Raw genomic sequence first — 72089 nt, 5'->3', positions numbered from 1 at the left:
GCCTCCATAGTTACAAAGTGGCTATTTATAGGCCATGGACTTCAAACTAACTAAACTCCAATTTACAATGAGTTATGTCCGCTTATGCATGAGATAGTGGGGCCTGGTTTATGGTGACAAGTGCATTTGACATGCATGGATAAGTTCGAATGAAGCTGCTTCAGGATGTTTAAGGGACTTTTTATTTATTTATTTATTTATTTATTTTAAAGTGTTGAACATACTTAGTCCCATCCATCTCTTCCTTTGAACCATCCTTCATTGACATCAGTGTGTGTGTCTATATATATATATATGCTCAACTTCGCAAACCTTAATCGGTTAATCCAACTATCGAAGCCTTTGAAATGTTTTCTAAGACCCCCAAAACATGTTCATAATACTTCACTTTAATGCTTGTATATTGATCTTTGCCATTTCGAAAAAGTAACCCTTTAAATTAGAAGACACAAAGAGGTACGAGATGTATTATGAATTAACTTTAGGAGTTCCTAAGCTTTAGATTCCAAGGTATTGGAAGTTGGAAACCCCAATTTACTTAAATAATTTTAAGTTGGATCTCTTAAGTCCTAACTATGAACAAAAGTGGATTCTAACTAGTTCAGCTGGTAAAGAGCAGAGTGGATTCCAAGGGATTTGGTCAGCTACAAAGATAAGCTACTAGGAATCCATGTGTCTCCTTGGCTTTGTAAGAGTTGAGCCTCTTTCCCACATTTTCAGAGACTGCCTTGTCAAGCTGTCACTTTGGCCTTTTGGTGCAAACTAGGAATCCCACCTTTACATGCTAATTCCTTTTTGAATCCTTGCAAAGCTGAAACTGGCTCAAAATTCAAAACTAATACTACTACTACCACCGGGGAAAAACACAATAATTCTCTTGTGCCCTGGCAAATCATCATCTCCTTTGGTTGGGGTCTATATGGCTAATTAGGAAATTAGTTTAATATACTACTTATTATATATATATATATATATAGCCTCCATAGTTACAAAGTGGCTATTTATAGGCCATGGACTTCAAACTAACTAAACTCCAATTTACAATGAGTTATGTCCGCTTATGCATGAGATAGTGGGGCCTGGTTTATGGTGACAAGTGCATTTGACATGCATGGATAAGTTCGAATGAAGCTGCTTCAAGATGTTTAAGGGACTTTTTATTTATTTATTTATTTTAAAGTGTTGAACATACTTAGTCCCATCCATCTCTTCCTTTGAACCATCCTTCATTGACATCAGTGTGTGTGTCTATATATATATATATGCTCAACTTCGCAAACCTTAATCGGTTAATCCAACTATCGAAGCCTTTGAAATGTTTTCTAAGACCCCCAAAACATGTTCATAATACTTCACTTTAATGCTTGTATATTGATCTTTGCCATTTCGAAAAAGTAACCCTTTAAATTAGAAGACACAAAGAGGTACGAGATGTATTATGAATTAACTTTAGGAGTTCCTAAGCTTTAGATTCCAAGGTATTGGAAGTTGGAAACCCCAATTTACTTAAATAATTTTAAGTTGGATCTCTTAAGTCCTAACTATGAACAAAAGTGGATTCTAACTAGTTCAGCTGGTAAAGAGCAGAGTGGATTCCAAGGAATTTGGTCAGCTACAAAGATAAGCTACTAGGAATCCATGTGTCTCCTTGGCTTTGTAAGAGTTGAGCCTCTTTCCCACATTTTCAGAGACTGCCTTGTCAAGCTGTCACTTTGGCCTTTTGGTGCAAACTAGGAATCCCACCTTTACATGCTAATTCCTTTTTGAATCCTTGCAAAGCTGAAACTGGCTCAAAATTCAAAACTAATACTACTACTACCACCGGGGAAAAACACAATAATTCTCTTGTGCCCTGGCAAATCATCATCTCCTTTGGTTGGGGTCTATATGGCTAATTAGGAAATAGGATTAGAGTGGCCTTTCAAGTTGTTTCTTGTGTTAATAAAGCCTTGAAGTTACATTCTCTCTTAAGTAAAACTATTGACCTAAGATCCACAAAAATGATTTCTCTCAATTGGAAAACACCTTTACTAGGATAGGATACTCGATTCTGGTGAGTTAAAAACAAATTTTGATGGGCCATATCTAAAGATTTGAATGAAGCAGGCATTGGAGTGGTGGTTCAAAATTCTCAAAGAGAAATTACAGCGGCTTTGTCAGAGAGAGTCCCTATGCCATCTTTGATGATAATCCTAGAGACTCTTGCTGCAAGAAGAGTTGTCCATTGTATTCAAGAGATTGGTCATCACAGGTCTATCTTAGAGGGTGATTCAGAGTCTTCTATCAATGCTCTTTGCCATAAAAATTTGTTATAGTCTTATTTCATTCATCTTGTTAGAGACACTTTCTCTTCTATTAGCTTGTTACAGAAATTTTCTCTCTCATACACTTAGACAAAGCAACACTTTAGCTCATGCTTCAGCCAATAGAGCAAGACTTTCTTTCCCTTTATTGGTTTGGATCTTCATAGTTGTTTTGGTTTTGATTTACATTTTATTAAAGAAAAAGCCATGATGTTTTGTTTCTTTAAAAGGAAAAAAAAAAAAAGGGTTGTGCCAAGCGCAACACTCTGTGTTTGTTTTGGTTGAGGTGATTCGAGGGGAATGAAAAATGGAGAGGGGAAAATAGAAAGAATTTGGGTGAAAGAGTTGTTTGGTTGGGAGAGGAAAGACACCCAAACCCATCATTTCCTTGTCTCCACATATTTAGGAGAAAATTGGGGGCATAAATGAGAAATTACCCATTTGTCCCTCTTCTCTATCAACATTAGGGTTTTGTTTTTGTTTAAACGCACTGAAAACTATTATTGATAACAACATAACAAATCAATTACATCTTGGATAAGAGCTTGTTGAATACAACAAGAAATCTCTTCAATCCAAATTACATCATTGATAAAGCTTAGAGCTTGTCTTGCTAGAATCTGGGCGGGCTTATTGCCTAATCTACGCACATGAGAAAAGTTAACAACATCAATTTCAGAGCCTAAAACATGAATGCCTTCCACGATAACAGCAACAGAGGTGGGTGGTATCGAAATTCCCTTGAGAGCATTAGAAATGGTCAAGGAGTCTCCCTCCAACACCCCATCTCGTAGCCCCAGGTGTCTAGCCAACAACATACCTGCTTCATAGGCTTTATCTTTAACTTCAAGCACTTGCAATGGGGCTTTAATTTTTCTGCATAACGCTGCCATTAATCTACCTTGCAAGTCTCTTAGGGTTTTGTTTTGTTATTTATTTATTTATTTGTGCTTATAAAAATCATAAATTTCACTTATAACTTAAAATAACAACTTCTTCTATAGAAGATATCATTTTCTTGAGAATCAAACAGAGAAACTAAAGAAATTAACAAATGATAATTGAATTTTATTTTGAAACTGAGGGTTTATTCTATTATTTTTGACAGTATAAGGTTTTAGTTTATTAGTTTTCTTAAATTTTAAGATTTAATTTATTACTTTTTCCAGCTAAAAATTATTATTAATTTATTAATTTTAGAATATAATTTTTTTAATCACCAAAAATATAAAATACAAATGTAATTTTTCAAAACTTTATGGAGTGAATTTTGAAACTAAAGAAATTAACAAATGATAATTGAATTTTATTTTGAAACTGAGGGTTTATTCTATTATTTTTGACAGTATAAGGTTTTAGTTTATTAGTTTTCTTAAATTTTAAGATTTAATTTATTACTTTTTCCAGCTAAAAATTATTATTAATTTATTAATTTTAGAATATAATTTTTTTAATCACCAAAAATATAAAATACAAATGTAATTTTTCAAAACTTTATGGAGTGAATTTATGAGGAAAAAGAAAAAAGAAAAAAAAAAAGTGACTAGGGTTTGATACTTTTGATTTTTACTGGATTAATAAACTTGTAGGTAAATTGATATAATTAAAAATCTACGATTTTCTTACCAAAAGAGTTCACGATTCTTCTGTCTGTCTACATATATAATAGGGCTACAAAAGTACTACAATTAATGTGCTTTTTTTATAGTCAAGAAAAAAAAATTTCTGCGATCACAAATCACAATTTGAGATTTTCTCTTTAAAAAAAGATATTGATTGAAACCCATCAGTCCATCGCTCTATTTATACTCGAGAGTTGCGGAACCTCTGAGAACTCGGCAGTGATGAAGCTTTGATTGGAGAAAACTGATAGACGGTCGAAGTATGAACTAGTTTTCTTTTCTTATTATTTTTTAACTCTTGTATTATTTTTCTTCTTTTGATGCCAAATCTAGTAGCCGCAAAAAATTCTGTTTATTTTAACAATAAGAACTTTTTTAAAAAAAAAAAATTACACAATACTTTTTGTTGTCACCAACCTGTGTTTTTTAATTTATACAATACTTTTCAAAACATCCACCACATTAACTACGTTATATTCTTTTTTTAGAGAGTCAATTTATGGTGTTCACTCCTGATAATAGCTTTTTATCATCATAGCAAGACATCAATCGATTTTTGGTGCAAGCGGAGATTAAATCTTAAATCTTATACTATAATTTTTTTTTTCTCCTTTAGCATAAGAACCTACTTTTTTTTTAGTATGTACAATACTTTTTTTCCTGTCTATTTTGTCTGCACAGTTTTACATGGATGATTGTTGGCAATGTGCCAAGCATTTGCATTGGCAATGTGTCTATTTTTGTATAAGAATTTACTTTTTTATTTTATTTTAGACAACCATTTTCAAAAACATCCATAAGATTATCTAATTTACACAATATTTCATTAATATATATATATATATATTTTATCAATTTTATATTACTCTCTCAAATTATCTCTCTTTTTGTGTATATGAATAAAAAAGTATCAAAAAACTAGATTTGCATGTGAATAGTAACCGTTACTATAGGAAAAATGTAAATATACATGTTTATAGAGATGGGCTGATTCGGGTAGTTTTTGGACTTAAATATGTAATTTGACACATTTTATTATTATACACACATGTGAGTGCTTGTGGCTATTATGCATTAACTTGTGTAAGCGATCAATTTGTTTCTTTTTCTTTGTCAATTTTGTTTCTTCCATTGTAAATCTTTTATAATATTTATACGTAGGTAAGTGTAATACAACAGTTTTTCATGTGATGGACCGTATCTCTGAGTTGCCGGAAGTTGTTCTGCAATACATCCTGTCATTCCTCCCCATCAAACAAGTTGTTCAATCTACTGTCTTTATTTACACAATATTTCATTAATATATATATATATATATATATTTTATCAATTTTATATTACTCTCTCAAATTATCTCTCTTTTTGTGTATATGAATAAAAAAGTATCAAAAAACTAGATTTGCATATGAATAGTAACCGTTACTATAGGAAAAATGTAAATATACATGTTTATAGAGATGGGCTGATTCGGGTAGTTTTTGGACTTAAATATGTAATTTGACACATTTTATTATTATACACACATGTGAGTGCTTGTGGCTATTATGCATTAACTTGTGTGAGCTATCAATTTGTTTCTTTTTCTTTGTCAATTTTGTTTCTTCCATTGTAAATCTTTTATAATATTTATACGTAGGTAAGTGTAATACAACAGTTTTTCATGTGATGGACCGTATCTCTGAGTTGCCGGAAGTTGTTCTGCAATACATCCTGTCATTCCTCCCCATCAAACAAGTTGTTCAATCTACTGTCTTGTCCACCAGATGGAAACACATATGGACTACATTCCCAAATCTTGTGTTTGATGAAACTTACTTTGACTCAACACTGTGGTTTCCAAAAAACAAGAAAAATCTGGAGGTCCAGAAGAAAATAAAGGCCTTGTTTAATTTTGTGGAAAAAACTTTACAAAGCCACCATAGGCAGAGGCTACATATAAACAAGTTTCTACTTCATTGTACAGCTCAGAAAAAATCGATATCTTTTGTTGAGACTGTTGACCGTTGGATTGGTTTTGTAGTTGATAGTGATGTCAAAGAGCTGAATCTTGGGTTTGGATTTTTCGGCATAGGTTATATATTGCCTCAGAGAGTTTTGGTTGCAAAATCGTTAACTGTGTTGATATTATTCGAGTGTAAGTTGGAGTCAACTTGTGGTGATACATACCTACCCTCTTTGAAAAAACTCTCTTTATCTCATGTTGATGCAGATGATCAAATTTTTCAGAACTTAATTGCTGGGTGTCCTGTGATAGAATCCATGATGTTTATAGAATGTAGAGGGCTTAAAAGTATAAAGGCGTCAAATGTTCCCAAAGTCATGGCGATTACATTAAAAGGCAATGCCCTTGAGAGTCTTGAATTGGAAGCATTTGATCTTTATCATCTATCTATGCAACAAGTGACGATACGATCAGGGTTCAATCTACTTCATTGTAAAAATTTAAGACTATTAAGTTTATGTGTTGTTTACATTTCAAACGAGTGGCTCAATAACAATCTTCCTGGGCTTGCACTCCTCGAGAAGTTGGAGCTAAAAATTTGCTTTGAGCTGAAAACAATAAAGATTTCAAATCATCATCTTAAATCATTGGATTTAGATAGATGTTCCTATCTGATTGAGGTCGAGATTGATGCTCCTAAATTATCTACATTCATATATTATGGAACTTATCGAGCATCCATTTCATCGAATGCTTTGGCTCTATCACAAGCTATCTACAATCTGAGATGTCTTAATGTTGCTGATCCTACGGATGTTGAGAAGATTGAATTCCTCTCAAAGCTGAGTAAATCGAAATTATTGGAACTTAGTGTTGAACGGGCTGAGGTATTTCTAAATCAATTGATATTTATTTGCTTACTGTTTTCTTTCGTTCGATTTTCTTTATTGTTTTTGTATATCAATTCTAATCTGTTCTTTTGTTTAATTTTCTTGTGAAGAATGCAATTATTCCAAAAGAATTTAGAGAAACCCTACCATCACCATCATATAATGTTAAGCATTTAATGGTATCAATATCAAAGTCATTTACAAGAGATGAAATAGGTGAGCTTGTAGATAGCTTGCTTTGGATTTCTCCTCTTCCAGATATTTTATCTATGGAATGCAGCAACAATTCAAAACCCGATTTTGACCAAATATCTCTCAAGGTATCACATCTATTTCCTGTAACATAGAAACTTGCTCCTTATGTTTCGACTATTATCTCTTGTCAGAACCTCATATTGACAACATATCTCTCATGGTATACATTTATTTATTTCCTGCAATCTAAAAACTTGCTACTTATGTTTCATTGGTGACTGTTGATGGTGCTAAATGATGCTTTAGTTCTTCAAACAAAGTTATAATTGTAAAACAACACCATTCTTGTTATATGCTTTTGCTTCTCATGCTAGGCGAGCTACTATTGATGTGGTGGAAATTCTTGTTATTCTTGTTGTTACCAGTTAGTAATGTAATAGTTAATATTTTTGGTGTAATCATCTGTTTGGAAGTACTCATTGCCTAAATGGTCATGAATTTTGGTAAATTTCATCTTTTTAACCCTCTTCCTTGAAAAACGAGCATTATAACGAAATTTGTGTTTACTCCATGTCCCTTTTTCCCCCAAGAAAATTACTTAACTTGAATATTTTGGTCTGTATTGGCTTTATGGGCTTTTGAATTCAAATCAAGTAACCATGTGCTATAAGTGGGAGTATAATTTACTATTACCTTGGTGAGCCATGACAAGGATCCCCTTCTCCACACAAATACAATGCACTCTTCCATTCCAAATTTCCAATACTCTATTATTGTTAATCTTAGACTTTCTTCTTCTTTCTTTATTTACCCTTTTCAAAAGAAAAGAAAACAATACTAGCTAACAAAATCTTATGTGGATCATAATTTCTCCAGTAAATCGGTGGTTCAAAATTGAAGATTTTAACTTGTACCTTTCTGATTGCATTCTAATTGAAGTTGAAAATTTTAAAAAGTTGTCTATAAGCTTACCCAATCTTTCCACTTTCTAGGCTAATTGTTATATCATGTACCATTTCTTATCCTGTATATCACCGTGATGTCCATTCTTTGATAGAATCAGATGCTATTGCTGCCATGGCATGGGCAATAGTGTTAAGGAAAAGGTTTGTCCATTTAACATCAACTAACTGTCTACCTGCCTTGATCATGAATTTTTCATGATCCTCAAGCCAACCGGGCTGACTTTGTGAAAGTAATTGCCTCCCTATATAATGCATTAAAAAGGCCTCTTTGTTTTTTCCATTGAAAACTCAAAACCACCTTCGAAATTGATAGGCTTAGAATCAGTGAGCTCGTTATCTCCACCTCTTTTGTTGGAAGGGGGAGAGGACTAACCAGTCAAGTCATCTTTTTTCATACACTCCCTTCGTAGCTGAATGACATCCTCAATTGAGTTTTTTTAATAGTTGGATTCACTGTTAACAGTTTGTACAGAAGGGAAGAATTGGTAATATTCCACTAGATTTCTAAAATCTCAAATCAAACTTTAATGTTAGGAAACTTCTCCATCTCCACCTTTGTTGTGAAGAGGGGAGAGTAAAACTCAATTGAGTTCTCAATGGAGTCAACTGAGTAAAACACTTAAACTCCATCTCCACCAATGGAGTTCTCATAATCTTCCTGTAGCAACATAGGAGTAAAACCCACTGTTCAGCCATTGAGTAATGTTTTCAAGAGAGTTGTGCCCTTGCTAAATCTCCCATTGCTGGATTGTACAGAGAGCAAAAATGATGGATCTTGATTAAAAAAAAAAAAAAAAAAACACTAGAAACATAATTGCACTACTAGAGGAGAATCATAAAAGTTTAATGTTCATAATCATATTAAAAGAAAAGGAAAGTTTTATTTTTTGTCCAATACTTGTTATTTACCTAGAGAAATTTATCAACGTGAGTAATCTAATAAATTTTGTGTGCCCATTTCTTTGTTTAACCAAGTAATCAGCATTCACCATTTCATTATCTTAAAACAACTAAAATTAATATGCTCGTGAATAATCTACTAGCTTATATCTAAAGTAAAATACGAACGTGAATTCAATTGGCTTCTTTACTTTCTTGGGTGGCTTTACATTTTGCATTTTATCTCCTATTATGCAACTACTTTGGTAGTCGATGCAAATTCTTGTATTTCAATTATATCTAATTTATAACATGTGTTATTTGATCATTTGTGAGTTCAAGCCAATGACCTCTAGATCAAAAGATACCTCATTTCCTTGTGTGCATAGGGTGACATGAGATTCTTGATTCAACATGTACTAAAGTAATATGTAACTTGTGCACATAGAGATGATCTAAGTTACGATCATAGTATTACACTACTAGCCCTACTAAAAAAAGGTTAAAATGCAAATTGCACCCTCTAAATTTGATTAAAATTTATTCAATTTAGACATTCCGTCCAATTTCATTAAAAAATTTCTGTCAAAAAAACATTTTTCTGAAATGAAAAAAAATCTATAAAATTAATAAAAATATTTTATAGGTTTTTTTATGTGAGATTTTTTTTAAAAAAAATTTCTTTTCATTAGTTAATTGCAAACTTAATGACAATTTTTAATGGAATTGGATGAAAGGCTTGAATTGGATAAATTTGAAACTTAGAGACTCAATTGAATGAAAGTAAAGTTAGAGAACTAAAATGAATTTTGAGTTAAACTTAGAGGATGCAATTTGCATTTTAGCCAAAAAATACGAGCGCATTAATGGGAAAAAACCACAAGAACACAATGATTGGCACTGCATCATTATTTGATTTTGATTCCACACATTTCTCTCTTTTGGGCCTAAAGTAGACTGATTCAATGTTAGTGAGACCCTTATCTTTTGTCTTTTTTTTTTTTTTATTGTATAATTCAGAGACTAAGATGGTTTGTTTAGTGAAAGTTCCATGTTGCTAACTAGTTGCTTGTATTTCAGTTCTCGTATAAAAAATCTATTTGTAAAGGGGATGATACTAGTTGTTGCAAATTCCTACCATTTCCATGTTGGAGGCATTGCTTGAAGACTGTAAAGATTGACAGCCTTAAAGGACATTATGCAGATAGAGAGATTCTATACAAGTATTTTTTTGAGAATGCAATAATCTTGGAGGACTTCCAGTTCCATGTTGGTGGAATTGCTTGATAAGTGTCCAGATCGAGAATTTGAGAAGATGGCATCTTTAGAGATCTCAAAGTGGTGGCAAATCCACTGACTGAAAAAATGTTGAATTGTATTTGTAATTCACATAACTCTCACTTTTGTGGGGTTTAGGAGAGGCGTTTGGTTGGCAATTTTATCCCTAAATTTTTTGGACAGGCTGATTCTCAATCCCACTACCTGTCATTCTTTATAACAATTTTAAAAAGACACTTGCCATTACACCAAGGCTCAACCTCTATTTGTTATAATAATTTTAAAAAGAAAAAAGGAATTTTGTCTGTACATAATCAGAGATGGTTGAAGATGATTACTTCTTGAACATTTCATTGTTCTAAATCACATTATGCCTTCAAGTTTAAACTTTCAAGTGGCACGCATGTCAAGTGATTTTGAAGCAAGAGAGGTGCTGGAAGATGCAAAAAAGGTGAGCAATGAAGCCCAAGCTAAGAATATTAGTGACAGGATTGGAAAGAAATGTTTAAAAGTGGGAAGGAAATGGCTTATGCTGAAGATGAGGTTTTATCATAATATAAATCAGGGCAATACTAGGAGCGAAAAATCCTGTAGGTAGAGCTTATATTGCAAAGACATACATTAAAAAGAGGGAATAATAGGGTGGGTAGCAAAGCCTTCACTGCAATATGCATAGGTACCAGCACAATAGTGTGTGTCTGTCTCTATATGTATGCATGCATGTGTGTGTACTACAAAAAGAATATTTTTAGAAAATTGGGCAAAACGGTATAGTTTCTTAATAGAATCAAAGGACTAATGAAGAAACGTGACAAAGACCACTGTAATTTTAATGAGGATATTGGGATGTCAATTGGCAACTCAAGAATAAATTGTGAATTATTTAAAAATTTAAGCCTTCGGATGTCTCATTTTCCTTTTTTTTTGGAAACAAGAGTAGACTCTAGGCCAGAGGGCTTGGTCTTTAGTGACAAGAATCAATGATAGGTAACTAACTGAGATTCTATGTTTCAATATGAAGACATAACTGTAGCTCCATGTTAGCATTTAGCACACTTGATTCTAGTGCTCTAACAAAATAGATAGGAAGGCCAAAAGAATTTGGTGGAGGTTGTGAAACATGATGATTCCTAGTAAAACAAATATTATTTATTGAATGAAAACACCAACAGATTCAAGGTCTTAAACAGAACTCTTATGAAGGAGTCATCGATTTAGTGAAAAAGAGTTATAAAGCAGCCCTAATCAATTTGAAGGACTTTGTTAAGTTGATTTGCATTGAGTAGCATCTTGCGTGTTGATTTCCTTATATTGCTTTATGCTTGCGCCTATTATCTCATACTGTATTTAGCATCACAACTTAAGCAGAAATCTAATGAAGAAAGTTATTGTGCTGGTGAAAAAAAGCTAATGAAACTGTCCCTAATCAATTTGATAAGAACTTGTCAAGTTGATTTGCATGGAGTTGCAACTTGCCTCTTGATTTCCTTATATTGCTTTATGCCTGGATATGAAAAATGCTTCTATGATGTGATGGAGCAGGATAATTGTAAAGAAGTTAAGAATTCCAGTGAATCCATGCCAGTAGGAAGTTTCATCCTGGAAAGAAAAATTGTGTCGTTGTTCTAGTTGGAATTAAGTTGACAAGACCTCAAGTATGTTGCCTATGCATCACCTGATACAATCTCTCTATGTATGAGGCATTGGGAGGATCTAATTGGGGCCATTTTCCTTGGAAGAGTATCTGATACAGTAAAGGTCCCCAGCTCAGCTGTTTTTACAGATAGCAATATTAGGACTAATGCATTGGTGTGGTATATGTAAATGTAGTGGTGAATTTGTTGATCTGTCTATCGCTCTATCGCAAGGGAGTTGTGGTTCTTTGTTTGTATTGCATTGGGGTTCAATCGGTGATGCCTAAGAAGATTTTTTTAATTCAGTTGAAAAAGGTTGCTTGGATGTCAAGCCAAAATATTAAGCTAAAATATGGGATAAAATGGTCAATAAAAATGTCCTGCGTTGGTTAAATATTTGTTTATGGAGTAAAAATTTGGATGTATTCGTAGACGTTTGGTAAGTGTCAAAAACCCTGGTGCTCCAGGTGGAATTGAGGTCGCGTTATTATGGCTCAATCTCCATGAGGGAGCACCTACAGCCCATTCATGGCTAGGCTTCAGAACCATGTTGGAATCTAGGATTTAAAAAAAAAAAAAAAAAAAAAAAAAAAAAACACACAAAAGATCAGTAGTTATTAATCCTTTGGTATCCCGATTTTATTTTACAGGACTAGAAGCACTACCTTGCATTGATTTTTCCATTACCACATCAAAGTTGATAGGCTACAAGTTATGCTTGCTTGCAAATTTCCTCACTCTAAAACCAACCCACAGTTTTTGCATGAATAGCTCTTATGAAAGGCCCCTTTTTTTTTTTTTTTTTTTAAATCATACACCTTAATAGGGGAAAAAACAGGTTTAGGCCTAGATATCAATTACAATTTATAATTAAATTTTATTTCAAATCTAACTAAAATATTTCACAAGATCGTAACAATTATTTAGGCATCTCAAGTGAGCCAAGAATAATTACTTTGCCATATAATTGGAAGCCCCTCCTATTCTACCACTAGATCTACTACACATTTTTCTTCCATCAGGTGTATCCCAATTGTTCTCCACAATTACCCTTCTGCAAAGTCTCAACCATTACATTACAATTATGTTACAAAGAAATCTTCTATAATTTTAATGTTCTGTCATCAACAAGAAGTATGGATATCAAAATCCATTTGACATCATTGGTATGATTTTTTTCAGCTTGCCAACTATCATGAGATGCATATCTTCATAACATTCACATGTGCAGACGACAGAAATCAGATTCGGGGAGAGCACAATAGTAATTGTGCCTAATTCTTTGGTTCTATACACATCCTTGATCAGTCATAGCTTGAGCAATAGTCAAAAAGGCAGAGATGACTGCTCCGTGTACCAGAGCTCTGTTGGACAAGTAAAAGAAGAGAATATGAAAATGGATCTAACCATATTTCTTTTAGGGCAATTACACAATACAATGATCACTCATCAACCATTATTGTTAAAACCTTGCAAGCATTTGAGCTGATTAACAGAAGAAGTGCTATACGCTACATAGATTAGTTTGGTCTAAAAAACATCATACTATGGTGAATGAATCAAATTTAAGAAATTGGACATAGAAAAAGAAAAAGAAAATACTTACTCAGGACTCTCCTTTTGATAACCAAAATCAGTAGCTGCTTTGAGGGCTCTCTGGTAAGTCTGTTTTATTGCTTCCTGCCAGTAAAATGCAAAAAGGAGATCAGCTCAAGTTTAAAAAAAGGTGGTTTTTTTTTGTGTGTGGTGGGGGGGGGGGGGGGGTTGAAAAAAATGGCTACATCAGCTCAAGTTAAAAAAAAGGTGACAATCTTCACAAATAGAGCTAACAAAAAGTTTTTACTAAATTGAAAAGAACAAAGCAACTAATTTTATCCCTGTGGAACTAAATGAACAACATACCTCTCTCTCTCTCTCTCTTTCTCTCCCACTCAACCCTGGTCCCACCACCCCACCCCAGGGAAAAAGAAACAGATTAACTCACAGAGTAACTAGTATAGAATCAGCAGTGATACACTAGAAAATCTTGTACTGGTTTTAATGAGTTTATGCTGCAATAACATGGACATTTTTGATAACAATCTCCACTGACATAGTTGATTACCAAAGGGTACTTGATCCCATTCAGTTACGTTTTCTAAATAACAATCTGTTTCGTTTACATGCATCTGTTGGTGCATGCAAAGATGAGCTGACAACCTTGCATTCATTTTACAGAATAAGTCATAACAAGGGGGTTCTCAAGGCTTAGATATTTTACTCTGTATACAAATAAAGTAATACTTCCTTAAACAAGGTCATATACTTCCCATTAACTAAAAATATAGGTTCATAACGAAATTCTGACCCAAAAAGGAAATTCACAACGACAAACTAAAAGCAACAAGCCAGGAAATGTGACAAAGTGAATCTACTGAACCCAAGTTGGCATTCAATGGTTGGCCCACCTACAGCCGAATAGAAGGCTGCCAGCCTGAAACAGTGTGATTCAACAGAGCCACTTCAAGGAGCTGATTTAGAGGGTACTTTCAAGCTAAAAGTCTAAATGAGCTGCAACATCAACAAACAGGACCTGATATTGATTGACTTTTTGTTGAAAGGTTCTGGTGAAATGTCTTCTATAACCATGTAAATAATTGTCATATGAACAAGTTAACTAAATAGAGTTTTTGGTTTGGTCAAATTGCTCCAACCCATGAGAAATGGGCATTGCAGTTTAATAGTTATGAACTCTTGCATTTATTTCAACCTATGAAATAAACCATACCACCAAGGATAAAAATATGTAGAGCCTCACCTGCAATTTTGACTCAAAGTCCTCTGGTGACCAATGGATCAGATTACATTCATGATTTAATTCGAGTTCTCCAGCAACAACCTGAAGCCAAGTACATTAAAAAAAATTAGCAGATAAAAAACTGAATATAATAAGTGAAAACAAGACCCCATTGACATGGAATTGCAACTGAATAATCAGCTCAATCATTCAATGCAACTTGCAAACATTCAATGCAACTAGGTTTAAAGGAGCATTACTCTAAAAGCAAAATTAAATCAAAATGGTCAAAGGATGCACATATATTACTGCTTTAGCCCTAATATTATCTTAATCATATACCCAATCATGCACATCTCCAGCAGTTTGAGGTTGAATTGAGCTTAGATTCATATAAGGTACACCAAATATTTCAAAAAACTTATTTTTCTATTTTGAGCATCAACCAAATGATTTTCAAAGAAAAAAATTGACGAGCTGAATCATAGAAAGTTCTACAATTGAGCGCTCAAATCATTTGGTTACACATCAGTTCAAAAGATAAACACAAAGTATCAAAAACTAATTCAATGATCCTGTTTGATACCATGAATCCAATAGGACCAATACTACCAACAGATGATCAAACTCAAAAGGAATATCTTTGGCCAGACAACTCTTACTAAGCAAACCAAAGTCTTATAGTTGAATACTGACAAATTACCAATTCTCTCAAAAGCTTAAGTTATTAGGAGATAGTGAATTAAATCATTTAACCATAATTTTAACACTCCTTACATGTGTGCCCAAACTCCCCTTTAATAAATGGGGCCATACACATGGGACTTTTAACTTCTTAAATGGGAAGTAGAGTGGAGACAATGTTCAAACTCATGACCACCTATTCTAATACATTGTCACAATCTCACAATCACGAGAGCAACATGGTTGCCGTTAATCTCCTGCACCTCCTAGAGGAATTGGCCATCCTTAAAAGAGTTATCCAGCACCACTCCAGTACTCTACTGAGTCTCAATCTGAATACAACTACTCATCCTACCTTGTGCAACCATATTTCAAGATTGACACAAATAGTTGCTGCTTATGTCCTAGAAAATCAACTCATTTATTGTCCAGAAAGTACTCCCATAAGAAACTCAGTAATCTATTTTCTTGCAATTCCTTTCCTACTGCATCTCTAGTTCTCTACTATATAAAGTGGAATTCCCAGTGCCATTTCCAAATCAAAGATAGGAAAAATAAGGAAAATATGCACTGACATTAAGTACTAAAAGGAAAGAAAAGATTAAAAACATCAACTTCGAAAGGCACTAGGTTGATATGACAAGAAACTCAAGTGACAAGTCAGTTACTCTTCCATATCATCAAATGTCTGCACAACAGTGAGCAATTTTAAATTCCCCCGAAACTTCCCCAACATAAATCCACTTTCATAGAAACTGAAGTTTTAGCCTTTGCATCCCCTTTTATTCCAATTTAAATTATGAATCCCTGAACTCCATATAAACAAGTTTTCCTTTTTTATTTAGTTAAAAATTCAGTGAACTGAAAGCATGATAATCAAAGCACATTTCTAAGTATGCAAATAGATTTCATCATAGCATTGTTCTAGCACATGCTAAAAAGGCATATCTACTATGCATAGATTGGAAAAAGTGAGCACACACCCCCCCAGCACCAGCAGCCATTGCAGGAGCAATAAGGATATTAGCTTTTCTCAAAACATCAACAGCCTCTGGGGTACAGGGCATGTTTGAACCTAGGATACAAAAAAATTATCACATAGTTATCATCAGTAATTCTTATAATGTTAGAAATTAGAAGAAATCAAAAGGCCATAATGCATCTTACTACTACCTTCTACTAGTACACGACAACCTGAATTGACCAGATTAATAGCATCAGTTTGATCAATTTCATTTTGGCAAGCACAAGGAAATGCAACGTCACACCTTTCGTTCCAAGGTTTTGATTCATCATAATACTTAGATCGAGCGTAAGTCTTTGAATAGTCTCTGCAGATGTCACACGTATCAACACAGGCAGCATAAAGTTATTAAAGATAGCAATTTGGTAGAAACAACAACCAAGTCTTAGTCCCCAAAATTTTGAGGTCAGCTATTGTTCCTCTTTTTTTTCTTTTCTTTTTTTCTTTAATAAGTAAGCAAGATTTTTATTGATTGAGAATGGAAAGAATGTACCCAAGTATACAGGGTGTAAAAATTGATTGCAACATAATAATCATGTAAAATTACAGCAGCCTAGAACTTTTAAAATATTAGGGAAAAAATGGCCAGTGAATGCAGTCATCCAGCCACAGAGAGATTGTACAAAAATCGTCTCAAGTTCTATTGTAGTTCGTTCAACTCCTTCAAATATTTGCACTCTCTCCAAGTAGTCCACAACACATATAAAGGGATAGCATTCCAAATATATCCATTTCGATGTCTGCCAAATGCCCCTTCCAACATGCCAATGACTCAATCACCTTTTGAGGCATAACCCACTGTACTCCAAAGAGACAAAACACAAGAGACCAACAATCTCTAGCAAAAACAGTGTAAAAGTAGGTGATCAACCGATTACCCATCCATCTTACACATGCAGCACCAACCTACTACTATATTCCTACATCTTAAATTTATCCATCCCAAGAAGTTTCCCCAAAGCAGTAACCTATGTAAAAAAGGGAAAAAAAAAAGGTGCTTTAACCCTCCAAATACTCTTGCAAGGAAAGATATGGGCACTCCCATATGTAACACTATAAAAAGACTTCACCTCAAAATTTTAATTTTTGTTGGAGTCCGGGAGATCTGATTTTCTTCTTCCCTTCATATCTTCATAGAATCGATAAGATTTAAAAAATCTCTTAGCAAGCCCATCTCCCAATCCTGGATCTCTAATAAATTTAATATCCTAATGAATCCTTCTGTCATTCCAATGTATATAATCTGCTACAGCTGAACTGAAGCCTCCTTAAATTGTGCAAGTCTGTACAACTCTGTAAATGCCTCCTTAAGAACCCCTTCCCTATACCACCAATCATGCCAAAAGCAAATATTAACACCACTACCAACCTCATACCTAATGAATCTAGAAAAATTCCCACAACCACTTCTGATACACTTCCAAAGACATACTCTATGGGGCCACGTCTCTCCCTTGAACACCATCCACTCCATTCACTACCATATTTCTCATCCACTATTCTCCTCTAGAGCACATCTTTCTCCTTGGCATAATTCCAGAGCCACTTGCCCAACAAAGCTTTATTAAAAGACAGCAAGCTTTTTACACCCAAACCTCCAAATTGAATGGGTTTACAAACTGCCTTCCAATTTACAAGACAAAACTTATGATCATCTTCTAGCCCACCCCATAAAGTCTCTTTGAAGTTTCTTAATACACATAGCAGTGCTAACAAGAAAAGGAAAAAGAGACAAAGTCAAACTCTAAAACGTACTTTTTACCAGAGTGAACCTACCACCCTTGAAAAGATAAATCTTTATACAACCCGTTGAATGTCGTTCCACCTTCTCAAGAATTGTATCCCAGATTACTTTGGAATTGAATCTAGCAGCCAACTAAAGTCCCAAGTATTTCATAGGCAGACTAAATACCTTGCATCCTAGGATCTGGGCCAATTCTTCCACCTCTGGAACAGTACCAACTGGAAGAAATTCAGGTTTCCCCAGATCGATTTCTGACCCAGAAACAACTTCAAACGTAGCAGTACACATTTTATATTCTGAAGTTGTTACGGATCATATCCACAAAAAACCAACGTATCATCCACAAACAAGAGATGGGAAACCATCAAATGATTATGAGGGTGTCTCCTTCCATAAAACCAACAAGATACTGACCATATACTGCTCTGCCCATCTGTTAAGCTCTTCCATTACTATCACAAATAGTAACTGTAATAAAGGGTCACCTTGGCATAAACCCCTATAGCTGTTGAAAAGACCACTAGGACTGCCATTAATAAGAATCAGGAATTGCACTACAGAAATAAAACAATGAATCCCAGCCATCCATTTTTACCAAAAACCACACCATTCCAATAAATAGATCAAGAAAGTCCAATTAAAGAGTTAATAGGCCTTCTCCAATCCAAATTATAAAGGACTCCTGGGATACCCAACTTTAATCTACAATCAAGACATTCATTTGCAATGAGGACTAGGTCAAGTATCTGCCTCTCCTTGACAAAATCATATTGAGAAAGAGAAAGGAGCTTCCCTAGGACTAACTTCAACCTATTAGTCAGCACCAGCCAAAATTTTATAAACACCGCCGATGAGACTAATTGGCCTATAGTCCTTTAAACCCATGCCTCTTTTCTGTCTTTTGCATAAGAGCAATAAAAGTAGCATTTAAACTTCATTCAAACATGCCATCGTCATGAAATGAGTGAAACACGCACATGAAATCCTTGTTAACAACTTCCCAACAATGCTGAGATAAGGCAATAGAAAACCCATATGGATCTGAGGCTTTATCACCATTCATATTTCTTACTGTATCGAAAACTGCATCTTTGAATGTTTGCTCTAGCCAAAGCTTCACATTGAGAGACTTCCAATTAAATTATTTCTATGGGAATTTGCAGGGATGAAAGAACTTTGTGTTTCAGCTTCCCTTCAAACCATAAAGCCCTAGACTTTGTTGCCAGGAGATTTCCTCCATTAGCAAAGTATTCTCCAATTCAGCTTTGGCAATATTTCTTCTTGAGCTGTCCACTGTTGAATAAGTCCCACTCTCTTCATGTCCAGGTTATGAATCTCAGTTAACAAAATCCTTCTTCCTAAGTTTCACACCACCCAAACTGCTCCTTATTCTAATTCTTTAAGGCTCTTAATTTTATAGCCAGGATAAAGCTAGGGGTCAGTTATGGACCCTCAACAGACTAGCCAGGGTCGGCCATATGTAAAAAGATAGCAATTTGGTGAACAGAAATAAAAAGACAGTTATAAACACACACCTCAAACTTCTCTGTTGAGCTTTGATATCTCTCAAAAATGCTATTTTCATGTAGTCGAATCCATCCTCATCCACCAAATACCCCTTTGAATCTGTACATTATCAGAAAAGTTATGATTTATAAAACTGCTTGTCAGTAATTAATGATCATTGTAAAAGCATAATGCCTTAGCCACAGTCCTAATTCCCGAAACACGATAGAATATAGAAATGACACAAAATTGAAGAAAATGTATATCAGGTTCTTCAAACTTTATACTGATTGAAGTCGCATCACAAAGAAGATCTACAAAACTTTATAGACACCAAACTCTCACTTCTAATTCTAGTCACACACAATGAGCCAATTATTTGTTTCAGTCTTTCCACAGATGAAATGGCAAAACATATTCCTCATACCATCTACACCTACCACCAATCAAGTGAAAAGTTTTGGGTGTAGTTCAGTACACATGTCATGTATTCAAAGTTTCAAACTACCACCTTTTTTCTTAATAAAATTATTTTTATCAAGTAAAAAAAAAAAAAAAGTGAAAGGTTAAGAACACAAGGCATGAAGAGATGATATTTATAAATGCAATACAAAGTTCAATATGATTGTACTGCATCACTAATTTGTACCAAACCACTAACATAAAACTGAAAATTTCATGCATGCATTTCTTATTACCAGGACTAACATGACAAACCAACATGCAGATAATAAAATAAATATCACAAACATGTGTAAGAAGAAATAACTATTACTCAAGTTACTTGTCCAAGCAAAAAATTAGAATACCTTTAATTACCTTATTATGACTAACCTTCCAACCATGAGTGGAAGGTTAGTCATATAACCTTCTACAGAGTAAAGAGGCAGGAAAAATCACTGCTACGTGTACAATGTATTTTCTTTGCTAGAGATGTTTATCGGTGCAGATCAATTATTTCAGGCCATTCATTTTTTTGACTCAACAGGAGAGGGAAGGGGGAAGATAATTGGAGACACCCTAGTAAGTGTAAATGCCATAATGCAATTCAGTTGGTATAAAAATATAGAGAAAAAATGTAAAACAAAAAGTTACCAGATACTGTGATGGGAAGAGCACCATATGCAATAAGCTTCTCCAAAACATGCATTGCAATCTTTCCAGAACCACTAACAACACATCTGGAGAAAATTCATAGACAAGTATTTTCAAATTAACAAACTTGCATAACAACCTTGAAACAGTAACTAAGCTAACAGCATATGAAGAAGATTCTTTTCAGTAAATCACAGTTATTAAATTGAAAAAAAATAAATAAAAACTTTAGAGAGAGAGAGAGGGCGCATAACATTCCATATTTGCATAAACATCAAAAAACTCAAAAGATCTATATCTCTAAAACAAGGCTAGACCATTGGCTTAAAAATGTGGTACCCTACAGTCAATGTTAGAAAATATTTCTAAACCATGCTATCAACTTCTATAACCATGTGACTATCTCTAAAAAGCTCACAAAGTTGAGTAAAAGACCTTAATCCTTTGAGATCTTTATTCATATCTGCAAGCATGAGCTGGGCAAAGAAAACCTGCAGAAGCAAGAGAACTTTGTTAACTAATAAAAATTTAGAAAACAAGACATGGATAGGGAACTCATTACACCCACTAGAGAGTGGGAGAAATTTCACACAGATGGAGGTGCATAGTCAGGCAAACATGCGCGCATTGTCACATTTACCCACCACCATCCACCCAAACACAGAGCATCGGAGAGTTGCAATATACAGTACCAGCCCATAACCAGTAGCTTCAGTTCGAAGGCTAGAGCCAGACCAAAATATCCTTGGCCCTGTAAAACTTCCCTGCATAAGTAAGGTATACATATGAAAACGTAAACACAACTAATTTTCTTTCCATGATGAAAAACACATAAACAGTAACCCAAACTTTTGATGGCTATGATAAATTAGACATGTGACATAATCAAATTTACATACCTAAATACATGCATTCACACATGTATAAATGTATGCATGTACCGATATGTATTTATATAAAGAAGAAAATACTTGCCATGTAACAGTGTCATATAAGACAAGGAACGCTCATAATAGACATTCAGTTAGATGATGCACATTGTTTCAAGAGACAAGGAATACAACAAGAAAGAATAAGATATAGTAGACTCTACAAAATAGCTTGTTACAGGTGTTTTTAAGTACCTGAAAATGACCAGCTAGACGTCTATATTGTCCAAACAGGTACCCCATTTCCCGGGTGCCAACACCCATTTCCTCTGATGGAAGGTCCTGAATGTGTACAACTTAAATCAGACATGTATACTAAAGCATTGAAAATTCATACAAAGATGTAGATAAAGCAATGGAATCTTGTTTCTAGTTACCTTGTCAGGACCCAAATAACGATATATCTCATTCATGAAACTTTGACAAAAACGCATGATCTGCCAGCTTGCAAGAGAAATTTGGACATTCTGAGAAAGGTCAGAAGTTTCACAGTAGCATACCATCAATTAATAGAAAGAAGCTTTTACCTCATTATCACTTTTTCCTTTAGGGTCAAAATCACTTCCACCTGCTGCACCTCCTAATTTGTATGGAGACAAGGCATTCTTTAAAGTCTGTGGACAAGGAAAAACTAGACATTATATAACAGTCACAAGACCTAAGTTGCTACCAATATAAAAGCCTCATTCCTTGTTCAAGATAGGATGTTTCATTCATTTGACTAAACTGTGTAAAATAAAACAAAATTTTACCCTATATTATAAGAATAATTTTTTTTAGGGTTATCAGAACTAACAAGTATGGTAGATGAATAAATTTTTCATAAATAATACAATCTCTTCTGTCTTTTTTTTTTTTTTCAAAAATTTAGTATAAAATTTTAATAAGATATATATATATATATATATATTTTTTTTTTTTTTTTTATCCTTCGATAGTTGAGAGTAGGGGGAATTGAACCCTGGATGTCTTCATTGGAAACACTAGCAAGTGCCAACCAGTTGAGCTATAAGGATCTTGGCAAATTTTAACAGGAACATTAATTTAAACTTCTAGGATATTTGGTAATAGAGTTTCCTGAAAATAGGAATTAATTAAATCATTTTTATGTACTTATAGTGCACTAAGGACACTTCTGTTATTTGAGATAAAGCATCTTAAGAGTGCAAAATTATTGGGCAAAAGGACTGTCCATATGGAATGAAGAGAAAAACAAAGGATGGAGAAACTTGAAGAAATTTTGACAAAACTTTTGCACACTGAATTACAGGAGAAGTCAAATAAAACAACACCAGAATACTCCAATACCTGTTCAAAACCAAGGAACTTGGCAATACTTAAGTTCATCAATGGATGAAAACGGATACCACCCCTACATGGACCCAATGCTTGGCTAAATTGAACCCGAAAACCTCGGTTGACATTCGTCTCACCTCTATCATCAACCCATGGAACTCGGAAAATAATCATACGCTCAGGTTCTAACAACCGCTCCATAATGTTGACATAACTGAAACACATTAGAACCACCTTAGAAGATTGTTATGAACTTGACTGCAGACTTTTGCTTTGAATGGTGAAGCATAACAGTAAAAAAGCTTCGTTTTAAAGCAACATACTGAGAATTCTTTGCAATCACTCTTTCTAAAGCATGCACCACTTCTTGCACTGATTGTATGAATTCAACCTCGTGTGGATCCCTTTTCAGTGCAGCTTCAACTATTGATCCAGCAGTTTTTGACATAAGAGCTAAATTTCAAAAAATTTCCAAAACAGGGCAAAGGGAAAAGTTATAACCATGTCATGCCATAATGTGGAAGGTACAACGTATTTCCGCAAACATCAAATTTGCAAAGTTTGAATAAAATATTGCAATCTATGTTTCAGCTGCAGAGAAACAAAAGGGATCAATTAAAAAGATCCAATACATTCATTTAATTGGCCCAACCCAATCATTAGAGAGCACTTTTAAGATGCTCATCTTTAAAGTTTCAAGGAGAAACAGAAATCAAAGTCAATTATTCATGTAGGGGAAGGAGTTGGTATGTAGCGACTGAAAAGACAAACTCAGTGTTTAGAAAATACTCTTTTAATTTTTTTAATAATTCGATAGTTACAACAATGGGGGAGGGATGATTTGAATCCTAGTTCTCCTAATAAAGGTGAGCAGGCCATGCCACTGAGCTACAAGGCTCTTGGCATTCAGTAATTACAGCTTCCTGAAGAAGATAACTGAAGTATCAAGTATCAGAGAAATACATGTCCTTGTGACTGGGATCAGGATCCTGTCCATTTGGCTTAAAATGGAGAGAGTGCATTTCACGGTTTAAATTTAGTTTTCATGATCCAATTATGTACATGGTACTGTGTCATTTAAAATTTCATTCCATCAATTAAAGGATGATAACTAATTTTAAATACTGTGGCACCATATTTACCTTTACATTTGTTAACTACCAAATACTTAAAATAAAATGGACTCTCTCTACTTATCAAAATAAAAGATGGACCCTCACCAATCCTTTTCCCTCTGAGTGTGTGTGTGTGTGTGAGAGAGAGAGAGAGAGAGAGAACTTCAAGCCCTTTATCACTCAAAAAATTACTGCACTCTAAAAAAGTATTAACAACAGTCCAATCAAGGCTCTCAGTACCCTCGGAACCACAATTACAAAGCGCTATCACTTAATCATTACTTGAAGAGAGAGAGAGAGAGAGAGAGAGTTTTCCTGCAGTTAGATCCTCTCATAACAGTGACCATTCTGCAGTCACAAAAAAATTTCTGTTCCTTCAATGGCATATGTTTAAGGGCAATAAGAATCATACCAATCGTCACTCATATTGAGATCTAACAAGTTCAAAGCTATATTATTGTATGTATCCTTATTCAACAAAACTTAGAAGACCTGAACTCAAGGTGAAAAATAATGCCCAGAAACAATCCCACAACAAAAACAAAGACTGGCCTGTGTTGAACACTTAATGGTCTCAATGCAAGCCCAAAAGAAATCAGCAAAATGAGATGACTAACCTTTAACATAGATTGGCTTGTCAACAATAATCTTATCCTTAGAGGCCATCTGGAGACGAAGAGCCTCTTTGTGAAGCAAGCTATTGTTGTGTTCTTCCAATGCACTCATCTGCATATTCCGACTGCCTTCATTCCCATACGGATTTCTTCTATGCTTCCTACCATACTCTCTACATACAGAGCAAAAAATTCTCGCTGTCCCTTCCTTCACATCAACATAAGCCCATTTGTAAGTATCAGCCCATTCCTCTCTCCATCTCTTCACAACCTTCTTCTTTCTTTTCACTGCTTGCGACTTTGACATATCTTGATCATCACTGGGAAGCTGAGAAACCATTACCATCTTGGTCTCATCATGCTCTTCTGCAGAAGGTTCTCTAGGAGGGCCACCAATGAGTGGGGTGTTAGCAAATGAAGGATCATCATCACTTGGGCCAATTTCTAAATCTATCTCTTCCCCTAGCTCCCTAACCACCAAGTGATGCCTCTGCTGAATCAGGTTCATATCATCCATTGTGGAATTCATCCCTACTCCACTTACCGGAAGCAACATTCAGCATGACAGTTTCATCCACGCCAAAAAATTCTCCTGTCTGATAACCAAAAAACATCACATCACTCTGGATAAAATTGTCCCAATCAACTGACTAACGTACAAATCTAAGAAGAAGACAGAAAAGAAAAAGAAAATGAAGTTCTGAATATAAAATTTTCAGTAACTGGGGGATCAATACTGAACCATGCCTGATAACATCAAAAGTCTTTAGTTGGATGAGTTTTACATTTTTCCAAAACCAATATAAGCACACAATATTTAATTGCAATACAAGATACAAAGTCAACTAGCCGCTGTATGTAAACTCAATGTACATGCTTTCACATGAAACAGCAAGAACCTTGAAACTTCTCGGTTATCTGTAGTTCCACTACTCAGATTTCCACACAATTTTTTAGTTCAAACTCCCACACAACCCCCTTGATTTCAAAGACAAGCTAAGAAAAGAACCTTATAAATCCTAAATCTTTCTTCTTTATAAGTAAACTACATAAATATTATAATTATTTGGCAAGAAAAACACTCACAAGTGAGCCTAGCACAACAATTAGACATGTTTCGGACAAATTCTTTAAAACCAAACCAACAGAAAACACAATTATAATCTCATTCATAATTGATAAATAAACAAAATTCACAAAAAGGTGGGCATAACCGTAGCACACAGGAAGCATAAAAAACAAGAGCCAACAAGGAACAAGACAAAGAAGAAAACGAAAAAAAGTAACAGCTAAAATTCCATATCCAATTTTCTCAGTATTTCCAAACTAGTCTCCTTAAAAAAAGTACTCCATAACTCAAATTAAATTAAGACCCTCTTTACAATTCACCAGTCAGTTACACCCAAAACACACAAAGACTCCAAAAATCATTCAAAACCCATGAAACTCTAGGACACAGAGACCCACCCACAACTGAACCATGAAACAAATTGCTGATTTTCAAGGATACCCACCACTTGTTTACCAAAATTAAGGAATACCCAGAAGCTAAAATGAAGAGATATCATCAAAAAGTACCTCAATTTAACAGAACCAGAAAAGATGTGAACTTTGACACTCCCCAAAGTTGAAGTGTCAGACTTTGAGTTCAGTTTCTTCTTCTTCTTCTATAAAAATAATAAAAATGAAAATAAACTTTGTTTCTTTCACAGTGTCTGGTAAACACCTTGGACTTACAAGTTGAACAATAGAGTGAGAGATCGTGCTCTTTTCTGATCAGATTTCGTTCCTCCTATATTCACTGCTTAAACACACAGATTCTAGCAGTAGAAGATAAAAATAGAGAAAAACTTTATGTTTAAATTTTTTAATATAACCGCAAATTTATTTTTTTATTTATTTATTTTCCATTTTTTTTGGGTTGCAAAATTTGGGCTTAGTCTGAGATAACTCTCTGTGTGGTGTGGGCAAAAGTGTCATTTTCTGATTGCGGAATTTTCTTGGCCTTTTTGGCGCGTGTGTTACACTTGCACTCTTGAATACTTAGTTTACCCAATTTAATACCCGAACTTCACACATACCAATTTGATACTTTTGTTAGTCTGTTGTTAGATAAATTAAGAACACTCACATCAATGGATGTATGATAAATAAATAAAATGTATCAAGTTCACACGTTTTTATTCAAAAACTACTTATATTGATGGGTGTATGATAGAAAATGTGTTAAATTTACATATTTTTACTTAGAAAATATTCATATTAGTCCATTTATAACATTGTATATTTACATTGTTGCTACAACAATCGTGTACCCATCCCAAACCCAACTTAAAATCAGCCCAAAACAAAGCTTAAATAAAAACCCAAATCGACCGCCTCATAAAGATTGTTAGAGTTACAATTTCCGAATATGGCTCACCTCTATATCTGTGGACTTAGGATGAGAGATAGCTCATAGGTGCAATCAAGCAAGAAAGATACAGAGAAGGCTTGAGTGGTCAAAGAGAGAAAAAGCAATGAGAGAGAGAGAGAGAGAGAGAGAGAGAGAGAGAGAGAGAGTAAGACTCCAAAAATCATTCAAAACCCATGAAACTCTAGGACACAGAGACCCACCCACAACTGAACCATGAAACAAATTGCTGATTTTCAAGGATACCCACCACTTGTTTACCAAAATTAAGGAATACCCAGAAGCTAAAATGAAGAGATATCATCAAAAAGTACCTCAATTTAACAGAACCAGAAAAGATGTGAACTTTGACACTCCCCAAAGTTGAAGTGTCAGACTTTGAGTTCAGTTTCTTCTTCTTCTTCTATAAAAATAATAAAAATGAAAATAAACTTTGTTTCTTTCACAGTGTCTGGTAAACACCTTGGACTTACAAGTTGAACAATAGAGTGAGAGATCGTGCTCTTTTCTGATCAGATTTCGTTCCTCCTATATTCACTGCTTAAACACACAGATTCTAGCAATAGAAGATAAAAATAGAGAAAAACTTTATGTTTAAATTTTTTAATATAACCGCAAATTTATTTTTTTATTTTTTTATTTTCCATTTTTTTTTGGGTTGCAAAATTTGGGCTGAGTCTGAGACAACTCTCTGTGGGGTGTGGGCAAAAGTGTCATTTTATGATTGAGGAATTTTCTTGGCCTTTTTGGCGCGTGTGTTACACTTCCCTAAATGATGGGAAGGTCTGCATAGCATTACTACCCAATTTGTGTGGTGTGTTTTTTTTTTTTTTTGGGTCTATTTTAAATGAAAGTAAAATATATGAGTGGACTTTCTATTTTTAATAAGGGTAAATTTAAATGTATAAGTTTTAAAATTTAGAATTACATCTATAACATTACATAGGGTTTGAATGGGAAAAATCCCCTGACATCATTTGAACTTTAGACTAATAACACTTGCACTCTTGAATACTTAGTTTACCCAATTTAATACCTGAACTTCACACATACCAATTTGATACTTTTGTTAGTCTGTTGTTAGATAAATTAAGAGCACTCACATCAATGGATATATGATAAATAAATAAAATGTATCAAGTTCACACATTTTCATTCAAAAACTACTCATATTGATGGGTGTATGATAGAAAATGTGTTAAATTTACATATTTTTACTTAGAAAATATTCATATTAGTCCATTTATAACATTGTATATTTACATTGTTGCTATAACAATCGTGTACCCATCTCAAACCCAACTTAAAATCAGCCCAAAACAAAGCTTAAATAAAAACCCAAATCAACTGCCTCGTAAAGATTGTTAGAGTTGCAATTGCCGAATATGGCTTGCCTCTATATCTGCGGATTTAGGATGAGAGATAGCTCATAGGTGCAATCAAGCAAGAAAGATACAGAGAAGGCTTGGGTGGTCAAAGAGAGAAAAAGCAATGAGAGAGAGAGAGAGAGAGAGAGAGAGAGAGAGAGAGAGAGAATGTGTGTGCATGCAATGTAGGGTAGGCTGAATAATAAAAATAAAAATAATAATGATTATTTAAAGAAAATCGAGTATATAATAGATAATATAATATGTGTGTTTTTGAAAAGTGTTTGTAAAAAATAGAAAAAATAAATCCTTACGCTAAAATAGACAGACAAACTAATGTGAATGCTTTAACGCCCACTCATGTGACATGCAAACAGACAAAGAAAATTACCAAAGCATTAATTGAGAGGGAGGAAGGGAGAGAGAGAGAGGGATCAAACCAACTGTGAAACAACCATGCCTAGAGAAAGAGAAACCTCTCAACTTTTCTCTTTCATTCTTCAATAATCTTTGACCTTCTCCATCAAGTTAAACTCTTACTTCTTATCCAAAAAAAAGAAGAAGTTAACTTCTTACTATTTTAAGTAGACATTTCCTAAATCAACAACCTAATGGAAAGTCCAACGTCAACTCCAACTTTGATATTACAAGTCTCTTATATTACTTCCAACTTGCCAATCCACCAGTAATAGGCACTTGCTACTGCAAACTTCAATTTTCTTCTCCATTTAATGTCACAAACCATGCACACATCTAATAATTGGAAAACTATTGGGGATTCCCAGAGTATTCAATAACAACCCCTAATAATTTGATGCAAATCCACAACCACATCTGTTCTATCAATGCTTTCTCATGTACCCTGTACTAAAACACTTGTGCAGAGTACCCAAAAACAACCCCTAATAATTTGATGCAAACCCACAACCACATCAGTTCTATCAATGCTTTCTCATGCACCCTGTACTACAACACCCGTGCAGTGCAGAAACCTCTTAACTTTTCTCTTATTTTTCTAAGAATCTCTGATCTTCTCCATCACATTAACCTCTCAGTTGTCATAGCTAGTCAAGGTCATGACAATATTCTTTTAGGGCAAGGACATTATCTATTGATATTTGATCCTGATATTCCATGTGCACATGGGTTGACCTTAAGCTAATCAAATAGTTTAATAATATTTATAATACTATTTAAGGGGGCTTCCAAGCTGTCTAAATCGTGGACTTTAAGCTATGAACTCTAAACAATAGTCCTAAATTTTAGGTAAATTTTTTTATAAAATAAAAACAGTTTTTTTTCCACCACATTTCTCCATATCCCATAAAATTAGGCACCATCTCTCCTTACACTTTCTAACTTTTTTTTTCTTTTTGAGATTATATCAACTTGGGTTTATTTTTGATATAGTTGAACACGTGCAAAAAAGAAAAATGTGAGAGAGAAACAAAAAATTAGAGAAATTTTATGATGAATAAAAACTATTAACTTTTACAACAAATAAACAAATAAATAAATAAAAGAGACTCTAAGCAAGTGCATGAGCGCATGCTAAGAGGTTAGTATATCATAATAATAATAATAATAATAATAATAATAATAATAAGGAAAATGTTTGACTCCAAACATGTTTAAAGCCTTGAACTTCGACCACTAATAGAAAAATGACATGTGTTCCATCATATGCAATGCACATAACTCACTTAGTTGATTGTGTTAAGTTAGTCATGTGCATTACACATAATAATGACAAATATCATCTTTTTATTGATAGTTGGAGCTATCTCAAGACTTCAAACATGTTTGGAGGCAAGATTTGTCCTAATAATAAATGGAATTATTAGATTTCTTTCACATTTGTTAGATCAAGTTTCTTCACGTCAATATTTTAATTTTCAAAAACCAAGGGAAAAAAAACTAAAATTTGTATTTTAGTTGAAACCAAGCAGATATTACCTTGATCAAATTTTATCAAATTAAAGAAACTTAATACTGAATAAATTATAATTAAATTACGTATAGTCTTTTGCTACAGGGACGAACCTACACTAGGGCAGAGGGGGGCCATGCCCCCCCCCCCCCCCAAAACTACATCTATACAAGTATAATATACAAAATAAGTGTTTCTTATTTTGTGCGCGATTTTTGTTTAGTCCATATTTATTTATTTATTTTGTTTTTGTAGTTAAAGAGGCATGAATTTTATTTATTTATTTCTTTTCTTGTAGGTCAATATCTAAATATTTTAAAGGAGGAAAGACAAATATATATATATATATTATATATATTTAGGACAAATCTTAATTTTTATATACCAATTTTTTTTTTNAGCTCATCAGATGCAAAATTGCTACAAAAGTGGAGCCTTGTTAGGCCGGATGTCCACAGCCTTGGTTGACAACCTATAACCCATGTAACTGTACACCACTGCCTTTTGTATAATGTATATTCATTCCTCTTGCACTCAGGTCTGGCATTTTGTTTTTCTTTAGCCTGACCTCGTCTTGTCATTTGAGTTATTAAGTCAGCTTATAGATTTTGGAATTCTTTACCTACCTTTGTGGGTGTTTGTATATTTTGGTCATCATCATCTAATAAAGTTCTTCAATTATTTTCAGCGGAAAGAAAGGAAAATGCTACCCTAACATTTCCTTCCCACATAATAATGTGACAAAGGGTGATGCTGTGGATTCAAGACCTACTAAGTGCTTGTGTAATCTACCATTTAAAAAAAAAGGTTAAATGTATGTTTGCTCAATGAAATGTGAATATCACCTCTTGCATCTAATATGATTAGATTAATGTAATTTTATTAATTTACTATCCAATTTTTTATTACTAAAAAATATAGGAAACTAAATGGCACAATTTGGGATCTTAATTGGGTAAAAAACTTAGGTATAGTTATTTAAGTAATATACCTTAGGTTCTCATGTAATTTAAATATATGGTTGTTTTGACCAATGAAATACATATATTATAAAAATAAAATAAAATCATGTGTTGGAAATTATTTAGGAAACACAGGGTACTACAATTAAGGAAGTTTCTCATATTATACTATTTTTTTCTTTGTTTCCATCCAAAGTCCAAATAACCAGAAGAAAGGTGGTTATGACGCAGGGTTCAATATTGAACAATTGACAATCAATCTCGGTTAAATCAATATGGATTATGGGGCATCTAGTTACTCATATAGATCCTAAAGGAAGATCCTCCATTATGGTTGTGTAAACTGTAAAATAAGCTACTGGGGTCAACTTATGTTTGTTCTTTTCTGTGCACTAGGAGGTAGTGTAACTATTAAGTGGTTATAATTAAATAAACCTAACTATTATCCAATCCATAATCACCAAATAAACTATTTAGTATTATTGTACCCTAAAGTTTTGAAAAAGGTTATTTAATATAATATATTTTATATGTTTATGAATCAAAATCAATACATCTTTATCATCATTAGATAAAAAATTATGTTGGAATTCTCTAAATGATTGTAATAATATCCTATAAATTAATAGATGTATAAAAATAGTACTTGATGAGACTTATAATAGAGGTTACTTTAAGCTTGCCGTTTCCGCACTTGGTGACCTTTGGGTATTGTGGTCATCCATAAACTTTACTAGGGAGAAATGTTTTTTTTTGTGTGTTCATGTCTATTTTTATGATAATTGTTCTTTTATTATTATTAGATTAAAATATCACTTAGTGTTTGGTACACGCAAGATCTGAACTAAGATTCCTTACTTGATGAAATAATATTATATTAGTAGAGCTAATTAGAACTCATGAGTCATGGCATGATATATCTAATACGACAAATAAAAAGTCAAATAAAATAATTTATAGCAAATAGGGACGGAACCAGGATTCGTACCTTGGGGGGGGGGAGCTTAAAACCAAAAAATATTTATGAAAATAAAAACTAATATCTATTTCATATTCAACAAAATACTACATACACAAATAAGTATTTCTTAAACATTTCATATTATAAAACACATCAACAAGTATAATATACAAAATAAGTGTTTCTTATTTTGTGCGCGATTTTTGTTTAGTCCATATTTATTTATTTATTTTGTTTTTGTAGTTAAAGAGGCATGAATTTTATTTATTTATTTCTTTTCTTGTAGGTCAATATCTAAATATTTTAAAGGAGGAAAGACAATATATATATATATATATATATTTAAGGGCAAATCTTAATTTTTATATACCAATTTTTTTTATTGGGGGGGGGGGGGCATGGCCCCCTCTAGCCCTAGTGTAGGTTGTAGCAATTTTGCATCTGATGAGCTTCCTTGAAATTCAAGGTCATGAAAGAAAGTTAAAAGCAGAACTTGCTTTCTGGTGTTCTTCCTTGACCATCTCGAATGTAACTTTCAAGTCCTGAAGGAAGAGGCTCCACCTTTTTGTATAAAAGGGTGCATTAGATTTTGTTCTCAATCTTCTTTTGCATACGAGAGTGCAAAGTCTTTAATCCTTTGCTTAAGGTGCTGCAATATGCATAAATAGTCAAAAAAGAGGGGTTTTTTTTTTTTTCAACAAGAGATTTAAAAAACAAAATTAATGAGAGAGAGAGAGAGAAGACAGAAATAACTGAAATTTGAAAGCATTTTGCAAGAATCACCTTCAACTCTTCATGAAGGACCACAAATATTTTTTTCAGCCTCTTATGTCTCTGCAAGTTCAAAACAGGTTCAGCAAGAAAAATATAGTAAATAGAAACTCCTAGATATTCTGATATCAAGCACTTAACAACTGGATGAGATGTTTACAAAATCCTCAAACATGTCACACAAACTACACACTCCTAGACTTTTTATTTTTATTTTTATATATGTACAAACTCCTAGACAATTAACCCCACTGTTCCAAGTACGTCAATGATCATTGACATTCTTTGTGTTCTTTTAAAATTAAGAAAAAACAAAATATTTTAGACAAAGAGCAGACTTGGCAATGGCATAATGTAAGTATTCAAGAAAAATAGTAACTTTATGATAATAAATAACATGATTCAGAGATCTGCTCCCCACCATCACTAACATTACCATATCAAGGCTCATCAAATCACCAGATTTCTCCAGCTTATGTGCTAATTTTTTATCTCTTCTTTCCTACTTTTATCACTAGTCATCTCACCATACTCCTTACAAAATAGGAGAGAACCTTCAAGCAGCAACTCAAACAATTTCGGTTGGATTCGAGGTCAACTCAGGATTAACTGGAGCAATAACAACCTTGGCCTGCTTCTTAATCAAAGCCAAACCTTCAGCCTGAACTGCTTAAACGCAAGCACAGTCCATGCTAATTTTTTTAAGTTGAGGTTAGACTAATTTTCAGGGTTTTGCCTGTGTGCTGTGTTTAATTAGGTCAGGTTGTGTGGCCATGTTGCCATCCAAGCAACCTGTACAATTCTCATCTAAGGTTCCAATATTTTGCTCCACAGCACTCACATTCTTGTTTATGATTTTAATAACTGAAGCCCCTTAGATTTTCAGGCTACATGACCTATGTTGTTGGGGATGGTAGAAGAGTTGGATTAAGGGATATGACATACGGTGCAAGCAGCATCCATTGAATTACAAACTTATACTCAATTATGACGTATGGTGCAAGCAGTATCCAAACTTATATTCAATTGCAATGGATAAGGAGCCATAAATGCACTCTTGCTTGGGACCTCTAAATAAAGGGGTGAATCAATTACGGAATATTTGTGAGAGATGATTAGGAATTGAAGTCTTTACCTCTCGATTTTTGACATGTTATAGTCCAAAATGCTGGCTCTAACCGGTTAAGGTGGAGTTTGAACATTTATTGCAAAAGCAATGTTTACTCTTTCTGCCAGCCTCTATTGTATGAGCTTTCCTTGCAAGAGTATCTAGTGCACAAAATTTTCAAAAATCGTTGCTTTCTTTGTGTGGATGGGGAAATTTTTAATGGGTAATAATCTTATTAAAAGTGGAGTTGTTTTTGTAGATTTGAGTTGCATGTGGAAGTACAGTGGCAAAATTAAGGACCATTTGTTTAACCATTTTGAAGTGGCCTGGGAGTTCTGGTATTTTGTTCTTTACTATGTTTGGGGTACAGCGGGTGAAGCCTCTGGTTTGGTAAACATTAGACCTCCCTTGTTTGGAATATAGCGTTCATGGGTGTGGTCTGTGGAGAGGTATACGCATGGGATGGGAGGATTTTAGAAAGAATTGTCAATTTGTTGTTGGGTTGGGAAATAGAGTGAGATTTTGGCAGGATGGGTGGTATGGGGATCAACCTTTCCAAGTGGCTTTCCCAAGGCTGTATGGAATTGCCATTGATAAGGAGGCATCTGTAATTTTGAGCATAACTTGTCCTAAAACCCAACCCACAACCTCCCCGTTATTCTCTATTTTTTTTTTTTCTCTTAAAACAGTAACCCATCTACCTCCTTGGTACCAATTACCATGTTGCAATGTCCTCATATTCTTAGCTCATTCATGAAAAAAAAATGATATAATATATGTGGTAATTGTTTAGGTTCTTTAGTGGTTGATGTTGAACATATCAGACTAATTCTTACAGAGTTATAGTCATTAAGTGATTAAATTACTTGCTACTGTTACTAATTAGTCATAGGGCATTATGGATATAGGAGATTTAAGAAAGGATATTGCATGGAAGTACTCATATCTAGCTTATCCAAAAAATTAAAATGACTTGACTTGCAATTTTTGTGTTAAAATTGCAAAAGTAGGGCATATCTAAATGATTGAATTATATAAAAAAATTTATTTCAATTTATATGATAATTTGATTGTTACATTTCTCATTATAATAATTTTAAAATTTTAAAATTTTTTTTTTTAAATGTGCGCTTCACTTCAATCAAGGCGCCCTTGCGCTTTGCGCCTAGGCTCCAAGAGGCTTTGCGCTTAAGTGCGCTCTCGCTTTTACCAACACTGGTTTGATCATTCATTCTATGAAATTTTATGTCCTTAAAAACTTTCAATTTTTGGGATTAGGTTTGCCATAAATTGATGTGTATTTTCATAGTCAGTGTCACCATCTCTGCTAGCATATGAAGTGTAAGAGAAGCTTAAATAAGTTTTTGTATGAATAAACTGGATTTGTGTTTATAGAAAATAAAATTTTTTTGATAGGTAAAAAAAAATTGTATTAAGAGAAGACTACTTCAATAAAAAATGAAGTAGCCAAAAAAAAAAAATTTACAAACAACATAAAGGAAACCAAAAAAAGTTATGTACAAGGAGAAAGGGAATCTAAAAGCTGCGGAATGGATTCCCTAAAGTAAAACCCCAAGAATGAGACCAATCAAACAAGGTCCCCACAAATAAAGCTAAGAGCTGATCCCAGTAAGCTCCATATCTTTTAAATAGACTTTGCGCTCCCGCGAATAACCCACATCACACAGTGTGGTATCAAATTCCAAATATTCGAAGAGTACTTTCCCAACCAATTTTTCCATCCTGACAATAAATCAATTACCTCCTTGGGTAAAACCCAAGCAACACCAAATGATGTAAGAGCAAAACTCCATAACCGAGAAACTTCCTCACAATGCAACAGTAGGTGGTCAACATTTCGCCACTACATCAGAAAAACAGACCAATCCACAATTGGAATGCAATAATCAACATCTTTCAGTGGGGTCTTCATACGCCAATAAATAAATTTCAATATTACCAAGAGTATACTTTAAAGTTCATCAGAAAATTTTTAGTCTGACAAGTTCAACTGCATTAATTTTTTCTATTGCTCTATGTTTCATGAGAATCTTTTAATACCTACAATTAGATTATTGTGTATCCAGTTGGGAGCTTTCATGTGGATAGTCTTCTATTTGGTGGTTACAATTTATTAGAGTGTTGCAATTGTACTTGGTGTTTTTCTTTTATAACTACCTTTTGGAAGATTATTTATTTTCAGTGGGTAGTTTAGATATTTTATATGAAAAATTTATAACAAATTCCCTTGGTTCAGCTACTTTGATAGATTCTCCCTATTAAATGCTTGGGCATCTTTTTTTTTTTTTTTTTGGGATAAGTAAAAGTAAGTGCTTGGACTTCTTTTACAATTTTGCTCAACAGTTAAAGCTAGCTTTAGTCTTGTCCAGCTAGTTACCTGTTGTTGCAAATATTTGGTGGTAATTGAATTCTTTTATATCTACAAATACATTTCAGATTTTAGTATCATGACTTCTGTTGGAAGGTTGCATGGCAGTTCTACCATTAAATGATGTTTTGAGCAGATTGGTTTGTATTTTGCTCCTATGTGGTTTAATACTGTTTCTTTTCCTCTTAACAACAGAGCCATTGTCTTAGAACATGGGAACCCATCTATGAAGAGTCAATTAAAGGCATTAGCTGCTGTTGAGGGTAAGTTCTTTATTCAATTTTCATTTAGACATCACTACAGCAGCATTGCCTTAGACTACATTATCTCTCTCTCTCTCTCTCTTCTGGTTTCCTGACAGCATATTATTCATCTATGCTTTCTTTCTCTGTGCACTTTTTATTTTGTCCTTTCAGCATTTATAATGGATAATTCTGTATATGAGTATATCACTATTTAACTTAATTGCTTCTGATTCATATTCTGCCAAGTATTTCTTGTGTGACCAATTTAGGCTTAATGCTACAATTGGATTCTGATCTATCTGAAGTGTCAAATATTCTGTGTTACCAGCTAATCCATGGAAGCATTTCAAACAAAAGAAAGAACCTCCATTTAAAAAGCGCAAAGTTGAACCACCTCAAGGTAATCAAAGCCATCTAGAGATGGTATTTTTGTAATATCTCAGTGTTCTACATAATTTATCTAACTGTTTTATATGCAAAAGTTTAAATATACAAGGCGTTCATTTTCTACTTATTTTTTTTTATTTCTTTTCTCTTCGGTACCTTATTGATTTTTCCTTCTTTTTTTTTTTCAACTATAATGTTTTGCACCATTTGCAGCTAGTGTCCCCCCTAAATCTGTCCATAAATCTGGATTATCCTCAACAGCCACTGCCAAGGGCAGACACTCATCTTCACCTCGTCCGTCTCCACCGGAGCAATCTGTTCTTCCTGTGTCTCCATTGAGGAATGTGAATATGCCTAAGCATCAAGCTGTAGAAGACCTTTTGCCCAATAAGGTGATGAATAAAGAGAATGTTGCTGATAGCTCAGAGAAAGAAATCCCAACCAGGACTACTATTGCTGCACAGGAAACATCGGGACGCAAAAGAAATGTTGGAGCTAAACCAGTGGATTTGGAAAGCATGTTGATTACTTTGCTCAGGGAGAATCCAAAGGGGATGAGCTTGAAGGTAGGCATATGGATATGAGTTTGTATAAGTTTCTTGGTTTTGAACAAATGTTTTTAAACAATTACTTTCACCAACTTATGATTTAATTTGCTATCTCTCTCTCTCTCTCCCTCTCTCTCTTGTTTGTAGGCCTTGGAGAAAGCTATTGGAGATACAATTCCCAACTCTGTTAAGAAGATTGAACCCATTATAAAAAAAGTAAGTGATGGAAATCCTTGATGGTTTTTAAATTGAGAACATTTAGTGATCTTATGTTTTCTAATTTTTTGTTGAACATCAGATTGCCACTTTTCAAGCTCCAGGAAGATATTTCTTGAAANAACTAGCTGGACAAGACTAAAGCTAGCTTTAACTGTTGAGCAAAATTGTAAAAGAAGTCCAAGCACTTACTTTTACTTATCCCCAAAAAAAAAAAAAAAAAAAAGATGCCCAAGCATTTAATAGGGAGAATCTATCAAAGTAGCTGAACCAAGGGAATTTGTTATAAATTTTTCATGATAAAATATCTAAACTACCCACTGAAAATAAATAATCTTCCAAAAGGTAGTTATAAATAGAAAAACACCAAGTACAATTGCAACACTCTAATAAATTGTAACCACCAAATAGAAGACTATCCACATGAAAGCTCCCAACTGGATACACAATAATCTAATTGTAGGTATTAAAAGATTCTCATGAAACATAGAGCAATAGAAAAAATTAATGCAGTTGAACTTGTCAGACTAAAAATTTTCTGATTGAACTTTAAAGTATAGTGGCAAAAATGTTGACCACCTACTGTTGCATTGTGAGGAAGTTTCTCGGTTATGGAGTTTTGCTCTTACATCATTTGGTGTTGCTTGGGTTTTACCCAAGGAGGTAATTGATTTATTGTCAGGATGGAAAAATTGGTTGGGAAAGTACTCTTCGAATATTTGGAATTTGATACCACACTGTGTGATGTGGGTTATTCAGCGGGAGCGCAATAGTCATATTTTAAAAGATATGGAGCTTACTGGGGATCAGCTCTTAGCTTTATTTGTGGGGACCTTGTTTGATTGGTCTCATTCTTGGGGTTTTACTTGTAGGGAATCCATTCCGCAGCTTTTAGATTCCCTTTCTCCTTGTACATAACTTTTTTTGGTTTCCTTTATGTTGTTTGTAAATTTTTTTTTTTTTTTTGGCTACTTCATTTTTCTATTGAAGTAGTCTTCTCTTAATACAATTTTTTTTACCTATCAAAAAAATTTTATTTTCTATAAACACAAATCCAGTTTATTCATACAAAAACTTATTTAAGCTTCTCTTACACTTCATATGCTAGCAGAGATGGTGACACTGACTATGAAAATACACATCAATTTATGGCAAACCTAATCCCAAAAATTGAAAGTTTTTAAGGACATAAAATTTCATAGAATGAATGATCAAACCAGTGTTGGTAAAAGCGAGGAGCGCACTTAAGCGCAAAGGCCTCTTGGAGCCTAGGCGCAAAGCGCAAGGGCGCACTTGATTGAAGTGAAGCGCACATTTAAAAAAATAATAATTTTAAAAATTTTAAAATTATTATTAATGAGAAATGTAACAATCAAATTATCATATAAATTGAAATAAATTTTTTTATATAATTCAATCATTTAGATATGCCCTACTTTTGCAATTTTAACACAAAAATTGCAAGTCAAGTCATTTTAATTTTTTGGATAAGCTAGATATGAGTACTTCCATGCAATATCCTTTCTTAAATCTCCTATATCCATAATGCCCTATGACTAATTAGTAACAGTAGCAAGTAATTTAATCACTTAATGACTATAACTCTGTAAGAATTAGTCTGATATGTTCAACATCAACCACTAAAGAACCTAAACAATTACCACATATATTATATCATTTTTTTTTTCATGAATGAGCTAAGAATATGAGGACATTGCAACATGGTAATTGGTACCAAGGAGGTAGATGGGTTACTGTTTTAAGAGAAAAAAAAAAAATAGAGAATAACGGGGAGGTTGTGGGTTGGGTTTTAGGACAAGTTATGCTCAAAATTTTTTTTTTTTTTTTTGATAAGTAAGTTACACTAAAAATATGCAAAATCAATGGTTTATATCAATAATGTCAAGATCCTATAGTTTTAATTCAGTTTTGGTTTATTTTTTTGAAAAATATAGAAAAGCTCCAAAAAGCGCACCTAAAGCGCGCTTCTTTGAATGAAGCTAGCTTTTGAGGCAAAAAGTGTTGGAGCCCTGGGGCTTCGAGCTTTGAGCTTAAGCGCGCTTTTAACAACACTGTGATCAAACTAATATCCAGCTTTAAAGGTTCAAATTATTTAACTTTTACTTTTGTCTTTAAACCTAGGCTAGGACATACCATGTTTCAACCCCATCCATTCGCCACTTTAGTCAACATGAATGCAGGTCTCTAGACAGAAGTGAACAAAACCTACGTAGGCCTTCACTATTTGTAAGAATTAATCAACTTATCAGTTACATCTCAATTAGTTATAAATTGTTGCGGTCTCTGATGTCAAACTGTTTTAAATACAAAAACTCATACTGAAAAAAAAAATTGCATAAACAGGTTTGTTGGGAATAATATATATAAGTGGTAATTTGAGATCTATTAAAAGAAGCAAAACCTTAGCCTAACCCACTACACAAGTAGTCTACAATGAGATCATCCCAGAAGGAAAAAAGGAAGAAAAAAAAAAGCTCAAGATTTATAATTGAGAACATCTAAAAATATAAGAAAGATGTTGAAGAAAAATCAGGTTAAATTAACAGTGCATGCAGGAAAATTACTGGCACGTTTCCTGCACCTCAGTGCGGTCTAATGTGACTAGATACTTTCAACTGGGGGAAAAAAACTATAAATCGAATTAATCACCTATAATAACTGTCAAGTGGAGTAAATCCTTAGCAGGTACACCGCATGCGCACACTCACTATATCTAATCCATATAAGGCATGTGTATAGTTTTTTTTTATATAGGTAAGTTACACCCACAAAAGTGGGAGTTTTGTGCACTAGACACAGCCTTTTAAGTTACACATGCACTCAATGGGTCTTGAACCCATGACCTCACCCTCTTTCTTGCACTTATAAGGGAAGAAGGTGCTAGTTGAGATAGATCTCAATGGCGGCATGCAGATAGTTGCAGAGAAAAGTTTATGCAGTAAAGACTACAGAGACAGGAAAAAATTAACAAAACAGACATAAATGATAATTGCAAGTTAAAGTTGAAGAACAAACCTAAAGCAAACAATGAACCCAGAATTAAAGAAACATTCTTTAATATAATCAGAAAACATACTTGCGTGATTTAAGCTTGCGTTCTGCTTCCTCAGACATCTTCTTAACATGGTTCTTAGTTGATTCATCCAAGACACGTTGCACGTTCAGCTTTCGCCAGGCACACCCAGATTCAACAAGCAAACCATTTCCATCTTCACCACTTTGGCGTTCCTCATATATGTCACAGAGGTCTCCGTCCCGTGACCATGTAAATCTAAACTGCTTCCCGCCCACATCAATAACCTAATCCACGGATAGACAATTCAAAACTAATATTGTTAAATACCAAACACGTCTTAAAAGAGTAGCTACAAGCAGAGCATTAAAGGGAGTTACAATGCAACAGTGAATGCCAACATCTATTTTTTAAGGAAGAAGTCGGAAATAGAAAACATACAAACTATCAGCACAAAACTATAGTTAAAAATACAAATAATTAAGTAAAAAAATAGTGCACCATTCAACTTCTAATATGAATGCATATTGAACCTATTATTGCCATTCAACTTCTACCTCAAACAAACTTAGGTAAATATTATGAGTTCCGATAATCTCTTCAATATAAAAACACTTAGATTAGATTAAAAATTTTGTTATTTAGGAAATACCAATAAGTTGAATACGATTAAATGCATTTAATTAATCATAGAACTTGACTAACACCCGATTGAAAATTTACCAAGAAATCCACAAACCAAATTATCCAATAAATAAATAAATAAAAGCTAAACAGTTGATATTCCCAATGAAACTAAGATTGCCACTAGGAAATTTCACATTCCAAAGGAAATTAAAGCAATCTAATTACAAGCCCAATAGAAAATTATCACAGAAAAACACAAGCCAGTTATAGCTATAACCAAATTTGGCAAATGAACTCAACAAAAGAAGTAGAACCCAGTTGGAATCTCATCAAGAAATTTACATTCCCAGCAGAATTGTTTGCATTTGATCACAAATTGAAGAAATTGACTAACACCCAGTTGAAAAATTACCAAGAATCCACAACCAAACTAAGTAAAACCCAAAAAAAAATTCAAAAAAAAGTAAGACTATAAGTAATCAAATTTTGCAAGAAAAAAAAAAAAAGCAGAACCCAATTGAAAATTGAACAAGAAACTCACATTCCCAGCAGAGTTGTTGGCATTGGCATCGAATTTGACGCGCGCCGTACCGCCCTGTGCCTCCACGCGCCTGATCTCCTCGACCAAGTCCGGCACGAGCCGAATGATCATGCCGAAGGCCAGAGGGTTGTTTCCGGAGACGAGGCTGAAATTCTCCTCCGTCATCGGCGCGGCGGCGGAGGAGCCGGCTCCGCTGCGGCTGCGGGGGTGATTGGAGGCGGAGCCAGAGCCGCGGCCGCCGAGTGAGAGGCGGCTGGAGCTGGGTGGGCCGCCGGTGGGCCTGTGAGTCGGCGGTAGAGGGTAAGAGGAGGAAAGCCGCTTGGCTCCGGCTCCTCGGCCCACGCCGCCGGCGCCGGCGCCACGGCCAAGCTTTGATGAGCCTCCGTACATTTGAAAAAATGGAGAGAGAAAGCGAGAGATAGGGAAAGAGATAGAAACTGTGGGTTGAACTAAATCGGACCGGTTTTTTTAGTTTTTTCTAGAGAAAAGAGAGGGAGAAAATAAAAATGGAATATTTGTGTTTTTTTTTTTTATGAATTTTTTTTTGCTTGTTTCAAAAGCAATGTTGGTATATAATTTTTTTTTTTTTTTTAACTTCTCTTTTGTAAATTGTGATTTGAGGTTCATTAAATAAATAGATTTTTTTTTATATAACTAAATTACAATTTAGTGATTTACCCTTTTGATTGGGCTTTCATCAAAATTTAGTTGATCAATTGTGATATTTTAGTGGGATATTTGACCACTAAAATAAAACTTTTAGGTTTTTATTCAAATTAGCAAACTTTATTTTTTTAGACAAACTAGTAGGTTACCTATGATGCACTAACAAAGATATATGTATTTTGGTAAAGCCTTTGATGGTTTTATAAGAGATTAAGGGTTCAATCCCAAACTACACCAAAAATTAATTGATTTTTTTTTCGTTAAATGGACTGATATCTTGGTTTGATGATAAAAAATTATCATCAATAGTAAACGTCATACGTTAAAACTCTCTCAAAAAAATTAGAAATAAATAATCATAATGTGTTTTTTTTAATAAAATAAAATAAAGGAAAACTACTTATAGTGGAACATAAGGAAAACTACCATGTTAAAACTTTTATTAAAAAGAATAATAAAAGGCAAATACAATAATACAAAAATAACATTTTATAGCATAAAGTATTAATTCAACAAAATTAAGAAGTCGAACGTGAGAAGTGTTTTGTAAGAGCATCTCCAGTAGCTTCAGCAAATTTTTGTATTGTTTGGAGAATGAAGAATAACATTTAGCTTTTACCTACCCACTTTTTTAAATATACTTCCAACAGATTCTCTATCTCATTCTCTATCCCATTTAAATATTATTTCTTCATTCATTCTTTATCGTCATTTAGTCTTCCTATATTTATTCCTAACAATTATATTTTTTAATAAAAAGTGTTATATTTACAACATTTTTCGCAATACTTTCCAACAAAATTTTTGTGGAAAGTTGTTATTAGTTATAATTTGAACTTACCACTGAAATTATTTTTTTTCTTGCCAATATTAACTAATAATAATTTGTTACTTAAAATTTATTGTGAAAATATTGTGGTAGAATTTCTCAATTAGGATTTTTTATTCTTTATATTATTCTTTTATTCTTTTATTTCATTCACCTCCACACACGTGTCCTCTATCCCCCTTCTTTTATTTCTTTTTCTCCTCAAGAACCTTCCAACAACATCATTTGCTCTTCACATCAGAGAAAAGAGAGAGAGACAGAGAGATAGAGAGAGAGGAGAAAGACTGGGAGATCGGCGTTCACCATGCTATTGGAAATCGAGGTTCACCATGCCGTCGGAGATCGGCGTTCACCATGCACTACCATGTCTGCCGTCCCACCACCGCTCGTCCTCCTCCCCACCACCAGGCTGGGACAGATCGGCTTGTTCTTTTTTCTTTTCTTTTTTTCTTTTTTTTTTTCATATTTCTTGTTCTGATTCAACTTTATTTCAAGAATTAGATTTTGTTTTGTATTCTGTGTTTTGTGTTTGGATTATGTGAGAAACGGAGAGAATGAGAGGAAAAAAAAAATCCAAAGGAGAGAGAAAGAATTGATATAATAAGTAGCTGGTATAATTTTTTAATCCAAGAAATTCGATTACTAATGTACAGTAGCCCATCAGATCTGATGGGCTACTGTTCATGAGCCCAAAAAAAATCCATGTTTACCGAATCTGCTGGAGCATAAACAATGCACAAATTCTCCAAATTTTAGCTAATATACCCGGATACATACATTGCTGGAGATGCTCTAAAAGACCCCAATACACAGTATATGACAATCCTGAATTATTAAAAAAAAAAAAAAAAAAAAAAAAACACCATCATAGGTTGTTTACACGTCATTTTCTTTTTCTTAATAAAATATGAAAGAACATATACATATACTTGGCCTATGGAAGTCAAAATATGAAAAAACTACACAAACACAAAATATTAAGGAAATCCATAACAATCAAGTGTAAAAACTTTGCTTGTTCTTTATTAAGTTGGAAGATATACCACCAAAGAAACTGAAGGAGAATCGAAAGGTATTTGAAAAATAAAAACAATAGTATCAATCGTTGTGAGCAAACAATGAACAACAATTTGGCTTAAAGCATAAAGAATATTTGAAGAAGAAAATTAATCATGTTATTCTGACCTTTGTATTTGTTTGTGTATATATTGTTGCAGTTGAGTGAAAGTTTGAAAGAGAGGAAGGCTTTTTTTTTTTAAGAGAGTTTCAATTTATGGCATCAATTCCTAATGATAACTTTTTATCATCAGACCAAAACATTAATCAATTTTTAGTGTAAACGGAAATTGAATCTCAAATCTCTTATTCAACCATCAGAGACTTTACTAATTGAGCTAACTATAATCCACAAAAAATGGAAGGCTTGAGAGAACAGAAACGGTATAGAGGGGTATTGATGTTATGCTTTATATATATTGAGTACATACATTAAGTCGGCAATAAAAAAAGTGAATTACAAGTATAATTTGTATACTTGAAATTAATATTTAAGAAATATTAACAAATAAAAAATTAGTAAGAGAATTGGTAAAAAAAATTAAACAAACTTATATTATAATTTGTTTAGTATTTTTCTCAAAAATAAATTTGTTTATAGTATTTGATTGATTTATTCCAATAAAACAACCATTATATATAAAAAGAAACAACAGTTTTGATTGGATTCAAACAACTCTAACAAAAAAAAAATCTTTATAGTATTTGATTGCTTTATTCTAATAAAACAACCGGTTTTTTTTTTTTTTTTGGTTGGAATGGAAACAATCGTTCTAATTTTTTTTTGAGAAAGTACAACCGTTCTAATTGGTTTCAAATAACTCTAACAATTAAAATGTTAATTAATACAATAATATGACAGAAAATGAATAAACTTAATTTATACAATAATGTGAATTGAATAAACTTGTTTCCTATCAAATTGGGAAAATGATTTTTTGTCAGATTGTGGAAAACTTTTCCCCCCTCCTTTTCCGTTCTCACTTTTTTCTGTCACAACAAATAAAGGAAAACTTCAATTATCCATAGTTGCCACTTGCCATACAAGTGCTAAAATAACATGTTGTTATTCTATCTATAGATAAAAACAGCCAATAGATTGTGGAAAACTTTTCCCCCCTCCTTTTCCGTTCTCACTTTTTTCTATCACAACAAATAAAGGAAAACTTCAATTATCCATAGTTGCCACTGGCCATACAAGTGCTAAAATAACATGTTGTAATTCTATCTATAGATAAAAACAGCCAATAGGCTTATGAACTGTATTTTTGGTTTAGTGAGCTTTTTTTTTTTTTTTCTTTTTTTTTTTCCTTCAAGTTCACCAATTTGGTTTGAGCTTATTCTTGTTTTTTGTTTTTTGTTTTTTTTAAGATTTTTATATGTTTACTTTGTACTTGTAATGTAAGTTTACATTGTATACACACAAAAAGTGGCAAATATTATATACATTTGAAATATATATAGTACAAATTTTGCAAATGTGTACAATATTTGCCAATTTTTGTGTTTACAATATAAATTTACATTGTAAATATAATGTATATTTCTATATATAAAAAGAGTGAATGGGAAAAGTTACAGTAACTTCGCTACAGTAATTTTGGTTTGTTCAATTTTCACTGTTTTGTTGGCCATTTTTTTTTTCTTTTTATTTATTTTTTAATGAATGTGCAAAGCTTCAGTAGATTTGCTATATTATTTTTGGTTTGTCCAATTCGCACTATTTCATATTATAATAAAATATTACACAACAAATTGGCACAATATTTTATCAATTGTTGAGGTGTCAATTCATTATAGGTCAAAATAAAATAATAAAATATCATATTAGAACCAACCACAACTAAAAATAAAGGTATTGTGAAAAAAGAAGTGCTACATCCACAATATTTTTACATCCACAATATTTTTCACAACACTTTCATAATAAATCATAGGTGATAAATTGTTATTAGTTCTAATTTAAACTTACCAATGAAGCTACGTTTTTACCCATTAATAACAACCTATATCAATCTACTACTTATATTTTATTGTGAAAATGTCATAGACATATCATTTTTTGTATGAAAATGTTAAGATATTTTGTTGTCATCACAATATTCTCAAAACTATTGAGATGTCAATTTTTTACAAGTCAAAATAAAATATAAAAAAATTATAAAAAGTATTATGAAAATGTTGTGCCATTCTGTTGTGTTTTTAGAAATTTGTTGTTGGTTTAATCAGCTTTGTTGAGCCAAAATTCACTATTTCATATACAATTTTCTTGAGTTGACTTTTTGTAATTTTTTTTCATTGCACACCATTTTAAGTAAAAATACATATTTTTACACACAAAAACAAAAACTTAGGAAAAAACACTTTTCATCCTTTATGTTTGGGGTAATTTACAATTCCTCTTTAAACTTTAAAATCAAGTAACTTTTCCCTTAATATTTTGGAAAAAAGCAAATATGTCATATTGTTATTCTCTTAGTTAAATCCTAATGAAAGCTTATGATTCTTAAAAATTTTATTGTGTAATTTCTAAATTACTCCTGCTAAATTTTAACATCCCAAAATTTTTCTTCATGTATTTTGAGTTTTAGATGGTAGAAATTTTTGGAAAGTTAAATAATGATATAATGTGTTTTATTTATTATCTAAAAAATGTTGATTTTCTAGGTTTAACTTTTCGAATTTTATAATTTATCTAATGAAAATTTTGATAAGACATGTCTTTTGTTATCTATTTTTATTATTTAATTTTCTTAGCAAAACTCAATTGTTTATTGTTGGAAAACGATGATGTAAGGACTAGATTTGAGTCCCTAGCCCACAAGGTGGATGGACTTAGGCCCAAAATGTCCAAAACAATGAATTTGTAAAGAATTAGTTGGAAAAGCTAGGTTTTAACGAATCAGACAATCACTAAAGTGAATTCAGATCACAAGATAATGAAAATAGACAAGCTTATACTAAAGAAAATTGTCATCGGCACAGTCTGAGGAAATTAGTTCTTATATATTTATCTCAAGTTTGGTTACAAATGCAATTCTTAATTGTTACAGTCTTTTTCTCTTAATTTATCGATCCCCTTCTCTCAATGCTTCTTTCTTCTTTTATACTCTCTTCCCCTTTCATCTTTACCCTCCACCTACAGGCCAGATGGTTTGTCTTGATACTTGTTCTATCAGCATCTTCCTTAAGTTTTCATGTAGTAGCTGTAAGGTTGAAAACCACTGTTCAAGTATCACCTCTACATTAATGCGGTTAAATAGTTAGCTACAGAGCATTTAATTCGGTGTTAGTAGTTTTATCCTTATATATTTTAGGACTCTCCCCTGTTTTATGTTTTTGCAATGCTTATTCGTGCCAATAGAACTTTCTAGAATATTCCCCTGGACGGCAGACCACCTCTTCTGACTTTAGCTTTAGCTAGCTGAGGATGCATTTATCCTCGGCCCATCTTTATGGGCCATTATGACCAAAACTAACTTTTTCATTTACTAATATGGACTATCTTAATAATGTCTACTCCTCCTCGGATGACCTTTTGTTATCAGCTTGGGCCTCAAGCCCAAGATATACATAGATAATGAGCTCTTGGACCCAATACCCCTACAAATTTGTGATACAAATAAAATATAGAATTGACTTTAATTACTTTTTTTTTTTTCATGGTAAGAATGTACTTGGTATGTGCTGCCCTAACTACTAACTAGTAGTGTTAATAAGAGTGATGATTGTACAAAAATTATTCAATTGCTATTTTCTTTTCACATATGGACAAACCTTTTATTTTGGTGTGAGAATCACGCGTAAGGACAAAGCTATTCTATTAATATCGCATTTAAATTCTCTTTATTATTATGTAATTATTCTTCATTTGTCCAAAAACAATTGATGTTGATGTATACTATTGCTTATGAGTTCTTGGAATAAAACCTATTGCTTCTTTTCAAAAAAGGGAAAAAAAATTTAGAAAAAGGCATGATACACAATGTATATAGAATATTTCCTTGTTAAAAATGGTTGTGTTGTGTGATTTAAAGACCTTCTTTGGTTGCATGGATAGTTGACTTGACCCCGCTGACAAACAAAAACTAACCGTTAAAAAAATATTAAATTTTGTATATAATTTTTATTAAAGAAGTTGAGTGATGAAACTTGACAAGGATGATCAGAATTTTACATAAATGTGAATACATTAATTTTAATGTTATTTTCATGCTGTAGGGTCTCAATTTTTGGACTAAGCCCAAAAATGAATAGGATCTTGGCCCAGTGGACCCAGTACAATGAATTTGTAGAGAGTGGGTCAAAGAGCTAAGTTTTGGTGCGTGGACAACGGTTAGCATGGGGGTTCATGACGATCAAACAAAGGTGAACTGAGTTCATCAAGAAAAATTCGTCCTCGGCACCATCCGAGGAGCTCTACCCTTGTATATACTAAATGGCAGTAGTTACAGGGGTTTTTGAGATCGCCATCATACTTCCTCTCTCTTTTTTCCCAACCCCCTTTCTACGGTGGGTTTCTCTTTTTATATAGTCCTCTTTAAACAATCTTGACCTTTTACCCGTTGATCATCCAAGCCTATACTTGAGCGCCTGTCCCATCAGGCATCCTTTTTGACATTCTGTGAGTTGCAGTAATCGAGGTAGCACTGTTCAGGAGTTATTTCTTCATCAATGTGGCCAGAACATTAGTTGTGGGCATTTAATTCGAAGGTGACAATTTCTTCGTGAATTGCTCCTCTACCATGCTCCCATGGCTGGTCCATTGTACTCATCCTTCCTTTTGGAATGCTCTGGGAGGTTGCCTTAGGTGGTGTGCTGCTCTTCCTATCCATGATCTTGGTTCACCGAGGACAGTATTGTCGTCGGCGATGTTCCTCGACAATTTGGGCCTTCTTCGTTCGTCCTCGGACATTCCTTCTTCCTCGATGTGGGTCTTGGGCTTAGTATGAAATGGGCTGGGGTTGCCAAATTCTTTGGCCCCACACATGCATATAGTGGGAGAGGGGGAGATGGGTAACGTTGAAATTTGTGACTACGGGGTTCCAATCTCTTGTGGGTTGGATTGCTTGATCATTTTAAAAAGGATTATTGGGGCTTTAATTTACCTCGTTGCCATTCTTGAATATGTTGCTATTAAGTTGTATTATTATATTTGAAAATCTCTCTCTCTCTCTCTCTCTCTCTCTCTTAAATGGATTTTTTTTAAAAAAAAATTTTTCTCCATATTTTTTAGTCATGATTATGAATATTGAATATGTAATTTACAAAAGCACTTCAAATGAATAAAAAATTAAAAAAATTAACACATTATAGCAAATACTTAATATGATTAAACTAATTTCAGTTCGTTGTCTATGCATAATGCCAACCAAAATTTAGTATCAACAATATGAATTACAATTATTCTAAACATTGTCAACTTGAGAATTTCTTGATTGACATTATTTCTATTCTAAACCAAACATCACAAACAAACTAAAATTCTTTTACAAACTATTACTCACAACTTGTGAGTCACAAGCACTCCTAAGTCTATCACAAACACAAACACAAACAAACCCAAATCCCATTACACAAAAAAAACAAACTCTCATTACTAAATAACAAACTCACAAATAAAAAACTCACAGCCCTAAACCCCCAAACATAGCCAAAGGCGTTCTCTTGCTCACACAATAGATAAATTATTAATTTGTACCAGTATTTTCCAATCCCAACTAAATTACCAAACTACCATTTATAGAATCTCACTTTATGTTCTTCCAAATTTCATTAGTTTTATACTCTTCCTAATGGAAGAAGAAGAACCTATTGGGCTGAAAACTTAAAACATCAGACATTTTTAAATATTGATTTCAATACATGTGTTGGTACTTATTTAATAATGAATAAACTCATTTATTTTATTATCAAATATAACCCAAAACTATGTCAAAATAAAATTTATAGCTAATTTAAAACACAAAATTTGGTGTAAAATTAGTATATTCATTCCTCATAAATTAAAAGTTATGATTTTTACATTGATAGAGAACATGGAAAAAATTATAAAGGAGAATTACGTTTTAAACCTTAATTTAGGGGTATAACAAACTAATCTTATAATTTCAAAAAGTTCAAAATTAAACTATGTGGTTAAAAAAAAACCCCCAAAAAAAACTCTATAATTTCAAAAGTTCAAATTAAATCTTATAGTAAAAAAATAAAATAAATTAAACCAGAAGATTTAAAAATGAATGAAACTGTAGTTGTGATTTAACATAGATTGAAAACATTTGTCATATTTTAAAATTTTAAAATAAATTTCGAATAGAAGAACTTTTACAAAATACAAATAGTAGTCATTTAAACAAGTTTTCAAGCTAGTTAAATACGCCTATAAACCTAAATTCAAAACTCGTAAGTTAAAAATTCTGATTTTTATATTAATAGAGGAAAAAAAAAAAAAAAACGAGGGATTACATTTTAAACCTTATTTTTTAGGGGTATAACAAATTAAATCTTTAAATTTCAAAACGTAACACATTAGTCACAGAAAGAGTAACACTTAAACTATGTGGTTTTTAAAAAAAGTAAAAATATAGAACTCTATAGTTTCAAAAGTTCAAATTAAATCTTATAGTTAAAAAAAGACCACAAGATTTAAAATTTTTGAATGAAATTATGGTTGTGAATCTTGTGAATTAACATAGGCTTAAATAATTTGTCATATTTTAAATTCCAAAACTAAATTTTGAATAGAAGAGAATGTTTACAAAATATAAAGAGTAAATTACAAATTACACCTTTAAAGTTTAGAGTTGTTTGGATTTTACGCCTTGGGGTTTTAGAATTTAGATTTTACCTCTTCAAGTTTTGGAGTGTTTGTATTTTACACCCCAACGTTTCATAATTTGGATTTTATATTCTAAATTTTAGGGATGTTTGGATTTTACTCTATAAATTTTGGGGGTGTTTTTGGATTTTAAACCTTGAAGTTTTAAAATTTGGGGAGTAAAATTCAAACACTTCGAAATTTCAAAGTGTAAAAATTCAAATACCAAAAATTTTAGGAGGTAAAATTCAAAATCTAAAATGTTAAGGTGTAATATTCAAAAACCCCAAAAATTTAGGAGTAAAATTCAAAATTTAAAATTTTAGGATATAAATTTCGAACACTCCTATGAGTGGAATTTGTAACTTACCAAAATACAAATAGCAATAAATTGGATAAGTTTTCGGGGCACAGAAATGGGCCCATAAACCCGATTTCGAACCGCAATAGCACCAAGATAAAAAAAACGGGTCGGGTCGGCGTGTTCCCTATAAAACCACAAAGTGGAAAGCAACAGATACACGTTGTTAGTTGCCCCTCTATCAAGCTAAGCACTCCAGAAAATCCGAATCCTCTCAATCTCTCGATCTTTTCAAGACTCGAAGCTTCTCAGCCATGATTACAGGTCAGTGACTCTCTCTCGAGCTCGATTCTCAATCTGCTTTCATTCGAATTTGCCACTACAGTTTTTTGAAGCTTTTTTTGCTCGCTAATGTTATGTTCATGGTACAATTAGAGATTGATTAATGGGTTTTTATTGAGTTTTGCGATTTGGGTATTCTTCGAATTGTATATTTATGACATGGGTTTTGAGTATTTTGTTTGTTAATGTTGATTTTTTGTGTGGAAATAGTTAGAGCTTGATTTGTGGTTTTTTTTGGATTTTTAAGATTTGGGTTTGTAGCAACTTGTTGATTTGTTATGTGGGTCGTTTAGGATTTGGGTAATAAACGTGTTTGTGGCACCTCGGTGCTGTGGTGAATGTTTATGACAGCGGAGTTTTTGAGATATAGATGATATATACTTGTTGAAGATTTGAACTGTTGTCTAGTAGTGAGAAGAAACCAGTTTTAGTAAGCTCATTATTTGCGCCGGGTTCGAATTTCAAAGTAGTCAGAAGTTCTAACAATGAACTTAATCTGGGGTTGTTATGGAGGCAAAGCAACTGAAATCAACTAGACTACAATGGAAAATTCAAAAGTTCATGTATAGGGGTAGCATTAGTTTGTGTGCTATAAGCAACTAGTTGGTGTTGAAATGCTTTTAGGACTTCCATATTTGTAGTTGTTAGTTAGTATTGTACAATATATGTATCATATTGTAGGTATGTATTCACCATGCTCATATATCAAATGATAAATAGATGTGTATCATATGAATTATATGTATCCAACAATACACATACACGTGGGTTTAAATTGGGTTTTTTGTTAAATGTGTTTCAACTTGAGTCCAACAAGTTTTTGAAACACAAAATTACTGGTGTTTCGATTATGAGCGATTGAAATGTCTGAGAATCATAGCTCGGAGCAGGTTCTGGAAGTTTCCGGAGCTCAGAACAACAACTCTCTTGACCCGAATCCGGATCGTGCAATCCGGGCACCAGAAGAAGCTAACGGGTACGACCATGACCGAGTCAATCAGGTAATGAATTTATGATTGGTTGAAAGTGTAGCAATTTTGATTTGATGTGAGAAATGGTTTATAATTTGTGCATATTAGTGAAGAGGTTGAGAAATGATTGCAGGAACCGGCGTTATTGCAGGTGGGAACTCAATATCTTGAATTTGTTCAGATGAGGAATCGACTGATTGAAAATAGTCCCGATTACTACTCCTTAGTGGGAACTCAAGATCTTGAATTTGTTCAGATGAGGAGGAGTCACTATTATCATTGTCTTTGTAAATTAATTTGTAACGCTCTACTTGGGGTTTGACATCCAAATACCTAACAATTAATTTGTTGGAATCGGAGTGCGATCGAGTGAAACTGGAATTGATGAAGGCAGGACTTGTAATTAGAGAGTTGTATGATTTCGAAACGCACCTGAATTGAATTAGGGATTTCACGGGTAGTCTATGGAGGATCTCCAGCAACACTTCGAATGGTAGATACTCCAACATTCCTTATGCCTCTTTTTCTTTTTTTCTTTTTTTCTTTTTTCGGCTTTACCAATTTCGTACGAGGGAAAATTTTTTGGGAGTGAGAGTGAGTTTTGAGAGTGTTTGATCTGAGTGGGAGTGAGTTTTTTGCTTATTTTTGTGTTAGAGTAACGGAGAGTGGAGAGGTGGGTTACGGCTGGGTAACGGTGACAAGCACAGGTGGGCAAAGTGTCAAACTTTGAACCACAGGTAGACACATAGAAATCGGGTCAAACCACAGGTGGGTAAATTGTAATTATCCCAAATCTAAAATGTTAAGGTGTAATATTCAAAACCCCCAAAAATTTAGGAGTAAAATTCAAAATTTAAAATTTTAGGATATAAATTTCGAACACTCCTATGAGTGGAATTTGTAACTTACCAAAATACAAATAGCAATAAATTGGATAAGTTTTCGGGACACAGAAATGGGCCCATAAACCCGATTTCGAACCGCAATAGCACCAAGATAAAAAACGGGTCGGGTCGGCGTGTTCCCTATAAAACCACAAAGTGGAAAGCAACAGATACACGTTGTTAGTTGCCCCTCTATCAAGCTAAGCACTTCAGAAAATCCGAATCCTCTCAATCTCTCGATCTTTTCAAGACTCGAAGCTTCTCAGCCATGATTACAGGTCAGTGACTTTCTCTCGAGCTCGATTCTCAATCTGCTTTCATTCGAATTTGCCACTACAGTTTTTTGAAGCTTTTTTTGCTCGCTAATGTTATGTTCATGGTACAATTAGAGATTGATTAATGGGTTTTTATTGAGTTTTGCGATTTGGGTATTCTTCGAATTGTATATTTATGACATGGGTTTTGAGTATTTTGTTTGTTAATGTTGATTTTTTGTGTGGAAATAGTTAGAGCTTGATTTGTGGTTTTTTTTGGATTTTTAAGATTTGGGTTTGTAGCAACTTGTTGATTTGTTATGTGGGTCGTTTAGGATTTGGGTAATAAACGTGTTTGTGGCACCTTGGTGCTGTGGTGTATGTTTATGACAGTGGGGTTTTTGAGATATAGATGATATATACTTGTTGAAGATTTGAACTGTTGTCTATTAGTGAGAAGAAACCAGTTTTAGTAAGCTCATTATTTGCGCCGGGTTCGAATTTCAAGGTAGTCAGAAGTTCTAACAATGAACTTAATCTGGGGTTGTTATGGAGGCAAAGCAACTGAAATCAACTAGATTACAATGGAAAATTCAAAAGTTCATGTATAGGGGTAGCATTAGTTTGTGTGCTATAAGCAACTAGTTGGTGTTGAAATGCTTTTAGGACTTCCATATTTGTAGTTGTTAGTTAGTATTGTACAATATATGTATCATATTGTAGGTATGTATTCACCATGCTCATATATCAAATGATAAATAGATGTGTATCATATGAATTATATGTATCCAACAATACACATACACGTGGGTTTAAATTGGGTTTTTTGTTAAATGTGTTTCAACTTGAGTCCAACAAGTTTTTGAAACACAAAATTACTGGGCTGCTTGAATGAAACCAATAAAATAACATATGCTTAAATTTGTTTTCCCCTCTCTCTCTCTTTTACAAATCTTGGACTGGCACACTTGACACTTCAATTTCACATTTCTGAAACTTATTTTCTATTAATGACAATATGAATTCTTTTTTTTTTTGTTATTATTGATATAAGTCCAAGAATCTTAAATGCCAAGAAGAGATATAAAAAAAAATTATTGAAATAAAAGAACAAGCCAAGATGGTAAATGTCGGAGATGACAAAGATGGACAAGAAGAAGATTTCAATGATGAATGATTTTGCAAGATGATGATAACATTGACTTTAAGCATGGAGATGAAATTGTTTAGGCAAGATGATGAGAAAAAAAAAAATTTAGCTTATATATCATGGATTATCACTTTTGAGTTTGACCAATTTTAATGTGGATGTTATTATGTTATAAATATATTTTAATTTGCCAAGAGCTTTGTAGCCAAACTGGTACCTCATGGTGTTTTTAACTAAAGACATCTAGGGTTCAAATTTTTCCACCCCCATTGTAACTATTGAATTATCAATAAATATATCTTAATTTGATTTATTTAGTTAGCCTTGTTAAATATTATTGCGTAACTGGTAATTAAATTAGTCATTAGATGAATGTGTTCCTAATTTATAATAAATTTACCTTTTGTATATGTACATCTAATTTTGTTTAATAAATTTTATGATGCGTTTGTCTATATTACAATACACGACACAACAAAGTGAAAAATCGATTCACGATATGATTTATATTTGGACAACTATAGTTGTTAGCCTAATACCTTGTTTTCTAAATAGTGAATAAGTATTGATCACTTGGATTAGGAAGTTGAGGGTTGAAGTTTGATTTAATTTTTGCTTCTTCTTTTTTTCCAACATTTTTGACAATTGCAATGTTTCTCTTTATAGTAAGTGTAAAATGGCAAAAAGAGCTATTTCAAGCTGTGGAAATTGATACTAGCCAGCCTGCCTATGTCTTCAAGTGCCAGTTGTATGATCTAACTGGGGTTCCTCCTGAAAGGCAGAAGATTATGGTTAAGGGTGGTTTACTGAAGGTAAGTAGATGCCTTTGTAGATGTTGCTTAAAATTGATCCATATCTTGATTTGTTCAAATATAGTGCATCATACGGTAAATCTGCAATAAATTGCTTTTCACACATGATTGAAATTTTCAGTAAAATAGTTTTTTATTTTATTTATTTGTAAGTCAGACACACACCTGCTGGGACTTGAACGCATGACCTGTTCAGCCTTGTTCTTATAAAAGGAGGAGGCAACATTAAGCTAGAACTCATTAGCAACATAATAAAAGCAGCTTTTAAATTCTCAATCTAAGTTTTTTATTTGGATAATGCAGGATGATGCAGATTGGTCGACATTAGGAGTAAAACAGGTGCTTTTACTTTCATGGTGACTTTGTTACAGATTTTAATTCTACATCTATATTTTGTTCTTATGTGGTGCGCTGCATTTATTTTTTCTAGGGCCAAAAATTAATGATGATGGGAACTGCAGATGAGATCATTAAAGCTCCAGAGAAGGGCCCTGTTTTTATGGAAGATCTTCCAGAGGAAGAGCAAGTGGTTGCTTTGGTACAGTTCATGACTCTATGGTTCTAAATTCTGCATTTTTTTTTTTAATAAGTAATAGAAAGTCTGCACATGTATTATTAAGAAGTTGAATATTTAAATATATTTGAGCTGTTACAGCAGTGCCATTGTGTAAATGGATAAATTTTTTGTTGTTTGATCTCATTCTATAATCACCATATGCTTCAGCCTCATGCTAGTTAGGACTTCACAATAATATATCATTGCATTCCTTTTGTACATCAGTCAGGAAAAGCAAATTAAACATGATTTTAAATTGTAAAATTTATTTGTATTGTTAATGATAGCTTTAAATCATGAATATTGTGGATCTGTGACCAAAGGGAAAAAAGGTTAATTGAAATCTAATATTAATTTTTAGTTAATTATTTTAGGCGATCTTCTCTTCAAAATTTTGATAAGTAATGAAAACTTTAGTCTTTATATGAAAATATAAATTACAAGCTGACACCCAAGTACAGAGGCAGTGTACTACAAGAGGCTAGTGCTCTCAACAAAAGGAACACATATCTAAGAACTATACCATCAAAGAAAAAGAAAGACCACTCATCATGGACATCCAAACATACAAGGAACATAAGAAAATACACATCCAAGTCCAGCATAGAGTGTTCTGACTCAAGAAATGAATCGAATTCATGGGATCAAACGAAATAGAGTATTAAGGTGTTTTTTTTCCCTTGATAATATATCCCTACATGGAGAAATTACAGGGAGATTTTCTTTGGAGTGGTATTAGTGTTGATTCTAAATTACACGTGGTGAAATGGGCTAAGGTTTGTAAGCCAATGCAGGTTGGGGGCTAGGTATTAGACGATTGAGTAGTTTTAACTCTGCCTTGTTGGGCAAGTGGTTGTGGAGGTATGGTATAGAGACAGATGAGTTATGGAGGAGGGTTATTGAGGCGAAATATGGGAATGTTTGGGGTGGTTGGTGCATGAAAAAGGTGACTAGTGCGTATGGTGTTAGCCTTTGAAGGTTTATTAGAAGTGGCTGGTTGAACTTCTCTAAACTACTATAGTATGATGTGGGTGATGGTACTAGAGTGAAGTTTTGGAAGCATGTGTGGTGGGGAGATTGTACTCTCAAAGAGGTTTTTCCAGACCTTTATTATTTGAGTAGGACAAAAGACTCTTCAGTGGAGGAGGTTATGTGTTGGTTTGGTGGGAGGATTCATTGGAATTTTTAGTTTCATCGTTCATCGCAAGATTGGGAGGAAGACTCCTTTGATCATTTTATGGTCATTGTTTACCCTTCTTAAGTGCGGGGGGTTGGCCCTGACAAGGTTTGTTGGAAGCCAGCAAGAAGTAGAGCTTTTGAGGTTAAAGGTTTTTAGCTCTCTTTTTACCCTCCTACTCTTTCTTTCCCTTGGAGGTTGGTGTGGCAATCGAAGGTGCCTCCAAGGGTGGCTTTCTTTTCATGGTTAGCTTCTTTAGGTAAGGTTCTTGCAACTGATAACCTTCGCAAAAGGTGTATTATTGTTCTTGATTGGTGTTTCATGTGTAAGAGTTATGGGGAGTTGGTGGATCATCTTCTGCTTCATTGCCCTGTAGCATTTGAGCTGTGGTCTTTGGTGTTTTGTTTGTTTGGACTTCATTGGGTTATGCCTTATAAGGTAATTGAGTTGTTTGGGAGGCATTGTAATATATATTTTTGGAGACTTGTGCTGCATTGCTTGATGTGGTGTATTTGGAGTGAAATAAATGCTAGATGCTTTGAGGGATGTGAGCGGTCCTTGCTAGGGATTAAGTCATTTTTCTTACATACTCTCCTTGTATAGAGTGTGGCTCTATCGCATTTTTCTTGTTTTTCTCTTCCTATTTTACTTGATCATTGTAATTTTGTTTCTTGATTTGTGCCCCCATAGTACATCCCAATGAAATTGGGTTGGCTATTTTTTTTCTTAGTAAAATTTTTCGTTACCTATCAAAAAAAAAAAAAAAAAAAAAGTCCCTACAAAATATAGAAGGATATAGTGATGCTTAATTTAGGCTGGGCTTGTCCTATTCAGCTTAAAAATCATTACACACGGTGCCTATTATGGCACATCCTCTGGCCCACTCACATTTTACGGTGAGGTCTTGGGTTCAATCCTGTGTGAGTGTAACGCTGAGTCATGTATTTACCTATGATTTTTTTTTTTGTTCTTTAGTTTTAAAATCAAGATATTATTTTCCTGTGTCTTATGGTTTGATCCTCAGCCCATGTCGTTTCTGTTTCCAGGGTCACAGTGCTGGTCTATTTAATTTGGGAAACACCTGTTACATGAACTCCACAGTACAATGTCTGCATTCTGTTCCAGAGTTGAAGTCAGCTTTGATCCAGTGAGTTCTCTTCTTCAGTTAACCAACTTTAATTGTTTCAGAATTTGGTTTGTGATTGTTGTTTTTATGGTTAGTGTGCATGCCCTCTTTTGCTACTAAGATGTATCAGTTTGTAAACTTTCATCAGGTATTCACATTCTGGAAGAAGCAACGATGTGGATCAGACTTCTCATATGTTGACCATAGCGACACGTGATTTATTTAATGAGCTTGATAAAAGTGTCAAGCCTGTGGCTCCAATGCAATTTTGGATGGTTTGTTCTCTGATTTAACTCTTCCATTTAATGTTGCACCTGTTTTATCTCCTTTACAAATTGAGGTTACTTGTTAGAATACAATAATCCTTGGGTGTAGTGTCATGGGATTTCGCAGAAAAATCTTTAGCATTAATCAGAAATATTTTGAATGGCATATTTTTATTAAAAAGATAAAGGTAGCACATACATTCACTGCTATACATCTAAAGCCCAAGGCTTCATCCTTAAGAAGATGGCACTTTGTCCACCAATAAATTTAGTTAATGCTTGGATTCAAAATGAAGAAGGATGATTTCCTTGATTTTTCACGTGATATAAATTCTTGTTCTATAGGTTCTAAAATTGTCTCAGTCATTGCTTTGTACTATTCTATTGCTATAGTCTAAACCATTGCTCATTTAACAATAATAGTAAATTTGTATTGAATTTGTCTTCCATCTGAGATTTACGAGTTCATGAATTACTTAAATGACCATTTAGGTTTACTTTGGTGGTTTTTGATGTTCACCAAAATCAGCAAAGCTGGGCTTCTTCACAAAAACTACTTTTGGCAAACTAAATCTCAATGATTGGTTGCTACAGCATATTTTATACTGGCACTGGAGGGAGACATATCATGTTCATTTGTTTATTACGTTTGCAGGTTTTGCGTAAAAAATATCCTCAATTTGGCCAGCTGCATAATGGTGTCTTCATGCAACAGGTCTTGAATTACTTTCATCTAATTGTAAAACAATGTTACTGATTTGATCTGGTAGTAAGTTAATCTTTTAAATTTTAAACATGTAACAGGATGCTGAAGAATGTTGGACTCAACTTTTATATACACTCTCTCAATCTCTTAGTTCAACTGGTTCTAGGTATTCTTCTTTTTACCTGGTTGCATGTAAGTAATACTATGTAGGCCCGTGGGTATGTCTCAGAACTGATATTACCTACAAAAAAGTCTACTATAGATTATTATGGATACAAACTTCCAGTGCGCACCCTCTAAAATTATTTTATAGTTATTTTCAGTTAGAACTACCACTGAGCAGTTTCTTCCTTAGCACTCTGATCCTCTTCTGTTTCATGAGCACTTATTTCCTTGCTTATTTCTGTTTTATTTTTCAGTAGTTTAACGTCATCATATATGACATTCACTTGCAGTGAAAATCCTGACACCATGAAGGCTCTCTTTGGCATCGAGCTTGTTAGCAGGTAGTTAGTTTTTCATTATTTCATAATTAACACTGGTTTGAAGTAGTAGTCTTATTTTAATTATTATTAATTTTATATGTGGAATTACATGGTTTGTCCTTCCATTGTTGCTAATTAATTAGAGAAGACACTTGAGTGTTTGGATGTGTGTAAAGTCAAGATGTGCTTCATTGTATACATCTCATCTTTTCCTGTTTTCATTCCTTATTGGCACTTCCTTTTTGACATACCATTACAGACCTGCTTCAATTTTGTGAATTTTTCCCTTGGAAAACATGTTTCATATTGGTGAAGGCCTGTGTATTTAGCAATTCTCTGACTATAGTCAAATCTTAATAGTTGGATTTGAGTTTGATCTATCTGGTGTATTCAGGATGGTGACTGAATCTCAACCGGCTCAAATTCAGATTTGATTTGGATCTTTGATCTGATCAATTCAGAGTCTTATGTAGTGCTTTTGCCAGTAAAAGAGAATATCCGTCATCTTGTGATCATTTTGTCTATTGTTTTAATTCTGTACTTTGTTTGCATGGTAGTAAAGATGAAGATCAAAGAGTGTTAGTCAAAGAAAGCAGATTAAGGAGAGATGGAAAAATTCTTTTGATAAAGTTTTTAATGGAAATGATATGAAGATTGGAACGATTTGGGTAACCCAATGGAGGATAGAGACTGTAGATTCGTTCGAAGAATTAGGATGACGGAGGTAAAGGATGCATTAAGGAGGATGAAAATGGGAAAAGCCCTAGGAGCAGATGAAATCCCCAATGAAGTTTGGAAGTGCTTTGGTGAGGTGGGTGTATGCTGTTTGAAAAACTTTTTCAATAAGATCTCAAGTGCTAACAAAATTCCTAGTGGGTGGAGATTACTGTTGTCCACATATGAGCAGCACTTTGACACTTTGGAAAGAGTGATTGAAAATAGGTTAAGACGTGAAACAACAATATCAAAGAATCATTTTGGTTCATGCTAGGATGATCTATCATGGAAGTTGTTTTCTTACTTAGACGTTTGATGGAAATATAGGGAGGCTCGTAAAGATCTTCATGATCTAGAGAAAGCATATGATAGGGTCCCTAGAGAGGTTATTTGATGGGTTTTGGAAAAGAAAGGAGCTCTCCTAAAGTATATAAAGTAGATTATGGATATGTAAGACAAAGTTGTAACTAGTGTAGAATCACAAGCAAGTTTCCTATCACTATAGGTTTGTATCAAGGATCAACATTAAGTCCATATTTCTTTGTACTAATGATGGATGAGTTTACTAAATCGATCCAAGAGGAAGTCCTATATTTTTTTGTAGATGATATAGTTTTAGTGGATGAAATTAGAAGTGGTGCTAATGCGAAGTTAGAAATTTGGCGAGAAGCATTAGATTCTAAAGGCTTTTGATTAAGAAGGACTAAAACAAAGTACATGAAATGTAAGTTTAGTAAAAGTAGAAACAAAAACAAAGGGGTGGTAAGACTTTTGATAAGTAATAATGATTTATTGATATCAAAGAAAGAGACACTTAAATACACGGGGAGTATACAGGGATATACAATCAAATACAAAAGTTACATAAATCAAGTAAATCAAGAATTGGAAAGAAGGATTGGTTTCTCAATGCTAACTAGTCCAATAAGGTTCTTAAAAAGAATAACTTGAGATCTGGCATAGTTCTCTCATTATCTTCAAAGCACTTGCTATATCTTTCCCTCCAAAGATACCACATCAAACAATGGAGAACAACAATCCATATATGACCATTTTGATGATGACGACCTTGTCAGCATGCTAAGCTCAACAATAGACTTTGGCATAACCCAACTTACTCCAAATAAACCCAAAACCATAGACCACATATCCATAGCAACTGGAAGGGTGGTAAGACTTGATGGTCAGGAGATGCCAAAGAGTGACAATTTTTGATATCTTGGATTAATAATTCATAAATATAGAGAGGTTGAAGAGGATGTGAATCATATGATAAAAGCATAGTGGACGAAGTGGAGAAGCACATCAGGAGGAGTGTTGTGCTATGTGGAAATACATTGGAAAAATAGGATTCAAAATGATGAAATTCACTTCAAGATAGGGGTAGCCCTTATTGATGAAAAGATGAGGGAGGGATGCTTAAGATGGTTCAAAGGAGATGACTAACACTAGTATGAAAGAGTGAGTTGGTCCAAGTTGAGGGAACAAAAAAGGTAGAGAAATACCAAAAATCACATTAGTAGAAGTATTAAAAAGTGACATGTCAATTAAGGGATTAACAAAGAGTATGACTTTGAGATAGAATAGAATGGAGGAAAAAAATACTCATGGCTGACCCTAACTATTCTATCGAGAATCCATAACCAATCCCAAAATTTTGGGACGAAGGTTTTGTATGTTGTTGTTTGTTTGCATGCAAGTCAAGATTTTTGTATGTTGTTGTTTGCATGTAAGTTAAGATTCTTGCCTGCTTGATGCACGATTGGCTTATTGACGACCGTAGCTAGTAAATACATTAATGGCATAGGCATCATTTTATGATCCATGGACTTTATGTTGTTCTTCTGTTCAGTTTTGTAAGCTTGAAAAGTTTGATAATTATTTTGTATGAATATGTAATTTGTGCTGGTGGGGCCAGGGTGCATTGTCAAGAAAGTGGTGAAGAAAGCTCAGAGACAGAATCAGTTTATTCACTTAAATGCCACATATCACAAGAGGTGAACCATTTGCACGAAGGACTAAAGCATGTAAGTAGTATCATCCAGTTGTGAAGACCTTTTGTTCTCTCTCTCTCTCTCTCTCTCTCTCTCTCTCTCTCTCTTTCGGGGTGTAAGGCCAGGACAAATATCTGATTAAGGATTACATGCTTCTTATGTTTTCTTTCACATCAATGTTGTTATTATTTGTGCATTTTGACTAGCATTTCCTAATAACAATGGCCTTTGTACCAATTGGCATTTTCAGCCCTCATAAGTTTGGGGTGATGGATGGTTCAGGTGATGGTTTATAATCCCTGAATTTGTAACATGTCATGGTACCTATTTGCGTGTTACTAACTTAACCAATTAATCTCTAGTATTTTGATTGCATCTGCTTTTCTATGACAAGAATAATTTTCTAGCTGTGAAGTTTGTAATGTTATTCAAATCTGACATTTTCATATTTCTTTTATAGATTTTCAAAGGGAAAAAAAAGAGTTTCTCGATTGGTTATTCTAACAATGAAAATGTCCTTTCAAAACTACAGCATTGGATAAGCTTATGATTGCACTTATTTGTGTAGGCTTTAAAATCAGAATTGGAAAAGGCTTCCCCTTCCTTGGGGCGTAGTGCAATTTACTTGAAAGAGTCTCGTATCAATGGCCTGCCAAGGTACAACTTGCTTCTTCTGATTTTTATGAATTATTCTTTTTTTGCCCTCTATAGCATGAAAAGTTCCACCATGTGGCCTCATAGGATCCAACCTTAAGGATCTTCCTATTTAATGGATGACTTAAGTTGTAGGGTGTTTCTCTACCCTTTTTTTTTTTATTTTTTTGTGTGTGTGTGTGTGTGTGTGTGTGTGTGTTGGTTTATCTAAATTCATACTGCTGATGTAACTTTGATTTTTTCCCAAGGTACCTGACCGTTCAGTTTGTGCGTTTTTTCTGGAAGAGGGAGTCAAATCAGAAGGCCAAAATTTTGCGGGTAATTGCAGTTTCCTTCTTTCATTATATGTTGCACTACAGAAGTTGAATTTGTCACTTTCGTATCATTGTGGAAATTTAACAAAACATTCTTTGAGATGATTACCTTGTGGGGGTCAAATATGAGAGTACACAGTACATGCTATGTCTTGCCTTCTTTCATTAGCATTCACCGCTCTTTATCTTTGTGAGAAGTTTTACAGTGTTAATGTTTCTTAAAATTTGTTCACTTATTTCAGAAAGTGGATTATCCTTTGGAGTTGGATATTTATGATCTGTGTTCGGATGATCTCCGCAAAAAATTGGAAGCTCCTCGCAAGGTTTTTGCTTGCCTTTGGCTTTTATGAACTTTAAAGTTACATCTCCATTTCAAAGATATTTGATTGCTTTGTTGTGTTGGACATTTTCATGTATATTTTTTAAAATTTAGATCCTAAGGGACGAGGAAGGTAAAAAGCTTGGTTTGAAAGCTAGCGAAAAGAGCTCTGGTTCTAAAGACAATGATGTCAAGATGTCTGATGCAGAGGTGACTACCCAACCTATCCATACAAACACACAAACATTTTTCTCTTTCTCGTTACAAAATTATCTCATGTCTCTTCTTTGCATACAGGGATCATCAAATAGAAGTGGCGAACCATCTATTGCTATGTCTGAAGAAGGTATCAACCTAAAATGTCCTTGTTAGGTGAAATTAGGGAGTCTACTGTAGATTTCATGTGAGCTTTTGGAAGTCCAGCGCATGTGGTCCCTCCTTTTCACTGTTTGACTGATACTATAATGCAGGTGTCCCATCCGATAGCGGAACACAAATGACTGGAATTTATGATTTGGTTGCTGTGCTGACCCACAAGGGTAGGAGTGCTGATTCAGGACATTATGTTGCTTGGGTCAAGCAAGAAAGTGGTCAGTTCTCTAGACTTGACTATTTAGTACCATTTACTTACTACCTCGTGCATAGGATGTTAGGATGTCTACATAAGATAACCTAAAGAATTACAAAAATGTCAACTACAATCGAAATGAAAGAGAATTGATGAAATCTACAATAGAAAGAGTATTAAGGATCTAGAACATAGATAGAGTGAACATAGGCTGTTAGGATGTATACATATGACAACCTAAAGAACTACAAAAAATGTGAACATCAATTGAAACGAAAGAGCTTCACTGAAATCTACAATAGAAAAAGAGTTATTAGGGTCTAGAACATAGAAAATATATTATTAGGATCTAGAACACTAGACCATTCAAACAATGATCTAGTGAAAATGCCTATGAGCTCCTACCTCAAATGGCACTTCCTCTTGTAAAATCAAGGTGGAAGTTAGGTTGTGGGTTCAAAACGCCCTGGTTGCATGTCTAACTATTAAAAAAACAATGATATAGTGAAAACTACTTCATACAAACCGCTAAGCCTTCCATATCTTCAGAAGTATGATGATTCTTCTCTCTTCACAATGTCCACGACATGCATAAGCAGGCTCAATTCCAAATACAATAAGACTATTTATCAAACTAATCTCTCCAAGTAGACAAATGATCAAGAGCCCTGCTCAGCAAAGCCCACTGAACTGAAATCACAGAAAATATAGGTGCATGAAACATGCAATGTTGCAAGGCAGCAACAAATAATCCTGTCTCCCCCCCACTGCATCTACAAATGCAATACCAATGTACTAGATAATTCCTCTCTTCATGAGATTATCACATGTAAGAATCTTTCTCCAAGCTGTTGTCTATACAGAGAATGCAACCCTTTTTAAAAGCTTCAAACACCAGATGCTTTTCTTCTTTTTTTTTTTGATAAATAACGTAAGAATATTATTAATAATAAAAAGATTGCCAAGCCGAGTACATTGGGGATGTACTATGGGGGCACAAATCAAGAAACCTACCATTGCCACATAATATGAGTGAACGTTAAACCTGCCATTGCCATTTGTCATTTTCTTTATATATATATATAAAGAAAATGTTAAAACATTTGCTTCAGAAAAAGATATTATAGCATCAGCAAATAGAAGATGGGAGATTAATGAGCTCTTAGTTGACTCGTTTCCTACTCAAAAGCTTGACGTAGCCTTACCCTAGACCTCTCACCTACATTCTGCTCAAAATCTCTATAACAAGAATAAAACTAAAAGCAATAGTGAAAGGGGATCACCTTGTCTAAATCCTCCGGCGGTGCTATAGAAACCCAAAGGAGTACCATTGACCATCGCAAAAAAGTTCACTGTGGTTATGCATGTTTGAATTCAAGACCTTCATTTTCCCCCCAAATCCATTCTACTTATTAAATAAACATTTCACACCTCCGGTGTACATGGGTATTTTCATTTTGATCAATATATTTTCGTTACTAATAAGAACAATTATTAAATAAACATTCCCAATTCACTTGGTCATAGGTTTTTTCAATGTCTAAATACAAGTTTTCAACTGATGAGCAACTGTTGTTGGTCGCAGGGAAATGGATTGAGTTTGATGATGACAGTCCAATCGCACAGCGGGAGGAAGACATCACAAAACTGTCTGGAGGAGGTAAGTTGCAGTCAAATTTGAACTTCTATGATTGCTTGATTTTAGCTTGCCTTAAGACAAGTGCAGAATGACAATATAACTGACCTATCCCTGAAGCTTTATTTTATTTACCCTTTGATTGTCTAATGTCCATATTTTTTTTTATTTTAATGGTTTTGCTATACCAGTGCCCCTATAAAAATCATGCTACTGTTGCCATAAACTTACCAGCCACCCCATCATTAGAGTCCTTTACCAATGCTGAAATTCTAAATTTTATTTTTGTTACAGGTGATTGGCATATGGCTTATATCTGCATGTACAAGGCCCGCATTCTCCCTAAGTAATCTTTCTCTTTGTCTCTTAGCCTCATTGATGATGTACCTTTTAATTTAAATTGCAGAGGGATTATTTTATTAGATCAAGGATTGTGAAAGGAATAGGAATTACAGATTTTTCTGTGTTGTATCATTGGTGTTGGTTAAAAAATGTGTGTTACGACCTTCAATGTGAGGGTGTGATTTAAATTATTATTTTTTTATAATTGAATTTTAGACCAAAGAAAAAAAGTTTCAAGTTATCATGTTTCACTCAAATATAGTGACCTAAGAGATGCAGTGTTGTTCATTCTGGAAAAAAATATAGTTTAAATATTTGGGACTTTCTCTAAAGAGTAAAATTTAAATACAGTTCTCTTAGTGCTATATCTTAGGTTACCCAGTTAAATTCAACCATGTGGTTTCATTTGACCAATATGGTTGAATTTTATTGTTATTAAAAAAGAGAACATTGTATTTATTATATTTGTCAATACAATTAGAGAACCTAAGGTGTAGCATTCTCTAAAAATCTCCTGGGCGTTAGCCCCTACTTAGCACCTAGAGTCCAAAAAGGTTCAAGCAAATCTTTAAGATTTTCTTATTTTGAGAGTATCTAACTCATACCTATAACCAAGCTCATATTTGATCAATGTGGAACTTCCATTACTAGTGTGCCGATAGCTTTATAGTTTTGGTGAGATGAATGTTTTTGAGGTCAGCAGCTAAAGTAGCTTGTTATTTCAATTCTTTTTCTAGGAGGGGAGAAAGAAGAAGACAAAGTTTTTCTTTAATGGGTTAAAAGCCCACGGTGGATGTTGAAGGTATCTGGGGGCTTCGCCGATATTAGGGAAACACAAAACTTGAATCCGAATATGTGAAGCAACATTTGCTCTTTCTACAACAACAACACCACACCCACCCCTCCCCCCCCCACATAAAAAAAGGATAAAAAACAAGGAAAGGAAAAATAAGCAACGTTTGCTCTTATATTTTAGCAACAAGTAAATGGGGCAAGAATATTATCTATATGCAATTTTGGGTTTGAATCATTTCAACATGACGAAAGGAATTTTGGGTATTAGTGGATTTTAAAAAAATAGTTTAATTGGTAAAATCTTTTGCCGTAAATAAGGAATATAAGTGTGAAACTTATTAACAAGAACAAATTCATTGGTGTTTTAATTTGATAGATAATAAGAAGTAATTATCATAAAATTGACACCATAAATTCAAATTTTATTGTGCTCCAAAAATTGTTATAGAGTAAACTACGCTCTTGCAGGGACATCTACAGAGAAATTCCCTCATTTTCCTTTTTTATTGTTTAGTTGGATAATATATTAATATTTGATGATGTTTTTACCCTAAAAGAAAAAGAAAAAGAAAAAGAAAAAAATCCTGCCGTTTAATAAATTAGCAATTTGGCTTCGACTCAAGGTTATTAATTATGCCTGTAACTTACTGAATTAGGTGGATAAACGACTTGCAGCTGGTGCATGATACAAAAAGTTGCTCTTCCTGTTGGAGTTGACGATTTGCCGTTAATGCAAAGTTCAAAAATGTTGAATAAAGATTTGTTAGAGCAATAACATCAATGTGTCAAATGTGAAATGTTTAGAATTTGGCACAGCAAAAATTCACTAGCACTAGATGTTTCAAATGCCAAATAACTTTGGCATTTGCTACAGTATTGTCCTACTTTCGGAATGGTATAGACACCAAATGTTAAAACTTTTAATATTATTATTTTAAAATTTTTCTCTCTCATCTCAACACATCTCTCTCTCTCTCTCTCCTCGTCTGGTTCTCTTCTCTTCCTCTCACTCTTACTTTCAGCCACGCCTCTAGCCTTTCCATGCTGCTGACTTTCCCACTTTGTCCACCATGCCACGCTACTGACTTACACGTCATTTGGATCTCTAAGATTCGGATCTCTCTCTCTCGATTGGTGTGGTGGTTTGGGTCAATACTGAGCGACAGTTCTAGGTTGTGCCCCTTTTTTTGTGTGGTTGTGAGGTGGTTTTTTTTTTTTGGTTGTTGAAAAAAAAAAAAAACTCATCGCTGCTTTAGTCCTTTTTTTCCCCTGGCTCTCAAGTGATAGTACTCATTCACCGTATCCAAGGTTAAGAGAGAAGGAGAATTTGAACCCTAAAAGTCATAAATGTCATGAAGTGCCTATTTAAATACAGGCTCTTGGCAATGATAATTTGATAGTACTCATTCGTTGGGAGTTAATTGATTGTGTGGTTCTAATAACAAGTAATTGACCCACAAAATATGGTAATGATAGTCTAATGTTGATGGGTGGTAAGAGCATCAGCATCAATTGTTGCAAAAAAAATCTATTTTTAAACACCAAAAAACTACTTTATTTATTTAAACACGTCACTTTACAATTCACCCTACATCAGATCTTTTATCTCAAGACTCATCACATTAAAATAACCTTTAAAAAAACCTCTTACAGTATAGTAATAATAATTTAAAAATTGTAAGTTTAGTGCGTTTGGCATTGGCTTAAAAAACCGGCTTTTTTTTTACTATTCAACTTATTTTTGCTATTATCCATGGGATTCATTGTACTTTTAGTATTATTCATGAGTCTCACTGTACTATTTCAGCTACGTTTTAGCTTTATCTACAGTTTCTTCAACAAAAAGTTTTCAGTTTCAACTAAATAAGCTATTCTCAAACAACAACTTAAAGTCCACCAACACCTGAACTGCAAACCTACCACCATCAACAACCACTAAAACTACCAAAANTCACACAAGCCACCACTACCACAAAATAACATAACCACCACTAAAACACCCAACCACCATAGGCCGCCTTACTCATAACCACCAAATTTAACCCACAAGCCACCCAAAAAAAAAAAAAAAACCATAGTTTGAGAAGTAAAGCAGTGATGAGTATGAGTGTGAAAAATGACAAAGGTTCAATGGCTAGAGTATTATGATGGTCCATGTCCATGTGTTCATAATAGCCGTTGAGAGCCACACCAGAGGCAACACTCAAACCTTTGATTTCTTTTCCCTACCTTCAACATAATACTGTCCCAGTAGCTATTAATTATTATGAAAGTGAGGGAGACAGAGCATGGCTATGAATATTCAATAGGCAACATCATGTCCCTGAAATATTATTGAGATTGGGACTCTTAGGTCTAGTAAATAACCATGTAGTTCATGCCAATGGGTCTCTACTTAACCCAAACAAAAAACAGTGTTGGAAGGTTAGCTGTAAGCAGTAAGAACTTCTTTTCTCTCTACATCTCTGTTTGTGTGTGTTTTTTACTCATTCAACAAAAGGAAGAAGGAAATTATTTTAAATATTATAATTTGACTATAATTTGATTAGAAACTACTAAATCAATTGAATTATCATAAGGATATGTAATGTTCTTCTCTTTTGATCACTAGTTTTCTTTCAACTTAAAAAAAAAAAAAAACTAGCTTTTGTTAAACCTGCCTTTGTGGCCTGGGCTTTGTCACACCTTTCTAATTGTTGTTGTTGTTTATATATATATATATATATTTTCTTTTTCTTTTTCTTTTAAGGCCCTTCTTCTTTTATTTTTATTTATTCCATTAGCTCTGGTCGTTCCAAGTCAAAATTTATCTTCATCTTATCCATATTCTTGGATTGGCCCAACTAACTTGAAATTCCCTTGAACTTTGACCAAGATAGAGAACCATTTTTTAGGGTATTTATTATTATTTTTTTTTGGAGTGAATTTTGTGTTCTAATCAATAACTTTACAATCATGCCATCTAAACAATTTCGTGCAATTTCTAATTCTTTTTACAGATCTTTGCTCTTACAACAAATTGCCATGCTATGCATATTTTAAAAAAAACCATGTTTCTTCACCTACTAAAAACATAGATAATCACGTCTTTTCACAGAGAGTTTAGCACTCATCTGGAATTTCCAATCAATAATCAAGGTATTCTCTACGCGACAATACATAGGCAAAGATATATAACAATCATAGCAAGAAAAAGTTACGAGATGTTAAATCTTGACTGTTAATAAAAGCCAACCAAACGCTTTGCAAAAAATTATTATTTATACCCATTCTCTAGTCTTATCCCCACCTCCAATTTTAGAAGTTACTTCAAACTTTGCTCCTAACATTTTAAGAACACAAACAATGCACGAATGAGATCCAGAGTTTTTACTTTGAAGGGAAGACAAAGTTGCAGTTGACACTGCCATACATGTGTGTGTACTCACTAGCTAGAGGCTAGAGCCCCCCGATCCCAATTACTTTCGATTTCACAAATGGTACCTAAGAATTAATAATTACCCTATTGGTTTGAATAAAATGGAATAGAAAAAAAAATGAAAAGGAAAACATCAATAGAAATAAATTTAGAGAATTTATTGTGAAAATGTTATAAAAATATTATAAATATAACATTTCTCATAATTTAGCTATAGTAATATTTTAAAAGAGGACTTCTAATATAGCGATAGTAATAGATAGACCAAGGCAGGTACAACCAGATCTTGAATCTCGGATTCCTTGTCCTTGCGCCATACCTACCCTACCTCATAGGTTGGGGGCAACTGGCCCCGCCCCGTCTTGCCCTAATGGTTGAATTACAAATTTCCCTTTGTCCTTTTCTCATCCCTATCACCTCCTTTGGGTGGAGGACGAGTTGGGGAGAAATTGCCATCCTACTTGTACCAAAATTTGAGAGAGCTTCCTTAATGCAAAAGTTTTTGAATATCCCCTTATTGATGTTCCCAAGTCATAAATTTTCACTTCTATGATTAAGCAATCACGTGGACAACATAGAGCATGTGTAGCATCACCATGGTCAATGCACAAAGCTTAAGTACCACTCTTCCTCTTGCTTGTATATATATATATATATATTTTTTTTTTCTTTTTCTTTTAAGGCCCTTCTTCTTTTATTTTTATTTATTCCATTAGCTCTGGTCGTTCCAAGTCAAAACTTATCTTCATCTTATCCATTTTCTTGGATTGGCCCAACTAACTTGAAATTCCCGTGAACTTTGACCAAGATAGAGAACCATTTTTTTGGGTTATTTATTATTTTTTTTTGGAGTGAATTTTGTGTTCTAATCAATAACTTTAAAATCATGCCATCTAAACAATTTCGTGCAATTTCTAATTCTTTTTACAGATCTTTGCTCTTAC

General features: G+C 33.6%; 5 protein-coding genes across 9 annotated transcripts; 3 read left to right on the top strand and 2 right to left on the bottom strand.

The window, feature by feature from the left end:
- The first annotated feature begins 5590 nt into the window (after positions 1-5590).
- Positions 5591-7381, top strand: LOC112018024 (putative F-box/LRR-repeat protein At4g00320). Its single transcript, XM_065778594.1, has 3 exons — positions 5591-6754; positions 6868-7077; positions 7259-7381. Exons 1-3 carry the CDS (start codon positions 5591-5593, stop codon positions 7379-7381), a joined length of 1497 nt encoding a protein of 498 aa, XP_065634666.1.
- Positions 7382-12561: 5180 nt separating this feature from the next.
- On the bottom strand, positions 12562-26358 carry LOC112018039 (uncharacterized). 5 transcript variants are annotated; one of them, XM_065778616.1, is made up of 16 exons: positions 26229-26358; positions 24495-25087; positions 23086-23215; positions 22775-22976; positions 21994-22080; positions 21844-21933; positions 21662-21748; positions 21230-21301; positions 20973-21028; positions 20538-20623; positions 19472-19562; positions 16342-16499; positions 16152-16243; positions 14506-14586; positions 13315-13388; positions 12562-13072 (listed from the first exon to the last, which is right to left on the bottom strand). In XM_065778616.1, the coding sequence occupies exons 2-16, from the start codon at positions 25045-25047 to the stop codon at positions 12997-12999; spliced, it is 1935 nt and encodes a 644-aa protein (XP_065634688.1). In that variant the 5' UTR covers positions 25048-25087; positions 26229-26358; the 3' UTR covers positions 12562-12996. The 5 variants fall into 5 exon arrangements, with proteins under 5 accessions (XP_065634688.1, XP_065634691.1, XP_065634687.1 ...); XM_065778619.1 differs by having other exon boundaries at positions 23086-23185; positions 26070-26336; XM_065778615.1 differs by having other exon boundaries at positions 26070-26335.
- A 10191-nt stretch (positions 26359-36549) lies between these two features.
- On the top strand, positions 36550-37930 carry LOC112018038 (uncharacterized). Its single transcript, XM_065778593.1, has 5 exons — positions 36550-36655; positions 36966-37037; positions 37238-37590; positions 37720-37788; positions 37871-37930. Exons 1-5 carry the CDS (start codon positions 36550-36552, stop codon positions 37928-37930), a joined length of 660 nt encoding a protein of 219 aa, XP_065634665.1.
- Positions 37931-38818: 888 nt separating this feature from the next.
- Positions 38819-42526, bottom strand: LOC136069755 (uncharacterized). Its single transcript, XM_065778613.1, has 2 exons — positions 41991-42526; positions 38819-41109 (listed from the first exon to the last, which is right to left on the bottom strand). Exons 1-2 carry the CDS (start codon positions 42378-42380, stop codon positions 40873-40875), a joined length of 627 nt encoding a protein of 208 aa, XP_065634685.1. The 5' UTR covers positions 42381-42526; the 3' UTR covers positions 38819-40872.
- Positions 42527-54004: 11478 nt separating this feature from the next.
- Positions 54005-67173, top strand: LOC112018033 (ubiquitin carboxyl-terminal hydrolase 7). The gene is made up of 18 exons (XM_065778612.1): positions 54005-54134; positions 55927-56072; positions 56376-56411; positions 56503-56610; positions 58852-58952; positions 59080-59206; positions 59853-59912; positions 60002-60069; positions 60359-60409; positions 63024-63132; positions 63668-63756; positions 64002-64071; positions 64310-64390; positions 64501-64596; positions 64684-64732; positions 64857-64976; positions 66540-66614; positions 66885-67173. Exons 1-18 carry the CDS (start codon positions 54125-54127, stop codon positions 66938-66940), a joined length of 1452 nt encoding a protein of 483 aa, XP_065634684.1. The 5' UTR covers positions 54005-54124; the 3' UTR covers positions 66941-67173.
- Positions 67174-72089: the final 4916 nt, after the last annotated feature.

This window comes from Quercus suber, unplaced genomic scaffold (assembly GCF_002906115.3).
Source record: "Quercus suber isolate HL8 unplaced genomic scaffold, Cork oak 2.0 scaffold_187, whole genome shotgun sequence".
Classification (NCBI taxonomy): Eukaryota; Viridiplantae; Streptophyta; class Magnoliopsida; order Fagales; family Fagaceae; genus Quercus; species Quercus suber.
This window is presented reverse-complemented; position numbering and strand designations above follow the sequence as displayed.

Bases quoted from the DNA above. Each gene is read 5' to 3' on its own strand.
- LOC112018024 (XM_065778594.1), top strand. From the start codon at position 5,591: ATGGACCGTATCTCTGAGTTGCCGGAAGTTGTTCTGCAATACATCCTG. The intron at 6,755-6,867 runs GTATTTCTAAAT...TTTCTTGTGAAG, and splicing joins TTAGTGTTGAACGGGCTGAG to AATGCAATTATTCCAAAAGA. The intron at 7,078-7,258 runs GTATCACATCTA...ATGATGCTTTAG, and splicing joins TTGACCAAATATCTCTCAAG to TTCTTCAAACAAAGTTATAA.
- LOC112018039 (XM_065778616.1), bottom strand. From the start codon at position 25,047: ATGTTGCTTCCGGTAAGTGGAGTAGGGATGAATTCCACAATGGATGAT. The intron at 21,302-21,661 runs GTACTTAAAAAC...TTACTTATGCAG, and splicing joins GTCTAGCTGGTCATTTTCAG to GGAAGTTTTACAGGGCCAAG. The intron at 16,244-16,341 runs GTAGTAGTAAGA...TTTGTATCCTAG, and splicing joins TTGTCGTGTACTAGTAGAAG to GTTCAAACATGCCCTGTACC.
- LOC136069755 (XM_065778613.1), bottom strand. From the start codon at position 42,380: ATGTACGGAGGCTCATCAAAGCTTGGCCGTGGCGCCGGCGCCGGCGGC. The intron at 41,110-41,990 runs GTGAGTTTCTTG...TCCGTGGATTAG, and splicing joins CCAACAACTCTGCTGGGAAT to GTTATTGATGTGGGCGGGAA.
- LOC112018033 (XM_065778612.1), top strand. The intron at 59,207-59,852 runs GTTTGTTCTCTG...TTACGTTTGCAG, and splicing joins CTCCAATGCAATTTTGGATG to GTTTTGCGTAAAAAATATCC. The intron at 66,615-66,884 runs GTAAGTTGCAGT...TTTTTGTTACAG, and splicing joins CACAAAACTGTCTGGAGGAG to GTGATTGGCATATGGCTTAT.